This window comes from Amblyomma maculatum, chromosome 1 (genome assembly GCF_055883805.1).
Source record: "Amblyomma maculatum isolate TAMU_Amacu chromosome 1, ASM5588380v1, whole genome shotgun sequence".
NCBI lineage: Eukaryota > Metazoa > Arthropoda > Arachnida > Ixodida > Ixodidae > Amblyomma > Amblyomma maculatum.
The window spans coordinates 181,264,577-181,336,665 of NC_139344.1; the positions used below are offsets into that span (position 1 = coordinate 181,264,577).

Sequence of the window (72,089 nt, forward strand, 5' to 3'; positions counted from 1 at the left end):
ATTTCTCTGCCCTGGGGATGCGCACGACAAACACACAGTGGGCCGTATGATAAACATCTTTAATCTCACAGGGATCGGGGATCGTCGAAGTCGGTGTCGTCGTCCGGGTGGCTGCGGGTCGTTGAGAGCGCCGGAACGAAGAGCCAGGGACCAAGGAGCCAGAGACCAAGAGAGGGCGAGACGGCGGCGCGTGCCTTCTTTTATAGCCCCCTCGCGCGGGACCGGTTATCCCCGAACGAGCGGGGAAAGGGAAACGGGCCGCGCGCAGGGAGCATCGGGAAGTGGCGCGGCCTTCGAATGCGCGGCGCGCCACGAGCCCTACAAGGTCCATGCCGATTTGGTCTAGTGGAATACGTGGTGCTCTAACGGGCTTGAGAAATCCGGCAGGTTTCACAGATGCGGAGAGTTCTGACCAGTAACACATGTTTCGCACTCGAGCAAGCGTCCGTGAGAAACCCTGATGACCAGATGTCGGTTCGTCGTGGTAAGCAAGGAGAATATTTGCACGGAGCTCGCATGGCACTACCAGAAGGTAAGCTCTTTCTTGGCCTTGGGAGTTCCTTTTATACAAGACGCCTTGGTGAATACAGAAGGAACCAAGGTGCCGAGATAAATGTCGAGGGAGGGTCGTATCACGCCCTTCCAGATAATCGATGAGTGGAAGGATATCTGGATCAGCTCCTTGTCGATCCCTAAGCTCAGATGCACTGAGAGCTCCTAGAAAGCCGCTGTCGTCATCGGCTGCAGCATCGCCAGTTTGCGGCCTGACTTATAAACAATAGTTCTGTCAAACTCCTGTAGCCATAAACTCTAGCGTGCAAGTCGTCCAAATGGGTCTCGCAGATTTGCCAACCAGCACAAACAGTGACGGTCCGTGACGACTTTAAATGGTCGGCCGTAAAGATAGGGGCGAAACTTCATAGTAGCCCACACGACCGCCAGATATTCCTTTTCCGAGGTGGAGTAGTTCGTTTTGGCACTAGAAAGAGTGCGGCTAGCATAGGCTATTACTCGCTCAATCCCGTCTTGATGTTGAACAAGGACCGCGCCAAGACCGATACTACTGGCGTCAGTGTGCACCTCTATGGCAGCGGCTTCATTGAAGTGCGCCAGAGCAGGGGATGTTTGAAGGCGCTCGCAAAGCAAAGAGAAGGCCGTCTGCTGCTCAGAGTTCCACTCAAAGGAGGTGTACTTCCTTGTGAGGCACGTCAGAGGTTCCGCAATATGAGAAAAGTCCGCAATGAACCGCCGATAATATGCGCACAGGCCGAGAAAGCGCTGAATAGCCCTCTTGTTAGCTTGAACGGGAAACCGTGCGACGGCAGCAGTCCTATCGGGATCCGGGCGCACCCCATCAGCGCTCACAACATGGCCAAGGAACTTGAGTTCTGCATACCCGAAGTGGCATTTCTGGGGCTTCAGCGTGAGATCAGCAGCACGGAGGGCTTCCAGTACAGCTCGAAGGCGTTCGAGGTGTTGGTCAAATGTTTCGGAAAAAACAACTACGTCGTCCAAGTACACAACACAGATCTGCCACTTGAGACCAGTGAGGACGGTGTCCATCATCCTTTGGAGTGTAGCTGGGGCAGAGCACAATCCAAATGGGAGTACTTTGTATTCATATAGGCCATCTGGAGTGATAAATGCGGTTTTTTCTCAGTCTCTTTCGTCTACTTCGATTAGCCAATAGCCGCTTTTTAAATTAATAAATGAAAAAAAAAAATACTTAGCATGTCGCAATCTGTCCAGTGAGTCATCGATGCGCGGCAACGGATATACACCTTTCTTTGTCACATTATTCAATTTCCGATAGTCGACGCAAAATCGGAGAGTGCCGTCCTTCTTGACCAGGACTACTGATGAAGACCACGGACTTCGTGAAGGCTGCACAACACCATCATCCGGCATCTCCTGAACTTGCGTCTGGATCACTTCTCGTTCTTTGACAGACACACGATAAGGGTGCTGTCATATAGGGCGAGCGTCGTCATAAGTAATGATGCGATGTTGTGTGATGGGCGTTTGACGAACCTTCGAGGAAGAAGCAAAACAGTGCTTGATGTCCAGCAACAGTTGCTGTAAGGCCCGCCGTTTCTGTTTCAACAAGTGGCAGTTAATGTCGATGTTGTCAAGAGATGGCTCGTTAGTTTCGACTGCCGTGGATTCAAAACAGATCGGAGCGTGCGTAACAGGGTCAGAGAAAGCGATAGCAGTTCCCGGAAATAAGTGCCGATGCTCATTATAAAAATTTGTGACAAGGAGTGCAGCCCGGCCATTGTGAAGCGACAATAAACTTCGAGCAGCGCAGATGCCTTGAGCAAGCAGGAGTGAATGGTTCGCTTCCAATACAGCATCGCTGTCACGAAAATCGTCAGAGGTAACTTCCACAAGAACACTGCTACGCGGCGGCAGCGAGACGCTCTCAGCGGAGACGCGAAGTGCGGCATTGCAAGGACTGCTACTATCTTGTTCGGCAGATTGTCCCATCGAAAATGTGACGGGTCCATTTCGCAGGTTGATAACTGCTCCGTACTCTCGCAGAAATTCAATGTCGAGGATAAAGCCACGGGAGCAGTCACTCAAAACGGCGCAATTAACGACGAACGTACATCCGTTAATCTGATTGCGAGCCGTGCACATCCCCTTTGGAGTAACTATATGACCGCCGGCGGTTCGAAGGGGCACACCTGGCCAAGCAGTGAGCACTTTCCTCAAAACAGTCGCCATGAGGCCACTCAAAATCGAATAATCGACACCGGTGTCCACTAATGCATTGACAGTAGTACGACCGTCTAAAATACCAGGAATGTCCAGAGAAACGGTTTTGGCTTCCCTAGGCGACGGTACCAGCAGCTCTCGGTCGGATCGAAGCGGCGACGACGGGGAGGTCTTGAACGCAGCGACTGCCAGCGGCCTCGCCCCCGGATGTCGCTGTTTTCAGTTTTCCCGACGAGGGCTAGACGAGCGGCCTTGCCCCTCTCGTGAGGAGCCGTGCGTGACATCAACGATGGGGTAATCACGACGTAAGGTCCATCGTAGCGCGCCAACAGTTTCTGGCTAAGGCCACGCCGGCGAAGCAGTCGCCAGAGCCAGACCACTTCACCCGGAGCGTAGGTAACATGTCGACGGTGCTCATCGCAGCGTGCCTTGAAACGTTCGTGAGAAGCTACGTCCGCAAGCGGGCTATTCGCCGAGATTCTTCGGCGAGGCACAGGGTGTGCTGACTAAGAAAGGCAAGATTGTATCCAGGGTAAAAGGCAAGATTTTATCCAGGGTAAGTGCGGTGGACGGGCGCACAGAACAATGAAAGGACTGTAACCCGTAGTTTAATGCGTCACAGTATTAAAAGCGTAGGTTCCAAAAGGCAGGATAGTGTCCCAGTTTTTGTGATCCGCTGGCGCGTACATTGACAGCATATTGGTTAACATTCGGTTTATGCGCTCAGTCAAGCCGTTTGTGTGGGGGTGGCAGTGCGCTGAGTGGCGAAACGTGGTTACGCAGAGACGCAGGAGTTCTTCGACCACACCCGCAGTGAACTGACGGCCGCGGTCTTTCATACTATTCTGTTGTGGCCCGTGTCGCAAGATGACCGAGCGCAGCAGAAACATAGACACCTGATAGACTGTAGCCGATGGAATATCGGCTGTTTCGCAGTACCAAGTCAGATAATCGGCGCAAACGACAATCCAGGGATTGCCCAAGCAAGACTTTGGAGGCGGACCCAGCAGGTCGATGCCGACTTGCTCGAAAGGTGCACTCGGAGGCGGTACAGGGTGCAGCAGCCCAGCAGGAGCAATCGTGGGACTTTTGGGTCCCGGGCACTGCGTGCAACTGGCCACGTAGCGTTCTATGGTCAATCGCATCTAAGGCCAATAAAACCGTTCTTGAGCACGACGGAACGTGCGAGCCGATCCGAGATGACCAGACGTGGGATCGTCGTGCAATACGTGTAAAACAGGTGAAGAGAGGCTTTTAGGAACTACGAGTAGTAGTCGTGCGCCCTCTGGAGAATAGTTTTTTTTCCATAGGTGACCGTCGCATACACTAAAAGGCCAGTAACCGGACGGGTCTGCGAGGAGTTGAAGAGGGGTTGGAGACATATCTTTTTCCTGTTCCAATTTAAAAGCTTGAACGTCTGGAAACTCTGCAACCAGGATAGAAATGTAATTGTCGAATTTTTCGGCGTCGCACTCTGGGGTGGCTAAGAGAAGGCGCGAAAGGCAGTCAGCGTCGGCGTGTCACCGGCCGCTTTTATGGACAATGTCGAAAGTATACTCTTGGAGGCGAAGGGCCGAAGCGCACCAGACGACCACGAGAATGCCGAAGGTTTGTCAGCCAGTAGAGAGAGTGGTGCTCTGTGACAATGGTGAATGACCGTCCGTGTGCATATGAGCGGAAACGTTGGGTGACGGAGACCACTGCAAGACACTCCTGCTCCGTGGCCGTGTAGTTCCGCTCAGGCTTGCTGAGAGAACGGCTTGCATATGCGATAACATGTTCTTGTCCTTTGCAGCGCTGACCCAAAATAGCTCCAATGCCAAACACCACTTGCGTCCGTGTGGACTGTGGGCGCGGCAGGGTCGAAGTGGCGTATAATAGAATGCAACGTCAATAGAAGCTTCAGCTGACGAAAAGAGGCTTCACATTCGGTGGTCCATTCGAAAGAAGCGCCCTGTGTAGCAGACCTCTCAGCGGGGTGGCGATGTCAGCAAACCGGTGTATAAAACGACGGAAATAAGAACATAACCCAAGGAACCTGCGGAGCTCTTTGACAGTCTTGGGTGGTTTGAACGACTCGACCGCCGCTGTTTTCTGAGGATCAGGTCAACGAGATGTCCCCAAAAACTACCTGGCGCTCGCCAAACCCGCACTTCTTGGAATTGAGGACGAGACCACCGTTATACAAGCAGTTCAAGACAATAGCTAAGCGTCCGTTTTGTTCGCTGAAGGTCCTTCAAATATGACATCGCCCAGGTAAAACATGCAAATGTCCAACTTCAAACCGCGCAACACCGTGTCCATAAATCTTTCGAAGATTGTGGGCGCGTTGCAAAGTACGAACGGCATAACATTAAATTCAAAAAGTCCGTCTGGCGTGGCAAATACAATTTTTTCCTTGTCGTTAGGATGCACAGGGATCTGCCTGTAAATCTTAGATCGACACACGTGAAGTAAGAGGCGGCAGAAAGGTAGTCAATGGCATCATCTATACGAGGTAGTGGGTATACGCCCTTTTTAGTGATGGCGTTCAGACAGCGATAACCGACGCAGAACCTACACGTACCATACTTCTTGCACACCAGGATTACAGGGGCCGCCCAAGGAATTGAAGACTCCTGAATTACCTCCTTGTGAAGCATTCCTTGGGCTTGATCATTGATCACCTTGTGCTTGGATGCTGACACTCATTAGGGCTTCTGGCGGATCAGGCGCTAAGAACCAGTGTCTATGGCGTGAAGAGTGCGAGACGCAGAAATAGAAAGCGTTCCAGAGAGCTGGGCGAAGACGAAAATAGATGAATATTGGAGCAGAAGGTCCACTAGGGCCTGGCGCTAAGGGGTACAGAGGCTAGTTTTGACAATGCGAGTACTTGTGAATGTTGCTGCCGGAGCCTTCAGAATAGGGTCAGCTGGAGCGACTCCGACCGATGCCAATGCGGAGGGCATATCGTGGCCACAGGAAGCAAGTTTCTAGCCAACTGGCAGAACGGCGGGTTCGGGGGAGGAATTAATTGTCCACAACCATGCGTGGCCGTTCCACACATAGACCAGACAATGAGGTACAAGGACATTCTTCTTCACACACGCTGAATAAATAGGTTGTACTACAGCCTGAAACGTGTCACTACTGGGAGACGATGAGGAAATTGGGACGCATACTGCAGTCCACGATGGTACGACTGTATTTTGGGACACGCTAAACACAACTTTCGCTCCCGCGAACTTTTCACGAGACCGGGCACAAGGGTGTGCTCGAAATAAGCCACTCTACTACGACAGTCATCTGTAGTGCCACACATTTAAAAAAAAAACAACCCTAAAATTATGTCATGAGTAGAGCGGAAAAAAAGATAACTCTTGCTTGGAAAACAGGGCCACCGAGTTTGACTACCACACTGCACACTCCCCAAGGCCGTAACGAGTCACCCCTTCCTCCACAGAACGTCGATTTATCCGCACACTAAAACATCACATTGCGCCCTAGCAACCGCCTAAATCCTAAACATAATTGAAACAGTAGCCTCGGTATCGCAAGAGCCGATGTAAAAACACCATCGATGGGCACGTTAACTTTGGTCTTAAGTATTAAAACAGGGGGAGGTAGATCGGTGCTCAGCAGACGTCCAGGGCTGGCTAGTTTTCCAGATGAGGTGATAAGGAGGCGTGGTGATGGCGATCGGCGGGTCTGGGATAGCGGAGAAGGGGTCATGCTGCGATCTGACGCAGGATAAGGGTTTATCAAGTTGGCGTGCCAGTGGTGCGGTGCAGCGTTTGGGTTGAAAGGCTGCCCGTTAGGAAGAGACTGATGGACGGGCCGTGCAGAGCAGATCGTGGAGCCATAGTCAAGTGAGCGGCGGCCATTGCAAAACCGCGAGATGTGGCCAGGATTGCCACACCAGTAGCACACCGGAGGCGGCCGAACAAAAGGCGGCCTCGGGAAAACATCGGCTATGTTGGGGCCTGTAGGGAAGGCATCATGTCGTACGTCTTCCTCGTAGATTACCGGCGGCGGCTCACTAGAGCGCACAGGTGGTTCCGCCAGCGATCTACGGGTGTGGTATGGTCGGGACGGTCGAGACAGCTGGGACACCGGGTACCCCTTATAGTCCGCTGCGTTGACAGACCAGGGTTGAGGCGAAGCCATTGGATAGGCGCATGACTGCTCGCTGGGATGGCAAGTTAGATCTTGCCAGCGGGTTAACTCTTCACGTACAATCTCACAAATAGTAGCGGTAAGATCGCTGGCAGACGTGGAATCAATGGCTGCCACCGTTGGTACAGTAGGCAAGCGGCCAAATTTCGGTGTAATTCGCCGCATCTTAATGTTCTAACGTGCGGCAATGCTCAATCACGTTCGACACCGATGCCAGGTTTTCGTGCTGATAAGGTAGGTACAGACATTTTCGGCAAAACCTTTCAGTAAGTGGCCCACCTTGTCCTCGTCGGACATGCGAGGAAAGACACCTTTGCAGAACTTTAGGACTGCCTGGATATATTGAGTGCAAGTCTCGACAGGAAGCTGTGCCCGTTGAGCCAGTGTCTGCTCGGCTCGCTTCTTTTTCGTTGAGGAGTCACTAAAGCGCTTCGACAGCTCTTCTAAAAAGCGTGCTCAGGATGTGAGTCTTCATGGTTCTCATACCAAGCAAGAGCCGTGTCTGTGAGTGCGGTCCCCACGTTGGCAAACTCTGCTCTTGTGTCCCACTTGTTATACCGGCTGATGCGTTGGTAGTGCGTCAACCATTCGTCCACGTCCTCTCCGGCAGTACCCGCAAATAAACGGGGCTCGCAGCAATGCGGCATGAAGTAGTTTGGTGCTGACCTGGGCGTGGAGTCTCCGTCCAAGGATATCTCTGGGATGAAAGGTGGTAAACCGGCAAAGCGTCGACTGCGGCGAGGTCCGAGCGGCAGAGGTCCGAGTGGTAGTTTTAGTAAGAAGCCATCAACATATTTTCTAAAACCTTACAAGAAAAATAATTTGTCCCCTTAAACCTGTGTGCGAGTCAGGCCACCAGACGTTTCCTCTCTCCCTCCTTATTATCATTTCCACCCTCGATCGAACCAATGGAGACTCACTCCGATGGATCCAGACTAACCACAGCTTGTCATATGTTTGGCCCTATACAAAAATATCCCTGCAATATTACGCAATCTATTATCTGGCTGCCTGTTAATCTTATGAGCGCTGGAAGGCTCGAACATGCTTCTTTCGAGGCAGTCTCTCACAATTTTTCTTCCGTTGCATCCTCAAGAATTGCGTTTGCAGTTGGGGCCGGGGCTTTGAGCTATTAGTTAAAATATAATGTCCGATCTTAGGGAATTAAGTTATCAATGGGGCCTGTTGCCAGTGGTGTACTGAACATTATTTTGCTATGTCCCGTTTTGAGAGCTTCCATAAACTGCAGTCCTCCATGAGCTATAAAGTCGCTCCGACTGTGGACTGCGACGATTCTGGACTATGTCTAGATATTTAGGCTCCGGGTCCACAAGCGGAGGTAAAGAAAAGGTGAATGTATACATTATTTACAGTCATGGTACAAGGCACAACAATATAGGCACGGGAGCCGAAAGCTACTGGCTTCAAGCGACTGTCTTCACACAGTGATGGCCAGGGAGCCTCCGCACGTCCGTTTCAAGCGATGAGCACCGCACGCGACGACGCTCACGACGGTCTCACCCGCCATGCGGGAACGCCTTCTTTTATAGGCCCCTAAAGCCGTTGGAATTTGAACTACCCATTCTGGAGGTAGGAATATGGCGGCGGCCCAAGAGGTTCAATAGCGATAGCGCTGAGTCCCGCCGCGGTGCGAGGGGAGGGGGTGGGGGGAGATAAGGTTCCGGCTCAGGAGGCGCTTTGTCTGCAGCATGTTGAATCATGCTTGGAAGCGAGGCTCCTCAGTGCACCGAAGTCATGAGGCGTAGCACCTTGGCTAGTAAACAGGCATAAGGCGCTCGCCGGCACCCGCACGGCTTCAGTCGTCCACCGCAGCAAGAGCCGCGAGAACCGCAACTAGAAGCCCGATCATTACAGGACTTGATCATTTAAATTGTTACTGGAATGTTTGGTATTGCAGCTCGAGGACATGTGAAACCTGTGTGACGCCCTTACATTGCAGAATTCCTTGCCTCAGTCCTTATTTTTGACAATGTGGATTAACACTTTCGAGTCCATGTGCGTTAAGCAATGACGTGAAAACTGATATCTTCTCGTGTCGAAGGCGGGCTCATCAGTGAATAAATTATTTGAAAATTCCTCTTGTCAGCTAGAACTGTCATTAACATTTCTTGTCCTCTTTTTCGGGACAACTGTCAAAGGTTATGCCATAAAACCGGTGTGTGAGTTAGTCATTAGCGATATTATTGAGAATGGAAGATTTGTTTTTTGGCACTTCTCCGTCTTGATTTTACATGAAAATTTTATTTTGCATTTTTTTCCTTCGATTAATTGAATACCGTCCCTACCCCGTTAGAATTTTTTTCAAAACGTTTTTACCAACATTAATTCCTAATGCATGAAATATATTATACAGTTAAAGTCGCGATCATGTATTAATCTTCTGTATCTGCACAGAATTCTGGCCAAATCCTCACTGGGACGTACGAGTCATGTGTACAGAGGCGAGAAGAAGAAAAAGTAGACAGGCTAATCCCCCCTCTCGGGCATGTGCCATGTGCTAAGGAAGACGAAGAAGGCATCCTTGTGCCCAGTCATCGCTGGCTCCCCAGTCATCGTTGTTGCGAACGTTACAGCACAGCGTAGCATCGGATGAGAGCAAGTGCTTCAGAGCGACTGGATGATGCACCTCAAGGCTGTTGACAGGCTTCTCCACTTTTTCAGCAGCCCTGGAGATGTGGGAGCTACCAATATCAACGCTGATCTCGTGCTCAAACCGCTCACACGACGTTTCTTCTGCACCAACCCGAGTGTGCAGTTGCAAGCGCTGGAGTACTTACAAGCACTCTTCTCAGCGCAATGCGACGCGGGCTACAGGGTGCATGACCTCGATGCGCCTTCCTCCTTGCCGTACCTCATCAAGGCCGGCGATTCCAAAGACACCGCGTGAAAGAGAGAGCGTCACATCTTCCGACGGATACACAATGTCTTCCAAACGTTCAAGGTCTTCAAATACGTAATTCAGGGTTTGCATCCAGGAATGCACGCCAGTGTGCAGAGTGCTTGAAAGAACTGCGCTTCCTATTCGAAGGTTTTGGCCTCCCAGTCTCGGAACCCACGCCAGCGCTTCTTCTCAAGGAAGTGGCCAAGCACATTCCAGACCTGGACGCCACAGTCAGGAATGCAACCCTGAAATGCGTCGCGCAGGCCTACTTCCGCGAGGAAGAGCGCGTATTCAAGTACATCAGCCAGCTCTCAGAGAAGCACAGGCCTCCTTTGAAGAAACACATCAAACGATCGCCACACACGTTCCGATGTCAATGTTGCCCCCTGATGAGTCGCCGCTGGTCCATGATACAACACCGCCACACCAGGTGGATGGTCAGGTGGATGGTCTGTTGGATAATGATAGGAGTTCGGTGCCCCTAAGCTTTGTCGACCAGCTAGTGAAAATGCTGGCTGTGCAGTATCAGCTACTGCGCGACAAGCTCCGCACCGACGACCTTGTCAAGACAGATGTGGTCAACGTTTACCAGAAAATGGCCGCTTTGCTTCTCAATGTGTTTGATGGCTGTCCATTAAGCGACAGGTGAGACACGCCATCCTGAAGGAACTGCTGCCCCATTTTTTGATGGTGCCCCTAGACAAGAACATCATCGAGCTCCGCCAGGAACCTCAAATGCAGCACTTCATCAATGACATATAGTTTATTATTAGTTTACTTCCTTATTACATGAAGTAAATTATTTCAGCTATTTGTAGTATTTTTCAGACACAGCGGGTCTCGGGTGACAGGGCAAAGGGCAATGCTTTCTGCCTGCCGAGGGCCGTGTCACACATATACATATCGACAAGTGCAAATGATGAAATGAATTGTTATACAAGCGCTAATTAAAACAAATACAACACAATTACACAAGTTTTCTCATGTGTATACTTTTTGCAAGTAAGAAGAGTGAAAATACGCATGTCATTGAATGCGGCAGCATGTATAGCTTTGAAAAACTTTTTAAACACCCAGGCGATGTAAATGGCTGCATGATATCTAGGAAATCAGGGTGGGCGTTCTGAATGTTTGGAATTAAGTACATCATAATTTGGGTACCATAACTCGTTTTTACAGCAGGGAGTTTGAACAAGCTATGTCTCGTATCGTGCCGTGTATTAGACGGCAAGTGCAAGCCGGATATTCTAGATGGATCTTGTATAGTTTTGTTTCGAGATATGTTCGAAGTTTAAATCCGTGTAACAGGTTAACTTTGGGCATGAAGTGTCTTAAAGACACCGGGGACGTGTGTAGCAGACGCTCAAGATTTTAAATGCAGCGCATGAATCCTTTGAGGAGAACAACCAGTCTGGTTTGTCGCAAGTACCAACAGGATATGCCCTCCCATATCGTCCCGCTCAATCATCATGGGTGATGGATAAACCTTCGTTGCACGTTCATGTTCCTGGGATACAAACGGAATTAATGATGCCACTTAGTGGGCTCAAACTAATTACTCTGGCGCACATCTGGTCAGAATATCATAGATATATTTTGTATAAACTTACGTAGGTACCTGTGTCAGCACAGACATCTCCTTTAGTTCTGGCCATACCCGCTGAGAAAACGAATCTCGATTTCCTTTAGTGACATACTTGTACGTCATCCGCTGCTGAAATCGTAACCTTTCGGGAATTTATTCGCTACATATGTGGGAGAACCGCCTCAAGAATGGTGCATATTCACAGACTCAAAGACTGCATTGCAAACTTTCGAAAATTTCTTACGCCACCCGCCTACCAGTCTCTGGCACTATCATTATGCAGCTCCTTACATCTGCCCGACTGCAAGGGCACAGGTTAATGTTTCAACGGATTCCTGCCCACTTCGGGATATATGGAAATCTACAGGCCAAAGTTGAAGGAAAAAGTGCCCTCAGCAATGACCCCCAAACAGCTGTGATTTTTCAAGACCGGATACGACGTGTCTACTTAGAGCTGTATTAGTGAGCCCATCCAGAACCCCGACACATCCGTCAAAGAAGGCTCGATCGAATATTGACATATGTTCCTCGGGAAATTCCGTGGCATCATGCATGTTTACTACTAAACGTTTCTTTCACGCGCAGATCATCATCATCATCATCATCATCATCTGTCTGACTACACCCACTGCAGGGCGAAGGCCTCTCCCATATTTCTCCACTTAACCCGGTTCTGTGCTAGCTGCCTCCACTTGTCCCCTGCGAACTTCTTAACCTCATCCGCCCACCTAACTTACTGCCGCGCCCTGCTACGCTTTCCTTCCCTTGGAATCCAGTTTGTTACCCTAAGCGACCATCGGTTATCCTCTCTTCGCACTACATGTCCTGCCCATGCCCATTTCTTCTTAATATCCACTAGTATGTCGGTAACCTGGGTTATTTTTCTGACCCACTCTGCACGCTTCCTATCTCTTAATGTTACCCCTACCATTTTTTGTTCCACAGCCCTCTGGTTTGTCCTCAACTTAAGTAGAGCTCTCTTGGTTAGCCTCCACGTTTCAGCCCCATATGTGAGTACAGGTAAGATGCAACTGTTATATACTTTCCTGTTTAGCGAAACCGGCAAGCTGCTAGACATAATCTGTGAGTGCTTGCCAAATGCGCTCCGTCCCAATCTTATACTTCTTGTTATTTCCTTTTCATGGTCCGGATCTGCGGTTACTACCTGTCCTAAGTAGACATATTCACCTACTACTTCCAGTACTTCGCTACCTAATGTAAACTGCTGTTCCTTTCCGAGGCTATTGAACATTACCTTAGTCTTCTGCATATAGATTTTCAAGCTTACCTTTCTACTTTTCCTGTCTAGGTCACCAATTATTATTTGCAGTTCATCCCCCGAGTTGCTTAGCAAGGCAATGTCATCAGCAAATCGCAGATTACTGAGGTATTCTCCATCTACCCTTATCTCTAACTGCTCCCATTCCAAGTCTCTGAATACTTCCTCTAAGCAAGCTGTGAATAGTACTGGGGAGATCGTGTCTCCTTGCCTAACACCTTTCTTTATGGGAATTTTGTTACTTTCTTCATGCAGAACTATGGTTTCTGTGCAGCCACTATATATATCTTCCAGCACTTTCACGTACGGCTCGTCTACCCCCTGATTTCGCAATGCCTGCATCACCTCCGAGGTGCAAGTACGCGCAGGTACTTGCACTTGTGGCATCCCCGAGACGGACCATATTTTATTGGTTTTCCCAGTGTACGCGCGTGAAAGTATATGCTAGCCAGTTTGTTGGAGCGTTTCCTTTCCATTATGCCCTGAGGCAATAAACAACGTTAATAAAAAAAGGTGTTGCTGGGCGCTTGGCAGGACAAGGGCAAGAGTGTCCAAGCGGTGCGGGCTGTGCCGTTGTTTGTGCGCCACCGGACATGATTCGCGCTTGTAAAGGTAGTTGCCGTGCCTGTGTATATATTTTCATATGCCTTCTGCCACATCGTCACCCATCATGACCCTCTTTTTTCTTCTCCCCATCCTCTTCCCCAGTGCAGAGTAGCATTCCAGATTTTAATCATTCAAGCCAACCTCACTGCCTTTATTTTCAATAACTCCATCTATCTATTTGTAAATGCTAGTCTTAGCGGTAGCCCCCAGATGAGTAACCAGTATTTAAGTAGAGACTGGATAAGGATATAGTAAAACTGACACTTTAGATTAAGTGCCTGATTTTGTGCACAATGTCTACGCATCTAGACGCGTTGGGGTGTATCCTGTTTATGTGAGGTCTCTAGTTCAAATCCTCCTCGAAGTGAATGCCTAAGAACTTAAATGTCATTTCCTTATCTATTAAAGTGTAATCAAACTTAACACTAATTAATGCATCATAACGATTATTCCTAGTGTAGTTCCCCCCCCCCTTTCACTAGGTTTAAAGATTACATATTTCGGTTAACCAACATTTAGCTCTAGTTGGCACTAAGCCATGACAATAATTATGCTCATCATCCGCAAAGCAAACGCCACCAACGTACTCCATGCTTTAATAACGCAACATGAGTACCCAGACGTCCGAAAATCACATAAAGGTTCCCTCCACGTGCCTGCGGAAGGTGATGTCCTCACTTGAGAGCTGCCTAGACGAGCTGAACATGGACACGGTCCTCCTATATCTGCATTTGTTTCTGAAGGCATATCCGGGTTCTTTCTGGCAGGGGCGGCACTCGAACACACCCCTGCGGATAGTGCGCGCGATCATCTCCAAGTTGGCTTCTCTCAAGGGTCTCAAGCTGCTGACGTACGCTGCAATGATGGCTGGACAAGAGGAGTCGTCCTTTATGAATACCATAACCGAGATTTTAAAGATGGACACGCAAAAGTGCTGACATCACTGCCAACAAGGGCACCTCTGGTGACTCTCTGAATAAGAGCAACGTCGAGCACGAGCAGAACGCAGTCCAGCGAAAGTACATTGTCGATATGCTGAATACGGATGCTCAACTTTGACGAAAACACTCAGGTGCTCCACCAGCTAAGAAAGCAAAGCCCAAGTGCAAGGTGGACCCACGTTTGAGCAATACTCTGGCCCACCTTAGCGAGTTAATCATGACCCGACTGGAGGAGGAGGAGGAGGAGGAGGAGGAGGAGAAGAAAAAGAGAGCGGAAGGCAGGGATGTTAACAAGAAATAATTCCGCTTGACTACCCTGCTCTGGGGAAGGGGAATGGGGGGATTAAAGGGGGAGGGTAGAAGAGAAGAGGAGGTGAGAAAGTCACAGTCTGTCAGTCAGGCTAGTCTCTTAAAAAGCGAAGAAGTGCCTTGTAGGCTTTGAGCGCAGATGACTTTTGTGGCCATGGTCCCAATATCCTCCCTTCCGTTAAGGGGTGAGTGTCCAAACAATCCAATGCAGTACACAGCGTATGTATTTCAGTTGCAAAGACAGGGCACTCACAAAGGAGGTGCTCAATCGTTTCAGCAACACCACATCGTTCACAAGCAGGGCTGTCAGCCATTTCGATCAGGAAGGCGTATTTGTTAGCGAAAGCAACGCCAAGCCATAGGCGGCACAGTAACAGTTTCACGACGTGTTTTGTGGTGGGGAATACACAGGCGCAGACTGGGGTCCAATGCCTCCGGTGTTCCAGAACTCTCCGGTGTTCCATGCTGAATGTGTAAGATCCATATGCCAAACAGCGAAGCCCGCTCGCTGCGTCGGCTCTCGTTAACGGAATTGTTTTTTCCTTTATTTGTTCCACAGACAATGTCTAAGAGGAGGCAAAGGCTAAAGGCTAAAAGCCTGACGAGGCCTTGGTCCCTTTTACGAATTTTTGCATCAAGAACACAACTAAAGACAACACTTCGGTTAATAGAAGGCAGCCCACCTGAATGCCGCCTTGGAGCAGACCAGAATAAATATGTCGACAAAATTCACAACTATCCCTCCGTGCAGTAGCACAACACCCCTAGTCTGTTTAATGAGCACATTCACGTCCTTGAGGCAAGGTGCGCACAGATGGCGCAACTGTCCGAAGATGTGATGAAAACAAGACAACAACTGATTGCTGAGCTTAGATGTCAAATTCGAAGCCACGAAGACTCCGACTGATGTGAAAGCTGGTGGCATGAGTGTTTGTTCCGCAAAGAGAAGCTGTCGTCTCTGGCAGCCTATGCGGCCAATTGACAATCTGTGCAAATAATAAAGGCGAACATAATTGGCTACATCTTCCGGGTGCCTCACATTAATTTTAGCGTTAACTCGATAGCATCAAGGGTCCTGTTCACAGACACCCTGGCGTCCGCGCCGGCGTTGGCTCAGTGAGCGATAAATCGCAAGTATGGCACTGTCAGGAGGCTGCTTGAAGCTGACCTGGCCACGCACTGACTGCAAATACTGTTGCCTGACGGTACGTTTGGAAGGAGCTTCCAGCTTGGGTCTTTCTGTCACATGCGAGAGTGATATCAGATTTTTTTTTTTTTTTTTTTTTTTTTTTTGGGGGGGGGGGGGTACGTCCCAAAGCGACACAGGGTATGAAAGCCGCAAGTGATACCAGAATCAGCCTGCCGGTACCTTTCTATTCACGTACCCTTAGGCCACGGAGGCACGCTTACATGTTTATATACGTTATACGCGTGGACATGCTTGCTGCTATATGTGTATGATACATATCAGCGAGCTATGTACCCATGGTACTTGGCATTGAGACTGGAGTCACTGGGTCCAAGTCGAGGTCCATGGCGGTGACGTAGATATATGTGTATAGTACAAATCGGCGAGCTATGCAGACATGGTACTTGCATGGGGACTAAGGTGCCATTACGTCCCGGTCATGGCCCATGTCGTGAGGAAGGTGACCGTGGAACGTTAGCAGGCTACCATTTTATGGTCCTCTCGAACTTAAACAAAAAGAAAAAGGAGGAGAGGGAGCCCGGACCAGCAAAAGCTTTGTCAGGCTTAAAACCAATTAAAAATAAATAAAAGGGAGTAGAAGCTCGAGATATAAAGAAATCTAAAAAGAAGCGAAAAAAAGTATTAAAAAAAAAAACGAGGTCCATGTTGCAAGGTGGTCCACGCTGGCTTAAGAACAATAAAAATAAAAAACCAGAAGGTAGCATCCAGACCTGCAAATGAAACAAAAACAGGAACCAGAACCAGAAAAGAAGGAAACAGCAGCAAAACAACAGTCATACGAAATGACCGATAACGTACGGAGAGAGAGGCAGACGTACAAAACCCAAAACTTCAGAAAAAAGGGAGACTGAGGTAGAATAGTAAACAGGACGGTCCCCAATAATGAAGTAAAACTCGGGTGAACAATAGAGAATTGCAGTCTCCTACGGCATTGTATTCGTGGGTCTACAATTTCACAGAGAAAAAATACTAAATTAAAGAGCAGAATAATCAAACAAAAAAAAAATTGAGAAAGTGCCGACAACACAGACAAGAGGGATGGGAAGAGAAAGAATTGTAAAACGTAGACAAAACATTAAGAGAAAAAGCTATTAAATCTAGTCTGATGCGAAAAGACGTCCGTCACTAAACCAGAATATATTAACTCATTACCCATTACCGGCGACGAGGAGGGCCGAAGCGGTGGCGGTGGCCCAGTATCTTGGTCGCCCTGGGTCATGGACTGGATGAGCGTGTCGGCCAGTGGGCAGGCGCCTTACCGTCCACCCTTGGCATCAGGAATGGCCAGCTAGATGGCAAGGTGGAGAGCTGTTGCAGCTGGCTACAGTGCTGCAGCTCGATCCAATCAGCTGGAGGGAACTCAACAAACTGGACAAGGCAACGTTCCTTCCGACTAGGAAGGAATCGGGGATGGGCGCAGGGCTTCCAGCATTTTCTTGAGCTGGACCTGCTTCTCCTCATAACGAGGTACTCCTATCACCGTTGCCCTGCGCCGCACAGCGTTCCTGGGCTTGGCGTCCGTATTTAGTATCCAACACGAATTTTCGCCGACTATTACGTTCTGTGATCGCATGAATCGGCTGTGCAGCGACAGATTGTGCCGAATTGACTGCTTCCATCCGACGAAGCTTTGCTGTCGCCCCTGTTGTTGAAATATGGCATGTTGTGCACCATCTACTACTCGTAGATCTGTGACAGCATAAGGCGTTAGTCCGGTGTGCTTTTGATGACATGTGTAAACAGCTCTGCGGAGTACATGCTGCCCCAGGCGGTGCGACGCAATGAATTCTTTTTTCAGGCTCTCCTATGGACCCGCCTTCGCGTCGCCATAACTGCTGGGCATCGGGAACAACCAAGTGCTGGAGAAGGGACACGTCTCCGGCTCGAAGCGTGACCCTTCATCAGCCAGCCAGTCCATGGCGCGTGTCAGCGATCCCGTCTGGCGTAGTCCGGGATGATCCGCTCCGTAATCGAAGGCAGCCGTCCAAACGAGCACTATTCCTTTTCAAAATCATTTCACTTCAGAAAAGCCGAGCTCCAGGCAACGGGATATTATGTCCCCACTGGAAAACCTTTGGGTACCCGTCGGCATCAGGGATCGAACCTGGCACCTCTTGAATGCGAGGCGGTTGCTCTACCGCAAGGACAGCACAACGTAAATCCGCACAGAACTTCAGTATCAGCCACATGGACGGGATTCATCAGATGGCGGACCTATACTGACAAGCTCCATATGAGCTCCCGCCTCGAAGCCGATCTTAGGAAAAACACGTAACCCAAAAATTGGCTCAAAACAGAAACGTCTCCAGTAAGACACACGACAACCCTGGCCGTCAATTTCCCTCTACTATTACCCAAACACTCGATTTCAGTTCTTCTGCCCAGATGCCAGATTACACGTAAGTATTTACTGCTGAATTGGTTGCAATCAAGGCTTAAAATCAGGGACGTCCGGGGGGGGGGGGGGGGGGGGCGGGAGGGGTCTGAATCATTTAACAGGCGTCTGAAACCCCTCTGTGCTCGAATATTGTATAAGGACTGCATGAATATACATCAGGCTGCCATCTTTTTTCCTGTCAGTGGTTGCCAGAGCATTCCTTTTCTGTTGTACCGAGAATTTCTCAGATTTAGTAGGAAGCCATAAACATATTTTTTAAACCCTGAGAATAAAAATGATTTGTCCCCTTAAATTTGCATAAACCTGTGCGAGTCAGGCCACCTGCCATTTTCTCTCTCCCTCTTTATTATCCTTTCCACCCTATCTCGAACCAATGGAGACCTCACTCCGATGGAGCCAGACTAATCACTGCTCGTCATATGTTTGGCCCTCTACAAAAATATCCCTGCAAATATTACTCAAATTATTATCTAGCAGCCTGTTATTCTTATGAGCGCCGGAAGGCTCCAATACGCTTCTTTCGAGGCCGTCACTTACGGTTTTTCTTCATTGCATGCTCAAGAATTGCGTTTTAATTAGTGCCGGGGTATTGAGCCATTAGTTCAAATATAATGGGCGATTCTTAGCGAATTTAGTTATCAATAACCCTATTGCAAGTGGTGTACTGAACATTATTTTGCCATGTCCCGTTTTAAGTTTCCATATACTGCAGTCCTCAATGAGCGATAAAACCACGCTTTGCGACTGTGGACAGTGGCGATTCTGGGCCATGTCAAGATATTTAGGCTCTGGGTCCACAAGCTGAGGTGAAGGAAAGGTGAATTTATATATTATTTACAGTCATCGTACAAGGCATAACAATATAGGCACAGGTGCCGAAAGCTACTGGCTTCAAGCGACTGTCTTCACACAGGGATGGCCAGGGAGCCTCCGCACGTCCGCTTCAAGCTATGAGCACCGCACGCGACGACTCTCACGACGGTCTCACCCGCCATGCGGGAACGCCTTCTTTTATAGGCCCCTAAAGCCGTTGGAATTTGAACTACCCATTCTGGAGGTAGGAATATGGCGGCGGCCCAAGAGGTTCAATAGCGATAGCGCTGAGTCCCGCCGCGGTGCGAGGGGAGGGGATGGGGTGGAGATAAGGTACCGGCGCAGGAGGCGCTTTGTCTGCGGCATGTTGAATCATGCCTGAAAGCGAGGCTCCTCAGTACGCCGAAGTCATGAGGAATAATGGGGAATAGGGCACTCGCCGGCACCCGCACGGCTCCAGTCTTCCGCCGCAGCAAGAGCCGCGGGAACCGCAACTAGAAGCCCGATCATTACAGGACTTGGTCATTTAAATTGTTATTGAAATGTTCGGTATTGCAGCTCGAGGACATGTGAAACTTGTGTGATGCTCTTACATTGTAGAATTCCCTGCCTCAGTCCTTATTTGTGACAATATGGATTCACGCTGTCGAGTCCATGTGCGTCATGCGATGACGTGAAAACTGATATCTTCTCATGTCGAAGGTGTGCTCATCAGTGAAGAAATTGGAAATTCCTCTTGATTGCTTAGGACAGCGTTCACATTACCTGTCCTCCTCTTTTTCGGTACAACTGTCAAAGGGTATGCCATAAAACCGATGTGTGAGCTAGTCACTAGCGGTAATATTGAGACCGGTAGATTTGTTTCTTGGCACTTCTGCGTCTTGATTTTATTAAAACGTTCTAATTCGCACTTTTTATTTTCCCTCGATATATTGAATACCGTTCCCACCGCATTAGCATTTTTTCCAAAACTTTTTTACCAACACTAATTCCTAATGCATGATTATACAGTCTAAGTCGCGATCATGTATTAATCTTCTGTACCTGCACTGAACCTTGGGCAATTCCCCACTGGGACGTATGTGTCATTTGTACAGAGGTGAGAAGAATAAGAAGTAGAAAGGTTAATCCCCCCTCGCGGTCATGTGCCATGTGCCAAGGAGAACGAAGAAGAAGGCCTCCTTGTGCCCAGTCATCGCTGGCTCCCCAGTCATCGTTGCCTGCGAACGTTACTGCACTGCGTAGCATCGGATGAGAGCAAGTGCTTGAGAGCGACTGGATGATGCACCTCAAGGCTATCGACAGGCTTCTCGAGTTTCTCAGCAGCCATGGAGGTGTGGAAGCTACCAGTACCAACGCTGATCTCATGCTCAAACCGCTCACACGACACTTCTGCACCAACCCAAGTGTGCTGTTGCGAGCGCTGGAGTACTTATAAGCGCTCTTCCCAGCGCAATGCGACGCGGGCTACAGGATGCACGACCTCTATGTGCCTTCCTCCTCACCGTACCTCATCAACAAGGCCGGCGATTCCGCGCGAAAGAGTGCGCGACATCTTTCGACGGATATACAATGTCTTCAAATCATTCAAGGTGTTAAAATACCTAATGCAGGGTTTGTCATCCAGGAATGCACGCCAGTGTTCAGAGAGCTTGGAAGAACCTCGCTTCCTATTCCAAGTTATGGGCCTCTCAGTCTCGGAACCCACGCCAGCGGTTCTTCTCAAGGAAGTGGCCCAGCACATTTCAGACCTGGACGGCACAGGCAGGAATGTAACCTTTAAATGCGTCGTGCAGGCCTACGTACGCGAGGAGGAACGCGTACTCAAGTACATCGGCCAGCTCTCAGACAAGGACAGCAATGTTTTGAAGGAACGCATTAAGCGAGCGTCGCGCACTTGCCCGATGCCAATGCTGCCTCCTGAAGAGTCGCCACCGGTTCAGAATCTGACACCGCCACACCAACAGTCTGCAGTGATTTCATCGGCAACCACCATGGAGCGTAAAGCTGAGCCAGATGAGGTGGTGCACAGGAGCGTCCTCTGGAACACGTCCGCTGTCTCTGGACGTGACTCTAAGCTCGGAGTTGGAGATGATGTAGCAGGCTGCTTCGGCTCCACTCAACGGCGCCAACCTACAGGAAGTGGACACCGATTTCATTTTGTCTGAACCTGCTATACAGTGCCCTGCAAGGGACAGGTACCAGCTTGCCAAGCCATCACTTACGCAGGCTTGCGCTTGATGTATATTTCCTGGCCATACTTAATTTTCAGCTCACATCGCAGCAGATACCTTCCATACTCGAAGGCCTGGCTCAGGTGGATGGCCTGTTGGACAATGATAGGGGTTCGGTGTCCCTGAGCTTTGTCGACTAGCTAATGGAAACGCTTTCTGTGCAGTATCAGCTACTGCGCGACAAGCTCCGCACCGACGACCTTGTCAAGACAGATGTGGTCAACGTTTACCGGAAAATTGCTGCTTTGCTTCTCAATGTGTTTGATGGCTGTCCATTGGGCGACGGGTGAGACACGCCATCCTGAAGGAACTGCTGCCCCATTTTTTGATGGTGCCCTATAGACAAGAACATCGATCATCAAGCTCCTCCAGGAACCTCAGATGCAGCGTTCCATCAATGACATAATTATAGTTTATATTTAGTTTCCTTCTTTATTACGTGAAGTAAATTATTTCAGCTATTTGTAGTATTCTTCAGACACGGTGGGTCTCGAGTGACAGGGCAAAGGGCGATGCTTTCTGCCAGCAGAGGGCCCTGTCACACATATACATATCGGCAAGTGCAAATGATTGAATAAATTGTTATATAAGCGCTAATGATAACAAACACAACATAATTACACAAATGTTCTCATATGTATACATTTTTGCAAGTAAGAGTGAAAATACGTTTGTCATTGAATGCGGCAGCATGTATAGCTTTGAAAAACTTTCGAAAATACCCAGGCTATCTAAATTACTGCATATCTAGGAAATCTGGGTGGGCGTTCCGAAGGTTCGGAATTAAGTACTTCATTATTTGGTTACCATAACTCGTTCTTACAGCAGGCAGTTTGAACAAGCTATGTCTCATATCGTGCCGTGTATTAGATGGCAAGTGTAAGGCGTGTAGTGTTTGTAATCGGCATCTAGCCGAATGTTACCACTCTGGTGGCCACTATGGAATAAAAAGCATGACGGCTTAACTAACAGGCTTGCTTCATCAGTGTCTCGCCCAATCTAATCAATCGGACCCCATTCAGTTTGCGGGAACTCTAAGATGGTGTCAGAAGTGCTCTTTTATCTCATGTGGGTACCCCTACATCAAGAGTCAGTCCGTCCAGTCACCCATCAGCAACAAGCGGCTACCGGCAATCGTAGCCATGGCACATGTGCTCCCTGCCTTCCCAAGTTTTGACCTGCGCACTACCGACGACAACAATATTGGTCACGAATGGACGAAGTGGATAGAAAGGCTCGAAAACTTTCTTTTAGCTTGCGATATCTCGGCAGATGCACGCAAAAAAGCGCTCCTCCTGCACTACGTCGGTGAAGAAGTCTACGACATATATCGCTCGCTCCCCGAGTGCTGCGCAAGGTGCGACGGCTACAAGCACGACCCAAACCACGCAGAGTACATCGACGCCAGAATATGATGCCGCTCGAGCGAAACTGAATGCATATTTTGCGCCGCGAGTGAACTCAACATTTTCTCTCTATAAATTTCAAGCTCAGCAAAGCGTTGGTGAGTCACTGGACGCCTTCTATGCGCGCCTCCGGCAGCTTTCTCGCCACTGTAACTTCGAAAACGTCGATTCTGAAGTCAAGAACCAAATCATTCTCGCCACAACGTCGTCTCGCGTGGATTGGTGCAACTGAATGAAGATCGGACGAAAACAAGACAACAGCTGATTGCTGAGCTTAGAGGTCAGATTAGAAGCCACGAAGACTTCAACTGATGTGAAAGAGGGCGGCATGAATGCTTGTTCCACAGAGACAAGCTGTCGTCTCCAGAAATTTATGTGGCAAAATATTATTTGTGTGTATAATAATCATAATTGGCTACATCGTCCGGGTGCCTTACATTTAATTTCAGCTTTAACGCGATAGCGTCAAAGGTCCAGTTCACCGGAAATACGGTGCTGGCATTGGCTTTGTGAGCGATAAATAGCGAGTATATATGACACTGTCAGAAAGCTGCTTGAAGCTGACGCGGCTACTGTTGCCTGACGTTACGTTTGGCAGGAGCTGCACACATGGGTCCTTCTTTCATATGAGAGAGTGGTATCAGCTGGTGTCTGGGGTTTACCCAAAGCGACACAGTCTATGTGAGACTCAAGTCATATCTGAATCAGCCTGCCAGTACCTTTTTAGTCACATGCCCCTAGGCCACGGGGGCACATTTGTATGTTTATAAACTTTGTATGCGTGACGTGCTTGCTGCTAACAAAGCACTGCGGCGACGTAGATGTACGCGCATAGTACAAATCGTTGAGCTGTGTACACATGATACTTGTGTCACTGGGTCCTGGTCGAGGTCCAATTTGTGGGGAAGGTAGCCGTTGAACGTTAGCAGACTGCCTATTATCTGCGATGCGGAGGGCCCCAGCGGTGGCGGTGGCGCAAGTCATGTTGTTCGACCTGGGTAATTGGACTGCATGAGCGTGTCTGTCAGTGAGCAGGTGCCGTATGGGTCCACCCTTGGCGTCAGAGGCGGCCAGCCAGATGGCGAGATGGACATCTGTTGCAACTGGCTGCATTGCTGCAGCTCGATCCAATCAACTGGAGGCGACTCAAGAAGCGGGCGTTCCTTCCAACGAGGACGGACTCGGGTATGGGCGCAGGGCTTCCATCATTTTCTTGAGCCTGCCCTGTTTCTTCTCATAGCGAAGTGCTCCTATTTTTGTAGCCTTGCGCCGCATAGCGTTCCTGGGCTTGGCGTCCGGATTTATACCCCTGTTACACGGGCGTTTTCAACGGCAGTTCAGTTGGCGGTCAGTTTAACTGAACGGCAGTTAGCGATGTTACACGGCAGCGCCAACTGCAGTTGAAATCTCAACTGCGGTTCAGTTCAACTGAGGTCGGCGGTCCCAGTTGAACCAGTCAACTGACAAGGTGGCTGTCAGCGGACGCACCGCATCGACCGAGTCGGCGGCCGCTGTGCGTTCTAAAATCACATGAAAGGTTGCTGCCTTAGCTAACGCAAGTCCTAGCCTGCAACTTTAAATACTCAAACGAGTGTCAAAACACAAGCGCGCGAAGCGGCAGCAAAAGACGATTAAGCAGCGAAGCCAGACGCCATGGCCAGACGCACCTCAAATGGATTGACTTGGCTTTGTGTCGAGTTCATTTGTTCCATACTCGAAAAAGAAAACTCGTGCAAAATGTGCAATTTAATAATATAAAGTGCGCAAATGTTGTACAAAGTAATTTATATATGAAAAATAAAGCACTTTTTTTAGTAAGAATTGCTTGCATGTGGAGGATCACGTGATTCTGGGGGTCAACTGAGGTTCGCGATATGTTCCGTGTAACTACAGTCGACTGCCGTTCAGTTCAACGTCAGTTGGAACGCTGAACTGTGATTTAACTGAACGGCAGTTGAAATTGTCCGTGTAACACGGGTATTAGTATCCGCCCCGAGTTACTGACGGCGCTTAAGTTCTGGACTCGCATGCATCGACTGTGCAGAAAAAGATTGTGCCGGACCTAGTTTTTCCAGCCGGCGCTGCTGTGTCTGTCGCCCTTGTTCTTGAAATATGTTCTGCACCATCTCACAGATCTGTGACAGCGTAAGGCGTTGCTTGGGTGCTCATTTATGGCACTCGTAATCAGGTCAGCGTGGTATATGTTGCCCCAGGCAGTGGGGCGCTATAAATTTTTTTTCAGGTTCTTCTGTGGACCCGCCTTCGCATAGCCATAATTTCTGGGTCCCGGAAACGACCAAATGTTGTGGAGAAGGCACATGTGTTTGGCTCGAACCCTGATGAGTCATCAGCCAGCCAGTTCATGGCGCGTGTCAGCGATCACGTCTGGCGTAATCCAAGATGATCCGCTCCGTAATCTAAGGCAGCCGTCCAAACGCACACTATTCCTTTTCCCAATCATTTCACACCAGAAAATTTGAGGACTAGGCAACGGTATAGACACCGTGCAGAAACCCAGAGGGCAGCACTTGCGGCGAACAGGCAGCGCCACGAGTGAGCGCCGGAACAGTTTGATAGGGAGACGCACGGCCGGCGCGGCCGCCTGGGCTGGGCGCGCGCTTGTAGAAGGCGGCCTGCGCAGCGAAATGGTAGCAGTTGCAGCCTGCTCGAGTGACGTAGAGAAGCACAAACAATGCGAGAGCCACACGACACAAGACGCAGAGACAGGGACGAGCCCTGGCCGCCCGCTGGGCGTTTATTTCTAGGCTGGAAACACGCAAAACGGAAGACGACAGGAGAAGCACTCGCAGTTGGAAAAGGCCGAGCAAAAAGAGGGTGGAAGGGTGGGGGGGCGTAAAAAACGCGGCAAAAATGTAGAAAATGCAAAAAACATTTGTGGCGAGCGCCCCTCCTCCCAAGTGTGGTACAGCTTCACAAAGGCCAGCTCGAATGCCCCAAGCTGGAATGGTTGAGAAAAAAAATAAAAAAAAAAAAAGAAAAGCTGCGGGGAAACGAGCGGCCGAGAAGGATGGAACGAGTGTGGGAGAAAAATAGGAATAGATGTAGTCGAAAAAGAGAAAAAGCCTAAAAAGAAGCGACAAGCCTCAAAACTTGAGAACACGATTGCCGGGGCCTGAAAATGCCGCAGTCATATTATGCAGACAGATTTTGAAGAGCTTTAGCTGTTTTCTGATGAGGCGGTTGCCACTTTTCTCGACGATAAAGGAAAAGATGGCAGATGGCACGCAATCGCTGATACAGCGACACAGCTATGAGAATGGAAACTCCAATACTGCTCAAGCGATCTACAGTTTAATACGCATGCATGTCTTCTCTCTGTCACATGTCAGAATTGTAGCATGCTTAATTTTCTTTTTCGCTGAAAGAACGTCCTGCCTCATCCGGACTTGAATGCTAGTTTTCTTTCGTTTTTTTTTTTTTTTTTTTTTAACGATCCTTAATGCCTTTTTAACGGTACTTTCAAGTCCTCTGCCACAAAGTTAAGTTTTGACAGGGGAAGGCAACAGATGGCAGCCAGCCGCTCGACAAATTTTTTGGAGCAGGATGGCATGTATTGAATGCAAGATCTGTTCAGAGTGTCCACGAATAAGTAAAAAAAGAAAATAACTTTGATTTCCTTTGCTTATTTTTTACTATAGTCTCAATTGAGCAGTATCGCATGAGAAACAGCTTAATTATCATTCGGGGTTCAATAGCTCAGTAGACATCGAAATGTCATTAGCACAACTAAATGAATAAAGCGTATGGAATGGCAGACAGGGGCTTTATGAATCACATCTACAGAGGAGGGCGAGGAAAAAAAAATAACGTCAGGCTGGCGGACGGACAAAGGAAGCTGCCCAAGAGGAGAAGGAATGTAGCGGCATAAGCGTGGAAGGAAAGGGAGTAGAAAGAAAAAAAGGAACGAGCTGAGAGGAAGGAAAAAAATAATGCAAGCAAGCAAGCAAAAGAAAAGTTGCCAAGGTAATTTCGCGAAACTAATGCGCAAAACATAGTAAATGCGCCATTAAAACGCTCCATTCCTGTTGATTACTGTCTGCATTGTACTAGTGCTTATGCAAGCTATCGTAGACAGGGAAATATAGACCACAGGACAGCATAAATAAACATTATGCAATGAACAACTGCATCCACGAGCGCGGCCCACTGGGCGCGCACGGCGGTCCTAGTAGCGCTGATGCCAATGAGATGCCCAATTTCTTTAAATATTATTCTTTTTGCAGGTTGAGAAAGGATGTTAATGCAGGTAAAGGTACAGTGTGTCCTCTTTCGGGAAAAATGCTTCGCGGTAAATCTGGACGCGGCAATACCCGGGCATGATTACCAGCTCACTGCCCGGTGGAAGGCAGCGATTCGCACTTAGCGTCGCTTCGCTTCGTAAAGCTTATTCGGTGACGCGAAAAATATTTTATCAGGCCAGTGAAAATGTGTGCAACAGCAGCAATTCAAGGACTGCAACCTAGCAATTCATTTGTGACCATAGAATGCCGCGAATCGAAAGAACGAACGGCGAATGCACCCCACGCACAGCAGATCCGCCGCGTCTCTGCTGCACGGCCGGGCGCACGTATCCCTACCAAACTGTTCTTCCCGCCGCGAGGGGCGCGCGCGTCGCACCCCGAGTTACTCCTGCACGGTGCCTATATCCTGTCCCCATTGGAAAAAAGGTGGATACCCGGAGGCATCAGGGATCGAACCTGGCACCTCCCGAATAAGAGGCGGTTGCTCTACCGCAAGGACACCACATCAAAATGTCGAACAAAAGAACTTTAGTATCAGTCACATGGGCGGGATTCATCATCAGACGGTGGACCTAAATTGACGCGGTCCGTATGGGCTCCTGCCACGAGGCCGATCTTAAGAATTACACGCAATACTGTTACGAGTTGGTGGACCGAGCAATGCCGAGAGGCGGACCGGCTCGGCCGTCGCCGTCAACGGCTAGGCTCCAAGAAAGGGACAATGATGCACCGCGCTCCACTGCGCAACGAACTACGACTTCCCGAGCCGTGTCCTTTTTATTGCCTTGCTGCCTCGCAAGTTCTCTCGCGCCGGCACAGGGTGGCGCCACGAACAAACACGAACCGAAACTGTAACAGTCCTCCCCCATTAGTTTGTTCAAGAAGAGATTATGGAGAGTAGCGCTGCGCTGGCTTGCGGCTGCAACTGAGGCGTGTTGCACGCTGACTTGGGAGAGTTCATAGTCGTCTCTTCTGTAGCACCAGTCACGTTCACAGTTGTCTCTTCTGTGCCACTAGTAGCACTCATGGTGGGGTCAGACTCCACAGAAACAGCCAAGCTGGTGTCACGCTCAGTTGATAGGTGGCTGGAAACGCCCTGTGTTCCAGTAGGTCCAGGCCTCTATAATAGTCCAGTGGTTGGCTCAGCGATTTCTTCGACTTGAGGACGTAAGTGGTCGCCATGCCTATGCCAGAGTACCGTTATTGAGACAGACTGTAGCTGCTGACTGACCTGTAGTGCTCGTGACACGTGCGGGTACCCACGGTGGCCCCTGACGAAAGTTCCTTGCGAGTACGTTGTCTCCCACATTCGGCAATGGAGAAGAACGGCACCCTTTATCGGCCTGTAGTTTCTGCTTCAACTGTCTCAGCAGCACTGAAGTGTGTAGATTTGGGCGAAGAACATCCAAAGGAGTCTTGAACATCCTTCTCATGAGCAATTCACACGGTGCTCTGACTGTGCCTTTATTTGGTGTGGTTCTTTAATGAAATAAGAACCGCAAAATCTGGGTTTGGAAAGATCCGAATCCACTCTTCTTGATCTTGTTCTTGACCGTCTGTACGACGCGCTCTACCGCACCATTCGAAGCTGGATGGTAGGGAGGCACAAGCATGCGACGTATTCCATTACGTGTCAAGAATTCCAAGTACTGTTCACTTGCAAAGGCAGGCCCATTGTCGGACACGATGAGATCCGGCAGCCCATGCTGCGCAAATGCTGTTAGCACGGCACTGACAACAGCATCCGCTGACGTTGACGTCACTGGAAAAACTTCGACCCACTTTGAATAGGCGTCAACAATGACCAAGAATGTATGACCCATGAATGGGCCCCCAAAGTCAACGTGAAGCCTTGACCAGGGCCTCCGTGGAAACGGCCATGGCGTGTGCTGAATGCGTTGCGGTGCACGCAGGTAAGCTTGGCAGGTTTCACAGCTCTTTACACTCTTAGCGATGTCTCCATCAATTCCCGGCCACCAGATGTGGCTTCTGGCAATTGTCTTGCTTTTCTCAATGCCAGGATGCCCAGCATGAAGTATCATTAAGACTTGGGCTTGCAAATATTTTGGGATAACAACTCGGGAACCCCACAAGAAGCAACCTTCGTGGAGGCTGAGTTCGCTGCTCCTTGCTGTGAATGGATTTCCTTCTGGTCCTGCTGGAAGATGTTCTCCTCGCAGGACAGTAAGAGCTACATGGCTGAGGAATGGATCATTTTGTGTAGCTTGTGCCACAATGGCAGGTGACAACAGTCCTGGGTATGCTTGTTCAAGCATGAACATTTCAGCAGGTGCAGGTAGATCCACGTTGTTTGCAGGCAACGGCAACCTACTGAGAGCATCTGCATGACCTAACTCCAGACCAGGCTTGTACACAAGCTTGTACTTGTATGCAGAAAGTTTCAATGCCCATCTGACTAGTGGTGATGCTTGCACTGGAATGGGTTTTTCATCATTCAGTAATCATAGTAGTGGCTTGTGATACGTATAAGCAGTGAAAGGAGTGCCCCACAATTACTGTGGAACTTTTCAACACCAAATACAAAGGCTAATGCCTCTTTGTCAAGTTGGCTGTAATTTTTCTCTGCACGAGACAAACATCTGGAGGCAAAAGCAATGGGCAGTTCTCGACCATCAGATTCTCGGTGTGCCAAAACTGCAGCGATCCCATACGGAGAGGCATCGGAGCTGAGACACAGGGGCTTCCCAGGGTCGAAATGTACTAGGACTGGGGCGGATATTATTAACTGCTTCACTGCATTGAATGCATTTTCTTGCTCTTTTCCCCACACCCATTTCTTCTCGTTCATGAGAAGCAAATGCAAAGGGCGGAGGCGTCAGGAAAGGTTTTGGTAGAAACCGCCGGTAGAAGTTCACAAGTCCCAAAAAACTTTGAAGCTCCTTGACGTCCCGGGGTGCAGGTGCATCAAGGATGGCAGATACCTTGCTCACACTTGGAGACAGGCCTTGTTTGCTTATGATGTGCCCGAGGTATTCAACTTGTGGTTTCTACACCTCCAAAGGAAGGAGAGCACTGCGCTGCAAGGACACAAACCTCCAAGTTCACAAAGGAGACGTTTATTGAAACGCCATCCTCCAGCGGCACACACACACACACACACACACACACACACACACACACACACACACACACACACACACACACACACACACACACACACACACACACACACACACACACACACACACACACACACACACACACACACACACACACACACACACACACACACACACACACACACACACACACACACACACACACACACACACACACACACACACACACACACACACACACACACACACACACACACACACACACACACACACACACACACACACACACACACACACACACACACACACACACACACACACACACACACACACACACACACACACACACACACACACGCACACACATACACATATTTACAAACGCACATACGCACACACATATTTACAAACGCACATACACGCACGTACGCACTCACATACACATATATACAAACGCACATACACACACATACGCAGTCACCGTGTCAAGGGAGCGCGCGAGGAGCTAGGCTCCCCTGCGCGCACAAGTGACACGGAGTGCGGGCCGCAAGCACGCAAGGGCGTGCTGTGATCTCTCTCTCGCAGTAACCAAAGGGTTCCTTTGAGAGAGATTGGGCAACCACCGCAAGGTACGCCTGTCGCGGATCGTTGGATCACGATCGACAGGCTCGAGCTTCGCTCTCAGGTACGACCCGGAGCAGACGAACTCGAGTACACACTGGTCTGCGCGGACAAAGGCCGGCAGACAAGAACAGTAGCGTACGCACCTTACGATGTCTCGGAGGAGTCTCTCCCTGAGCTCCGCTCGGACAGTCGCGCGAGCGCGGCTGTCGAAGCGGTGCCGTGTTCCCGCCAAAAGGCGCCAATGAGAACCACCACTGGAACGCCAGGGCGGAGCTGTGGCCCGAACGACAGTGACAAGTCGTTCGAGCCCCTCTCCGCCGCCTCAGGCGGGAGAAAGGGAACGGGGAGAACAACTGGGAAGCGGGCGGCGGCCGCGCAAAGGGCAGCCGCAGCAAGCCCGAATCCCACAAACTTGTCGGACGAAAAAATGACACTTGTCGAACTTCAACTTAAGTCCAACATCACGGAGTCTAGATAGGACTGCACTGAGGTTGCGAAGATGCTCCGAGTCATTCGAGCCAGTGACAACGATATCATCGAAATATACTGCAACATGTGGCAGCCCTCGGAAAAGGTTCTCCATCTCCCTTTGGAACAAGGCTGCTGCCGATGACACGCCAAAAGGAAGACTTGTATACTGGAATAATCTCATGTGTGTGGAGATTGTGACATACTTCCTAGATTCTTTGTCAAGAACTATTTGTTGGTAGGCGTCCCTCAAATCCAGCTTCGTGAACTTCTCACCTCCTGACAGCATGGCCCACAGGTCCTCAATTTTGGAATTGGATACTTTTCCACCGTAGCCACTGGATTAATGGTAATCTTGAAATCTCCGCAAATCCTGACGCGTCCATCCTTCTTGGCATGATAAGTGGGAGGCTTAGCGCGGAACAGACAAGGACAGGAGAGGCACACAGGACGAGCGCTAACTTACAACTGAAAATTGGAAGGGAAAAAGTACGAACTCGAGGAAACAATATGTGCGCATGCTCTATAAAGCCCTGAATTTGCATGACTGGGAAGATAATTCAAGATAATCTAGGGCCACCCAAAGGCAGATAAAACAGAATAGAGACGAAATACCGAAAGCATACAAAAACTTACACAGCATTTAAAAACGATGCTTCCTTTTTCAACAGAACAACTGACGTTTCACTTACGCACTTATCGGTTCCTAGTCTATGGATGAATGACGCCTCAAGAAGCTCTCTTGCTAATTGCACCTTAGACCGACCAAGAACTTTTGTTTGCCCGAAAAGTGGATGGCATTTGCAACTTAAACAATGCCTAGGCAGGTTATTAGATTGGGACGATTTAAACGATGCAGCATGTTCCCTTAAGCGCTCATTTAGACATCGGCCAGTCTGGCCTATATAGGCGCTGCCACAGCTTAGAGGGACTTCATACACAACACCCACTTTACAGGCAACGAACTTAGTAACATGCTTTACACTACATGCCGGTTTCTGATGGCTTAGGCTCGTCAGAGCGCACAGACTAGACAGTTTTCGAGGTGCCGTGGAAACAACGTCTACATTGAACTTTCCCGCTATTCTCTTTAGGTTGTGCGTTACGCGGTGAACGTAAGGCACCACCACGTATTTCTTTTTCTGTATAATATCAGAGGCAGTGCTTAGTGCAGGTTCGCTCTTTTCATACCTCCGTAGCGGCTTAAGTAAGCTTTCCGCGACTGCCGTCAGCAGAGAAACAGGATAGCCAGCATCCTTGAGGCGTTCGGCCTGAAGTGCGAAACTTGGTTCCACTTGGTGAACACAGGACTTAGACAGCGCGGATTTAAAAGACAATGAGACAATACCACGTTTAACGAGCTTAGAATGTGAGGAATGATAAGGTAGAGGGGTCTTCTTTGTACGTGGCATATAGGCCCAACAAATGTGGCTTGTCATGTTAAAACACAGTCTTAGATCTAAAAACTGAAGTGAATTATTTTGTGCTAATTCAAAAGTAAAATTAAGGGAACTGGTAACGGCAAAAAACCGCCCCAGGACCGAGTCAGCAACAAAGTCAATGTTATCATCCCTTAGTTGTAAAAGGACCAGGAAGTCGTCAACATATCTAAAGACATGCGCCACACAATCATTACTCACATTCTGGCTTAACTCACGGTCAAATTTTGCTAGGAAAATTTCGCACAAAACAGGAGCTACACAAGAGCCGATACAAATTCCGCGGATAAAGGGATAAAGATGGCAGCCTGATGTGCATTATTGCACATCAGGCTGCCATCTTTATCCCTTTAAGTGGTTGCCAGAACATCATTTTTATATTGTGCCGAGAATTGCTCAGTAAGTTTTAGTAAGAATCCATCAACATATTTTCTAAAACTCGAGGAGAAATATGATTTCTCCCCTTAAATTTGTTTCAAACTATGCGAGGCAGGCCACCAGCCGCTTTCTCTTTCCCCTTTTTATTATTCTTTCTACCTGAGCTAGAACCACTAGAGACCCAACTCCGATGGAGCGAGATAGCACTGCTATATGTTTGGCCCTAGAGAATGTTCCCTGTTATATTACGCAATCTATTATCTTTCTGCCTACTATTCTGATGAGCGCTGGAAAGCTCGAGCACACTTCTATCGAGGCAGTTCCTTATGTTTTTCCTCCATTGCATGTTCAAGAAGTGCGTTTGCAGTGGGCCGGTGCATTGAGACATTAGTTCAAATATAATGGCATATCATTAGCGAATTGAGTTATCAAATGCGCGTCTTTCCATTGTTGTACTGAACATTACTTTGCTGTGTCCCTTTTTGAGAGTTTCCAATACTGCAGTTCTCAATGAGCGATAAAACCGCGCTTTGCTACTGTGGACAGTGACGATTCTGGGCCATGTCAAGATATTTAGGCTCCGGGTCCACAAGCTGAGGTGAAGGAAAGGTGAATTTATACATTATTTACAGTCATGGTACAAGGCAAAACAATATAGGCACGTAGTCCGAAAGTCACTGGCTTCAAGCGGCTGTCTTCGCACGGTGATGGCCTCTCCACGTCCGCTCCAGGCGATGAGCGCCGCACGCGACGACGCTCACGACGGTCTCGCCCGACAAACGGCAGCGCCTTCTTTTATAGGCCCCTAAGGCTGTTGGCATTTGAACTGCCCACTCTGGAGGAAGGAATATGGCGGCTGCCCAAGAGGTTCAATAGCGATCGCGATGGGCTCCCGCGGGGGATCGAGAAGGGGACGATAAGGTTCCGGCGCTGAAGGCGCTTTGTCTGGAGCATTTGAATTATGCCTGGAATTAGGCTCCTCAGTGCGCGGAAGTCATGCGGCGTAGCACCTTGGCTAGTAAAGGGGAAATAGGCGCTCCCCTTCACCCGCTTGGCTCCAGTCGTCCACCGCTGCCGGAGCCGCGAGAACCGCGACTAGAAGCTCGATCATAGCAGGACTTGATCGTTCAAATTGTTATTGCATTGTTTGGTATTGTAGCTCGAGGACATGTGACACCTCTGTGATGCTCTTACATTGTAGAATTTCTTGCCTTAGTCCTTATTTTTGTCAATGTGTCTTCACGCTGTCGAGTCCATGTGCGTCGTGCGATGACACGAAACTACTATCTTCTGATATCGAAGGCGTGCTCATCAGCGAAGAAATTATTTGGAAAATCATCTTGATCGCTTAGGACAAGCGTGTACATTTCCAGTCCTCCTCCTTTCTTGGTACAACTGGCAAAGGGTATGCCAAAAAACCGATGTGTGAGTTAGTCCTCAGCTGTAATATTGCGACCAGAAGATATGTTTGTTAGCACTTCTTCGTCTGGACTTACTTAAAAGTTTTTTGCATTTTTATTTTCCTTTGGTTAATTGAATACCGTCCCTACCGTATCACCACCTTTTCCAAAACGTTTTTACCAACACTAATTCCTAATCCATGATATATATTATACAGTCTAAGTCGCGATCATGTAATCATCTTGTGCATCTGCACTGAACCCTGGCAATTCCTCACTGGGAGGTATGTGCCATGCGTACAGAGGCGAGACGAACAAGAAGTAGAAAGACTAACCCCCCTGCGGGTATGTGCAATGATCTAAAGAAGAAGAAGAAGAAGAAGGCCTCCTTGTGACCGGTCATCGCTGGCTGCCGAGTCATCGTTCCCTGCGTACTTTACCGCACTGCGTGGCATCGGATCAGAGCAAGTGCTTCAGAGTGGACTTGATGATGCACATCAAGGCTATCGACACGCTCCTCGAGTTTCTCAGCAGTACTGGAGGTGCGGAAGCTGCCAGCACCAACGCTGATCTCGTGCTCACACGGCTCACACTACGCTTCTTCAACACCAACCCGAGTGTGCTGCGAGCACTGCAGTACTTACAAGCGCTCTTGCCAGCGCTGTGCGACGCAGGATACAGGATACACGACCTCGATGCGGGTTCCTTCGTGCCGTATCTCATCATCAAAGCCGGCGATTCCAAGGACGTCGTGCGAAAGGGAGTGCGTGACATCTTCCGGCGGATATACAATGCTTTCCGAAGATTCAAGGCTTTCAAACACCTCACGAAGGGTTTGTCATCCTGGATTAGGAATGCACGCCAATGTGCAGAGTACTTGAAGGAACTGCGCTTCCGATTCGAAGTTATTGGCCTCCCAGTCTCGGAACCCACGCCAGCGGTTCTTCTCAAGGAAGTGGTCAAGCACATTTCAGAGCGGGTAAGCACAGTCAGGAATGCTACACTGAACTGCGTCGTGCAGGCCAACTTCCGCGAGGAGGAACGCGTATTCAAGTACATCGGCCAGCTCTCAGACAAGGACAACTCTGCTTTGAAGGAACGCATTAAGCGAGCGCCACGCACGTTCCCGATGCCAATGCTGCCCCCTGAAGTGTCGCCACCGGTCCAAAATCTTATACCGCCACACCAACAGTCTGCAGTATTTTCATCGGCAACCACTGTGGAACCTAAAGCTGAGCCAGAGAAGGTGATGCACAGGAGCTCCCTAGTGGGGCGCCCTCTGGAGAACGTCCGCTGTCTCTGGATGTGACTCTAAGCTCGGAGTTAGAGAAGATGATGGAGCAGGCTTCCTCTGCTTCACTCAAGGGCTCCAACCTGCAGGAAGTCGACTCCAATTTCATTTTGTCTGAACCGCCTATACAGATTCCCTGTAAGAGGCTTTTAAAGGATACTAACTTGTCAAGCCATCACGTACGCAGGCTGCCGCCTGATGCGTATTCCTTGTCCATCCTTATTTCTCAGCTGACATTATACCCCCTTTGCTCGAGGGCCTGGCTCAGATGGATGACCTGTTTGACAATGATTGGTGTTCGATACCCCTGGGCTCTTCCAACCAACTAATGAACATGCTGACTGTGTAGCACCAGCTATTGCGCGTCAAGCTCGTCACCGGCGACCAGGTTGCCAATGAAGCTGTGATCAACGTTTACCGGCAATGGCCCCTTTGCATCTCCATGTGTCTGATGGCCGTCCCTTATTGCGGCTGGTGAACAGCATCATCCTGAAAAAACTGCTGCCACAATTACTGATGATGCCCCTGGACATATCATCGAGCGTCGCCAAGGACTCCAGATGCAGCGCTCCAGCAACGACACTGTTATAGTTTAATAATAGTGTGCTCCTTTATTGCGTAAAGTAAATTATTTCTCCTATATGTAGCGTTCTTTTAGACACTGTTGGTCTCGCGAGACAAAGCAAAGAGCGATGCTCTCTGCCTGACGAGGGCCCTTTCACCCATGAACAAGTCGGCAAGTGAAAGAGATGGATTAAATAGTTATACATGAAAACAGGCACAACACGATTACACAAGTTTTCTCACATGTATACATTTTTGGCCTGTAAGAAGACAAAATACTCACGGCATTGAATGCGACAGCATGTTAGTTTTGAAAGACTTTTTAAAGCATCCAGACAATCTAAATTGCTGCATTCTATCTACGAAATATAGGTGGATGTTTAGAATGTTAGGAATTAAGTACATCAGTATTTGGGTACGATATAACTCGTTCTCTCAGCAGGCAATTCGGACAAGCTATGTCTCGAATCGTACCATGTATTACTGGGCATGCGCAAGCCGTATATTCCAGATGGATCTAGTAAAGTTTTCTTTCTGATATATGCGGAAAGTTTCAGCTCGTGTAACTGGTTACTTTGAGCATGTTGTGTCCTGAAAACACCGGGGCCATGTGTTGCAGCCGCTCAAGCTTTTCAATGCAGCGCATAGCTCCCTTCAGGGGAACAACCACTCTGTCAATGTTAGTCTTAGCGGTAGAACCCCAGATTAGTAAGCAGTAGTAAAGTAGTGACTGAATAAAGGTAAAGTACAACTGACACTTTAGCCAGATAGGCATTAAGTGCCTGATTTTCTGCAGGGTACGGATCTAGATGCGCCCGCGCGTATCCTGTTATGCGAGGCGTCCAGCTCAAATGCTCATCGAAGTGAACGCCTAAGAACTTTCCCTGTCTATTACAGTGTCATTAAATTTAATATTGTTACACTCGAAGGCCTTCACGAAGATCGGGGCGTCAGAGATGCCTTATCAGGTACAAGTCTCTCAGGCTGTGCGCGCGCGCCCCACCAACAAACATCGTTCTCCTCTACAGCACCTAGCGCTTCATCTTCTTTGCAGCCGTTACAATATTTCCCCTGCGCAGCCGAAACCCACTGGGTGAGTTACGCAGTCTCACGAGCGTTCCAGGGCTTTAAGCGCGTAGCATGGAAAAGTTCTTTGTTCGACCTACGGCGACCTGTCGTAGGTGACGTTAGCGATGGCGTAATAACGACGTAAGGTCCATCGTAGGGAGCCAACAGCTTCTGCTGAAGGCCACGCCGGCGAAGCGGTCGACAAAGCCAGACCGCATCACCCGGAGCGTAGGCAACTTGTCGATGGTGCTCATCGCAGCGTACCTTGAGCGTTCTTGAGAGGCTACAGTCCGCAAGCGGGCAATTCGCCGACATGTTTCGGCAAGGCACAGGGTGTCTGCAATGCAGGGATCGTCGCTGACTGAGATTGGCAAAACTGTATCCAGGTTATAGCGCGGTGGACGGGAGTACAGATGAAAGAAAGGGCTGTCACCCGTAGTTTCATGGGACTCAGTATTAAATGCGTAGGTTACAAAAGTTAGGATGGTGTCCCAGTTTTTGTGATCCGCTGCCACGTACATTGACAGCATATTGGTCAACGTTCGGTTTATGCGCTCAGTCAAGCCATTTTCTTGGGGGTGACAGGGCGCCGAGTAGCGAAAAGTTGTTGCTCAAAGACGCAGGAGTTCTTCGTCGACATCCGCAGTGAACTGACGGCCGCAGTCACTTATAATAATCCGTGGTGGCCTGTGGCGTAATATGACCGAGCACAGCAGAAACATAGACACCTGATAGGCAGTAGCCGACGGAATAGCGGCTGTTTCGCAGTACCGAGTCAGGTAATCGGCGAAAACGACAATCCAGCGATTGCCAAAGCAAGACTTTGGAAACGGTCCCAGCAGGTCGATGCCGACTTACTCGAAGGGTGCACTCGGAGGCGGTACAGGGTGCAGCAGCCCAGCAGGAGCAATCGTGGGACTTTTGGGTCCCGGGCACTGCGTGCAACTGGCCACGTAGCGTTCTATGGTCGATCACATCTAAGGCCAATAAAACCGTTCTTGAGCACGACGGAACATGCGAGCCGATCCGAGATGACCAGACGTGGGATCGTCGTGCAATACGTACAAAACATATGAATAGAGGCTTTCAGGAACTGCAAGTAGTAGTTGCGGGCCCACTGGAGAATAGCTCTTCTGCCACAGGAGACCACCGCGTGCACAAAAACGGCCAGTAACCCGACGGGTCTGCGGGGAATTGAAGAGAAGTTGGAGACTGAGATCTTTTTCCTGTTCCGATTTAAAACCTTGAACGTCTGGAAGCTCTGCAACCAGGATAGAGATGTAATTGTCAACGTTTTCGGCGTAGCATTCCCGCTTTTGTAGACAACGTCGAAAGTATATTCTTGAAGGCGAAGGGCCCAGCGCGCAAGACGACCACAAGGGTCCGGAATGTTTGTCAGCCTGCAGAAAGAGTGGTGGTCAGGGGCAATGGTGAATGAACGTCCGTGTGCATATGAGCGAAACCGTTGTATGCCGAAGACCAGTGCAAGGCACTCCTACTTCGTGGCCGTGTAGTTCCACTCAGGCTTGCTGAGAGAATGGCTTGCATATGCGATAACATGTTCGACGCAGAACCTCCACGTACCATTCTTCTTGCGCACCAGGATTACAGGGGTCGCCCTAGGAATCGAAGACTCCTGAAATACCCCCTAGTGAAGCATTTCTTGGGCTTGATCACTGATCACCTTGCGCTCGGATGCTGACGCCGGATAGGGCTTCTGGTGGATCTGGCGCTAAGAACCGGTGTCTGGCGTGACGAGAGCGAGACGTAGGGATAGAAGGCGTTCCAGAGGGCTGGGTGAAGTCTAATATAGATCAATATTGGAGCAGAAGGTCCACCAGGGCCTGGTGCTGAGGGGAACTGAGGCTGGTGTTGACCATAAGAGTAATTGTGGATGTTGCTGCCGGAACCTTGAGAATAGGATCGCCTCAAGCGACTCCGACCGATGCCAACGCGGAAGGCATATGGTGGCCACAGGACGCAAGTTTCAAGCCAACTGGCATAACGGTGGGTTTGGGGGAGGAATTAATTGTCCACAACCAGGCGTGGCCGTTCCCCACCTAGACCAGACAATGAGATATACAAGGACATTCTTCTTCACACACGCTGAATAAATAGGTTGTACTACAGCCTGAAACGTGTCACTGCTGGGAGGTGATGAGGAAACTGGGGCACGTACTGCAGTCCACGATGGCACAACTGTGTCTTGTGTCACGCTAAACACAACTTCCGCTCCCGCGAACTTTGCACGAGACCAGGCACAAGGGTGTACTCGAAATACACCACTCTACTACGACAGTCAACTGTAGCACCACACATTTTCAAAAAATCCAACCCTAAAATTATGTCATGAGGGGCGCGGGCAAAACAATAAATTTCGCTTGGAAAACTGATCCACCTGACTTCCACACTGCACACTCCCAAAGGCCTCAACGATTCACCCCTCCCTCCACAGAACGTCGATTTATCCGCACTCTGAAGCATCACTTGAAAAATGGTAGGGGTAACATTAGGAGATAGGAAGCGTGCAGAGTGGGTCAGAGAAATAACTCAAGTTACCGACATTCTAGTGGAAATTAAGAAGAAGAAATGGACATGGGCAGGACATGTAGTGCGAAGAGAGGATAACCGATGGTCGCTGAGGGTAACAAACTGGATTCCAAGGGAAGGAAAGCGTAGCAGGGGGCGGCAGAAAGTTAGGTGGGCGGATGAGATTAAGAAGTTCGCAGGGGTCAAGTGGATGCAGCTAGCACAGAACCGGGTTAAGTGGAGAAATATGGGAGAGGCCTTCGCCCTGCAGTGGGTATAATCAGGCTGATGATGATGATGATGAAACATCACTTTGCGCCCTAGCAACCGTTTAAATCCTAAACTCATAACTGAAACAGTCTCCCCGGTATCGACAAGCGCCGATGTAGAAAAACCCTTGATGGACATGTTATTTTGTTCTTGAGGATTAAAGCAGGGGGAGGTAGATCGGTGTTCAGCATACGTCCAGCGACCTCATATCCATCGGTCGCGCTGACTAGTTTTCCGGATGAGGTGGTAAGGATCACCGGCGTGGTGACGCGATTGGCGCCTTCGGGATAGCGGAGAAGGGGTCATGCTGCGATCTGACGTAGGAGAAGGGTTCCGCAAGTTGGCGTGCCAGTGGTCTGAAGCAGCGTTTCGGTTGAAAGGCTGATGGAAGAGGCTGATGGACGAGCCGTGCAGAGCAGATCGTGAAGCCATAGTGAGGTGAGCGGCGGCAATGGCAAAACCGCGAGATGTGGCCAGGATTACCGCACCGATAGCACACCGAAGGCGGAGGAACAGAAGGCGGCCTCGGGAAAATATCGGCGATGTTGGGGCCTGTAGGGAAGGCATCATGTCGTACTTCGTCCTCGTAGATGACCGGCGGCGATTCACTAGAGTGCACAGGTGGTTCAGGCAGGGATCTACGGGTGTGGTACGATCGGGACTATCGAGACAGCTGGGCCACCGGGTACTCCTCATAGTCCGCTGCGTTGACAGACAAGGATTGAGGCAAAGCCATCGGATACGCGCATGGCTGCTCGCTGGGATGGCAAGTTAGATCCTGCCAGCGGGTTAACTCGTCACGTACAACCTAACGAATAGTAGCGGCACAAGGTCGCTGGCAGAAGTGCAGTCAATGGCTGCCACCGCATAAGCAGAGCAGCCCTTATCTGTTGAATGAGCCCATCCATGTCCTTGAGGTAAGATATGCGCAGATGGTGCAACTGTCCGAAGATCTGACAAAAACAATACAGCCGCTTATTGCTGAGCTTAAGGTCAGATTCGAAGCCACGAAGACTCCAACTGATGTGAAACCGGGCGGCATAAGTGCTTGTTCCACAGAGACAAGCTATCGTCTCCGGAAGCTTATGCGGTAAACTGATAATTTGTGTATATAATAAAGGGGTGTTTATTTGGCTACATCTTCGTAGTCTCAAATGTCCCGTGCACCGAAAATTCGGCGTCGGCGTCGGCGTTTGCTTTGTGCGCGATAAATCGCAAGTATGACACTGTCAGGAAGCTGCTTGAAGCGGACGCGGCCACGAACTGACTGGAAATACTGTTCCCTGGCATTACGTTTGGCAAGAGCGGGAAAATGTGGTCTTTCTTTCATATGAGAGAGCTATATCAGCTGAATAGAAACACAACACAGGCGCACACTACCAACTGTAATGTGAAACTGAACAAGCACTTCTGCTTCAACGCTCAGCCACAACTCCCTCTTCTACTGCCCCAAGTTATTTCAGCTAGTTTGTGGGGTTTTACGATCTAAAGCGACACAGGCTATGAGAGACTCAAGTGATATCAGAATCAGCCTACCAGTGCTTTTTATTCACGTACCCCTAGGGCAGGGGGGCCCGTTTTGTGGGGGACGATCTCCCGTCGCCCCTTTAAGGTCGGCTTTCCCTCGTGGTAGCTAATCTAGCTATCGCGGAATGGCGCCAACATTAGTGATTAACATTAACTATCGAGAGATGGCGCCAGCGTAGCGGCAGCACTAACGCCACCCCTGATCTTAGCACCGCGCACTCGAGCAAAGTCAAGTCTTTTTTTCGGCGGGGGAACTCGGCGCCAGCGTACGTACCCTCGTGGCACTCCGCAGTCGCCGACGAGGCGAAGCCTGGCGTTGGTTGGTTGTACAACTTTTAATTCCATCGGACTTTTGCCGCCTGGTCGCTCTGTCCGGCCTCGAAACTTATCCCCTGGCCTAGCGGGGGCGAACACTCGTCCGTAGCCATGCTGGTGAGTCGGACGACCTAGATTCACTAGCGGGTCTTATTGCTAGATGGCGTTGTTGTTACTGCAGCAATAAATGCCTGTTTGTTGTCCGCACGTGTTGTTCCTTTGTTCTCAAGAGCATGGCCCGTAGTGGTCGGCGTGCGCTCGGTGGCGCACGCGATCACTGGATGGGGTCGTCGGTTTAGACTGTCAGCCGCGATGAAGCGGGAAAAATGCCTTTATCCCCCTATTAAAACATCACATTTGGCGCCCAACGGGGGGCCACTCTTGGAACATTGGACGACTGTTTGTTCGGTTCAAGGGACTTTCTTTGTCCGGACATGACAAATGCTAGGCCTAGAGTGAATTTTGATCGCTAGGCCCCTCGGCATGCTTTCTTGAGTGCGAGGTGAGCATGTTTGAACTTTTTTGTCCCTTTGCAGAACTTCCTTCAGTTTTCGGACAACGTGGTCCACTTCGAGGGAGCGCTAGGCCTAGCGCTCGCAGAGTTGCCAGCCTGAAGCGAGTGAGTACGGAAGCCGCGTGGGTGGTCCATATTTTCCAGCACATATTTTCTCTTCTGTCTCTTCGGCGGCTCCGGAAGTCACGGGGTGCAACAACGAGCTTGCTGGTATAGCAGCTCGGCACCGGGCGTTCGCGCCAACCGCAAATCAGCTTCATGCGGTGCACGGAGTAGGACCATCCCACCGAGCCGATGTCTCCTCGCGGTTTTGTACGCGTTACTTTTTTTCGGGTTGATTTCTTTTTTTTTCTGAAGGCGGTCTTGTCATAGTGGTTGTTAGGCCTACGACTTTCGTAGCTGGCTGCATCACGCCAGAAGAAACGACCGCGGCTTTGTAAAGCAGGAGCACATTGCTGCCCACTTGTTGTTTTTTTTTGTTTTATTTTGTGTGTCCTCGCACGAACTGAGCAGTCTCGTTCAACTCAAGAAAGGGCTTTGTTCACTTTAACTTTGCGTTTTAGAGCCGCATGGCACGTTTTGCTAGCGAGGTTTGTACAGAGCCATGAGGTCTGTGCGGACGCCGGTGCTCCCTCCCGTGACATTCGTTAAAGGCATGTGGAGAGAGTTCTGGCAGTTATGCAGGTTCACCGGAACCGCCCAGGCTTACTGGCCTCTACACATCGTCTTGCTGCCGCCTGCTGCGGCGGAGCTGCCTGTTGCCTGTTCTGCACTTTCACCCGGGGCAGCCGTGGCGAGACCAGTAGCAGTCACACTGGCTGCTGCTACCCTGGCATAAAGGCGCAACCGTGCCGCGTTACGCGCCATTGCAGAATCCTGGCATGCAGCTTGCAGCCGGCCTAGCAGGCCCTGCGCATACGTGGTCCACTTCCCGCGATCTCTGGTGTTGCTCTGTACCAGCACCCGGCCCGGTACTCTGTCTGGTGCCGTCTGCATCTGCCTTCCAGACAGCGGCGCCACCTCTATGGACTCCCGGTCGCAGTTTTCGACCATGCCCCGCTCCGTACCGACCTGCAGACACTGAAGCTGTGGAAAACCAGTTTCCTCCCCCCTTCGCCGCGACCGACCACCACCACCCGAACGAGCTTCATGGCAGCGCCGGCTGGGAGAGGAGGTAAATACCTCCCCTTGGGGGAAGGAGACCAGCGATGGGAGCGCCACCAAGACGTCTACGCGGGTTCCCGCGAGAAGACGAGATGAAGATTCTGGATCCAGCCGGCAGCGAGAGCGGTCGTCTCCCGCCGCCTCTCCCGGCAAATGCCGGAGGATAGCGGGCACGGAGTACGCTGCGCACACGGGAGGACCCGTTGTGCACGACCGCCCATCTTCTGGTTCCCAACGGCGAAGCGACCGGTAAATACCGCACGCTCTCGCCGCCTCCCGCGGCAAACGCCGTGGTACGGCTTCGTCCGAAGAATGCGGCGCGCACGGGAGATCCCGGCCGCCATATTCACGGCGCGTTCAAATGTCCGCCGCCGAAGTCGCACCCCCATTCCCCAGCCGGTGAGTCAAAAGTCCTTCTTACGTAGCCTTGCCCTTCCAAGGAAAACCTTGTTGATGTATAGCTAGCCGGCATGCTCTGTATTATTTGCAAGTGCAATAAATAGCATTCGAGTATTAACTATGTGTCGTCCCCGTCCTTTGTCCCCTTTGTTCCCTCCGCGGGTCGCTAGCGAGGACGCTGCACCTGCGGAGTAAGAGCGGGGCGGAAGACCGTTCCCCTTAAAACCCCCACAATGGCGCCTCAACGTGGTTCTCTCGTGCAGAAGCACTTGAGCTGCTTACCCATCCCTAGGGACTGAGGACGATCGTCAGTTCGCGGCGTGGAGTGCCTGCCCGGACTTTTAATATTAGGCCTGACCCGACATCGCTATGCTAGCAAGGCTAATATGCTTTTTTGACGGCGAGGTGGAAGGAGTTGCAGCGAGAGCAAATGGTCGTGCATGTATTTGTGTGTGTGCGTGTGTTTATGTGTGTGGAGCATTTTTATTTGTGAGTGTGGGTGTGCGTGTGTGTTTGTGTGTGCCGACTTCCGAGGCCTTTGAGAGGTACAGCCACGAGGTCCGTACATGGAGCACGAGACCGAGCCGTCCACGGAGAACAGCACGCCGGAAGCGAGTGAGTGCCTCAGCCGGGACGGTGGCCCTACTTTTCTTGTATATAGTTGTAAATATTTCCTCTTCTGTCTCTTTGGCTCTGGGAGCCAGGTGCCGCAATCGGCTGACTGGTATTGCAGCCGTGATTGCCGGAAAGCACCGGGGCGCTCCGACACCGCTGGACGCGGTGGGCGCCGTTCGCTCAGAAGTTGCCTTTGGATGGCAGCGAGCGAGTAGGGCCACCCTGGGTTCCTTGGCGGAGATGCACATCCTCGCGGCGCTGCGTTCTAGCTATTGTCCTTAGCGCTAGAGCGAGTAGGCTTAAGGCTCTTTTTGGGAGCTGCCTGTCGCACATCGGAGGACAGGCTAACCGTGGCATACAGCATGCGCAAATGCGGTTTGCTTGTTTTATATTGACCTCGCTGTAGCCGAACATCTCGCTGAATTAGAGAAAGCTAACTTCGTTCAAATGAACTTGGTATTTTTGGGCTGAGAAGGAGAATCGGAAATTTCGTGGAACCAGATTATTATGCCGGCAAACGAACCGCGGATGCCCGTGCTTCGTTCGGATTAACGGAACGCAGTGCGGTGCCGGATAAAACTGTTTGGCACTCGCATTGGCCCGCATTGTACCAAATGGTCATTTTGCTCAATTTATTCAACCTTTTTGGAGATCCGGAGGGTTGTGCAGATATCAAGTGAAGCCGCCTGGACCTGCTGCCATTGTTTACGTTCCTGCCTGCTGCCCTGCGGCCGTGAATCACCGAAGCTCGGAGTCTCACGGAGCCAGTCCGGCTTGACGGGAGAGGAGGCCAACCCCTACCTGCCAACAAAGTCCCGCCAGCGGGAACAACACCCTCCCGTCACGCTGGCTTCTGGGACCCGCCGATGGACAGCGGGGGCCCCTTCACCTTGCTGCTTGTCGGATTACACCAACGTTTGGATCGCCCTGCTAAGCCTGGTGTTTACCTCGCGGATGGCGTCCAAGGAGCAGCTCTCTACAACCATGGGTGAACATTTAAGGAGGGAGGGATGTGGAAAACCAGTTTCCTCCCCCCTTCGCCGCGACCGACCACCACCACCCGAACGAGCTTCATGGCAGCGCCGGCTGGGAGAGGAGGTAAATACCTCCCCTTGGGGGAAGGAGACCAGCGATGGGAGCGCCACCAAGACGTCTACGCGGGTTCCCGCGAGAAGACGAGATGAAGATTCTGGATCCAGCCGGCAGCGAGAGCGGTCGTCTCCCGCCGCCTCTCCCGGCAAATGCCGGAGGATAGCGGGCACGGAGTACGCTGCGCACACGGGAGGACCCGTTGTGCACGACCGCCCATCTTCTGGTTCCCAACGGCGAAGCGACCGGTAAATACCGCACGCTCTCGCCGCCTCCCGCGGCAAACGCCGTGGTATGGCTTTGTCCGCAGAATGCGGCGCGCACGGGAGATCCCGGCCGCCATATTCACGGCGCGTGCAAACGTCCGCCGCCGAAGTCGCACCCCCATTCCCCAGCCGGTGAGTCAAAAGTCCTTCTTACGTAGCCTTGCCCTTCCAAGGAATACCTTGTTGATGTATAGCTAGCCGGCATGCTCTGTATTATTTGCAAGTGCAATAAATAGTTTTGGAGTATTACCGATGTGTCGCCCCCGTCCTTTGTCCCTTTGTTCCCCTCCGCGGGTCGCTAGCGAGGACGCTGCACCTGCGGAGTAGGAGCGGGGCGGAAGACCGCTCCCCCTCATATCGCCACAAAGCCCACGTGACATGCCAGCCATCCTGCGGAGACCTTTATGCTGCCATCGGCGCACCGCGGACGTCTGCGAGGACGTCGTCGGTGCTACCTCTGCTGGGAGGTCCTGCCTCAAGTGCGATTTCATGAAGACATCTCCGTAGCATGTACTTGCAGGCAAGTGGGTCAGTTTAAGGTTATGGGGATGTGGGGGACGATCTCCCATCGTCCCCTTTAAGGTCGGCTTTCCCCTGTGGTAGCTAATCTAGCTATCGCGGAAGGGAGAATGTTTTTGCAGATCCTCGGTGCGCAACCACGTGACACATGGGTGATGTACCCTATACGTCGCGCACATGTATCTCGTGGAGTTTTTTTTTATTTATTTGCGTTGCTTTCGTTCTTTTTCTTCCCGTGTTTTCGTGGGGTGACTGGTATTCGAGGCGACGCAGGGATCGCGTGTTTGCTTTTCTTATTGTAAAGAAAACTTGAAGAGTACTGACCGTATGCGGGTACCTGAGCATGAGTTTGCACACACGCGCGCCCCCACACAAGCAGTTTTGTAGTGGTGGAAAATAACTGTCAAGACTGAGAGCATCTTTCAAGGACGCGTAAATGTTGAAGTCCGGAATTAGGCTGTGAAATTGTACAAGATGTTGCTTAGTATGGACATACAATTTTTAGTCACTATAGTTAACTGTTTCACATAAGAGGCGCAATCTAAGATGTAAAGGAGGCCCATTGAGCCAAGTACGCGCGCACAGAAGCAGTCAAATCTTTAGCGCTACCTAAGCTGCTGCTTAGGCCACGCTAGTCCATATCACTGCTAGGGAAAAAAGCAAACGAAAGGAAACAAGCGTGCATACTGTTCTGTGCTTTGCCGAGGGCAGCTCCAAGCCGTCACTGATTTGAAACCGCGCTGTCTACGTTGGCTAGCCTGCTCCTTTCATCCTTTCCGCACTTCTAGGGAGAAAGAAAGCGCACTGCTGAGTGCTTTTCCCGCAGGATGGCTAGATGCTCCTCCTCCTCCAGATGCCGCGCTCCGACGGCCAAGCGCCTCCTTGCATCCTACCCTCGCATTTTACTTGAAAGACATCTTGCAGCCACCTCTCTCCTCCAGTAAAATGAAAAAAAAAAAAAACTTAGAATTATAAAAATAATAATAAACACCCACAAGGCGCGCCGAAGTGTCGTAAACCCTACGTCACTTTTGTGTCACGTGATTGTGCGCCGAGGATCTGCAAAAATATCCTCTCATCGCGGAATGGCGCCAACATTAGTGGTTTTGGTTAACATTAAATATCGAGAGTTGGCGCCAGCGTGGCGGCAGCATAAGCGCCACCTCTGATCTTGTCACCGCGCACGCGGGCAAAGCCAAGTCACGGCCGGTCTCGAGGGAAGTATGCTCTCCCTCGAGACCGGCCGTGGCCAAGTCGCCAAGTCTTTTTTCGGCAGGGAAACTCGGCGTGAGCGGACGTATGCTCGTGGCACTCCGCTGTAGCCGGCGAGGCGAAGCCTGGCTTGACTTTTCCCGCCTGGTCGTCCTGCCCGGCCTCGGAGCTTACCCTAGCGGGGGCGAACATTCGCCCGTAGCCCTGCTGGTGAGTCGGGCGACCTAGATTCATTAGTGGGTTTTATTGCTAGCTGATGTTGTTGTTACTGCAACAATAAATGCCTGTTTGTCGTCAGCATGTGTTCCTTTGCTCCCAAGAGCACGGTCCGCAGTGGTCTGCGTACGCTCGGTAGCGCACGCGATCACTGGATGGGGTCGTCGGTTTGGACTGTCAGCCGCGATGAAGTGGGGAAAACACCTTTATCCCCCTATTAAAACCCCACAGTTTGTATGTTTATATACGTTATACGCGCCACGTGCTTGATGCTAACGGGGCTCTATGTATAGTACAAATCGGCAAGCTAAGCACATGGTACTTGGCACTGGGACTAGAGTCACTGGGTCCAGGTCGAGATCCAAGTCGTGAGGAAGGTGACCGTCAAACGTTAGCAGACAGGCGACACGACGCGGGCCCTAGTGGTGCAGTGTCATGTTGGACGCCTAGGGTCATGGACTGGGTGAGCACGTCAGCCAACGGGCAGGCGCCGTACCGGTCCACAGCGGTGCTGGGCTTGGCGTCCGGATTCAGCATCCACCACGAGCTCTTGGCGGCGCTTACGTTCGATACTCGCATGAATCGGCTGTGTAGCCACAGATTGTGCCGGATCGAGTTCGTCCAGCCGGCGGAGCTGTTACTGCCGCCTTTGTTCTTGAAATAGGGCACGTTCTGCACCATATACTCGTTGATCTGTGACAGCGTGAGGTGTTTCTAATGATTTTACATATTTCATTATGCCCTGAGGCAATAAACAGCTTTATTAAAAAAAATAATCAGAGAGCCAGTTGTACATTCGTCCGCCAATACCAATTAACGTACGAATGAATGAATCGCTTCATGCGTGACATTATCAAAAGCTCCTTTAACGTCAAAGAAGACAGTTATAGACCGCTCAGTTTTGCTGCGCCTGACACAGTTCGCAAGAGCAATAACGTTATTAATACCGCTTCGGCTTCTTCGGAAGCCAGACATTGATAATGGGTAAATTCCCCTATTTGTCAAATCCCAGTAAGGCATCAATGAACCATTTTTCCATCAGTTGCACGACACAGCTTAACAGTGCAATAGGACGATAGGACGATAAGCGTTTAAGTCAATTGATGGCTTGCCAGGTTTAAGGACTGGTATTACGCGCGCAGTCTTCCAGCTCTCTACAAGGCTGCCGGCTATCCAAGAGTTGTTATAGACGGTAAGCAGCTCAGTTTTGGCTTTTTTGCTTTACGTGACAGCGAAATGTAGCTAACACGGTCAGGTCCTGGGCAAGATCTTTTGTTGGTAACTGCTAGCGCTGCTTGAAGTTCTTCCATAGTAAGCAGCTCGTCTAGAAAATAGGTGTTGGGCGACGAGACAAAGGTGGGGAGCACATTTTGCAGTGAAGGAGCTTCTAATGGAGCAATGCTCTTTGAACAGAAAGCCTCTGCTACATGAAGGGAAGTAGTATTGACATTTAGAGCCACGCACTCAAACTGATGTAGTTGTGAAGGCTGGCTTCTTAAGCTCCGTACAATACTCCATATTTTAGAAAGAGGCTTTCTGGGATCTAATTCTGCACAAAAAGATCTCCATTCCCTTCTTGCCAGCTTGTCCAAATGACGTTGAACGTGTTTTTGTGCTCATCTAGAAATCCGGATGTCGTCTCTAGAAAGTGTCCTACGCGCTCGCCTTTCTGCTTTAGGTTTGACAGATCCTGCTTCTCTACGGCATCAGCAAAAGCTTCCCAATTCGTGTAGCGAACTTCATGCCGCTGGGAGGCGAGAGAAAAGCCACCAGCCTCAATGCATGTATAGTAGGTGATCTCTGCCGTGAGTCTCGACGTCCACAGACCAGGTTGTTGAAGCTGACAGCTCAGCAGAGATCATGGAGGTGTCAAACGCACTGGGCTTTCTCCTTGGCAGTAAGTTGCTTGGCCATCGTTGAAAAATGTTAAATTGTTGGAACTTATGCCCAGCTTTCTGGGACATTTACTACTCACGCCATCTACCGGAAGGTGGCGGCGCCAGGGTGCGTTACTTAATGGGAATGGGTACAAAAAAAAATACGTAAAACGTGAACAAAAGCACGTACGCAAAATGATTCCGGGGTTTATATAATATATAGTTATCCGAAGATTGTGCCGAAGTTTCAGCTCTGTGCTCTTATTACACGAGCTTCCCAACGCGTCTGAATATTATGCATTGCTTCCTATGGCAAGGCACCAAAATTTCCCTCTTTTTCTGACTTTGAAACAGTATAGCGCCGTAACGCGGATAGATATCGAAAATGATTCCCGGTTTTAGGTACCCTAACATATGCTGATTAAAATGGTTTGCGTCGATCTGGCATAGATTTAATCATGCAGCTTCCTGGAGCCGTTTTATGAGCAACCTGATGTCGCCTCGCATATGAAACACGGCGCCTGCAGTGGGCAGTTACGCAGAAGAGATGGTTGGGTGATTCCACATAAGATGGATGAAAGAGTGGCTTGTCGAAATTTTTATGTGATGTTTCCTGATGTTTAAATAAAAAATATCTGCAACTGGTTTTAATCCATTTTTGTTTTCTATAAGCACCGGGTATAATTAATGGCCAAGAGGTCTAGCGCCGCGATTAAATGCTCTGCTGTTTGGCTATGTTTTTATGAATGACATAAAATGTTAAAGTTATATAAATAAAAATCGTTCGACTACATATCAAAATGTTTTTATTTCCGCTTAGTTATTTTTATTTTTGTTTTTTATAGCGAACTTTTTAACGAAACGTCATCCCAAGGAAACGACTTTTTTTGCTATTTTGCGTATCTAAATTAAAAAAAAAAGGTTACTACAAAGCAGCAGTAATGCGCATTATGTTTCATGGAAACGTATCTATAAAACTGCCAGCGCTCCTATCTAGCATTTCCGATTTAGCGTTATGATCGGGCTAACTCCAACAAACGCTGCGCAATGAAAAATTCGGACAACAATGAAAATACTTTGTATTTCTTAAAATTTGTCCACATATTATCCTCTACATCAGCTTTCATAATCACTAAAAACTTATTGCCTAATTTCATTGCACTAACAGTTACGGCTTCTTTAATGAGTTCCCTGCGCAAGGCTCAGTGCGCAATGCGGGTTGTAGAGTCTACGGGGTCATTCCAAGCCAACTCATCCAGACTTTGCACTCGACCATCTTCGATTTCTTTTTAAAAAATTATGGCCTGTTGTATTACTGTGATGAATATTATCCTGGCCTTCTTTTAGCGGGAAAACATTTTCCAATGTGGCTACCGTTTGCAAACGGACCGAAACCTAGCCGCACAATCAAATTTGTAAAAATTAAAGTTCTTGACGCACAACTTTCAAACTTTTCATGCAAATAAAACAAACATGTTTAAAATGAGTGCACATATAGATTATTTATTATAAATAAAACCCGCATAATTATGATTTACAAACATTTCAAGCTCTGAAACTTACATTTCATTCTACTGTATACCCTTTACAGGAGGCATCTCGAAGCAGTGGAATAGGTCTCTGTCCATGCCGTCGCAGTCAACCGCATCGCCCCTGTTACGCTAGCTGCTAGCTTTACTAAAAAAAAGGCAGTTCGTTTTGAAAAGGGCAATATAGTGCGAACATAAAATTTTTTTTACACACTGTCCTACGCAACAATCGGAAACAAAATTTGTGCAGTCAGAATCACCGCGTCATTACAATGTATTGCTGTTACATATACGACCTAAACAGTCCACTATAGATGTCGCTATAATATTATTGAAGCTAAAAACATTTCACGACGGACAGGACACATAAAAGAAGCAATGCTTTAAGAAAAAAAAAGGAAGGCAAACTTCTCGTCAGTTAGCAATGAATATCAGTCAGCAAAAGTTGACGTAATTTGAATATAAATATGCTCACAGTTTATACAGCCAATGCAGCTTATGTCGGACAATGTAGTAATATCCTTGAGAGTTTCAAATGTTGTGGCTCGAGCTCCCCAGATGGTGCAGAAACAACGGCACAGAACGGCAGACTATCACATGCAGGAATAAGCGGACAAAGGAGTCAGGCCCTCTTAAATAACCTCGGGCGTAGTTTTGGCGCCTTTTTTGCCTGACAGGAGTGCTTTCTTCTATTTTCAGTCCTGCTGTGCCTGATTGGTGTATTTTCCCTCGCCGGAGACGTCTCCGCAGTCTCACTCACTTTAGATATTCAGTTTTCGGCATCGCAAGTATGTGTGTGTGTGTGTGTGTGTGTGTGTGTGTGTGTGTGTGTGTGTGTGTGTGTGTGTGTGTGTGTGTGTGTGTGTGTGTGTGTGTGTGTGTGTGTGTGTGTGTGTGTGTGTGTGTGTGTGTGTGTGTGTGTGTGTGTGTGTGTGTGTGTGTCGCGCGGCCCTGGAGCCTAATATATGTATATGTTTATTTATCCACTGCACAGACGAGAGATAGAGTTTTCTTCATGGTCTCAAATGTAGTGCGCCGCCTGTGCTACGCTATGAGCAAGGAGGGCAGGCATTCCCATTTCGTTTCTCCGTATGTGTACATGAAGCGCCCCTCTCCACCCACAAAAACTGGGCAGTAAATCGTGCCTACTTAAAGCATTCGAATGCTGCACCCTTCGTTCTCTTCGCGCATTTGTCTTGACTCTTGGTGTCACACATCAATATGTCAGCGGGAAGGCCAAGTCAGGCAGCCATGTCAGTCACATAGAACTGACAAAACGAATGGCGATGCAGGGAAGAAAAAAGCGACAGTATGGTGCTCTTTATTCTGGTGCCTGTGACGGGCTTAGCTGGGTTTTAAAGCGAAAAAAAGATTAAACCAAGACCCGAGGATAAGCCCCTTTACCATGCGTTCAGCAGGGAATCTCAGAATGTGCGAATACGCTTCCAAGAAAAAAGCAATTCCCTTGCCCGCTGTGGCCCAAGTGTCCGAACTCCACTTTGCGGAGACAGACATCTCCGGTTTTTTTTTTTTTTTTTTTTTTTTTTAATATAGCCTTCGTGAAGTTAAGGAAATGCACGCGACCTCTCTCTGCAGCTGGTCGCGTGCTCGAATTCTTGGTAGCTGCAAGGAGGAAGTTTGTACACCAGTTCTGTAGCTTCAAGTCAAGCGCAGACGTTTCGGCCCCACATTCTTTACTTGAGCTTCCGATGTTTCAGGCTCGTCAGGCGAGCAGTAAGCTGGGCTTTAAATCAAGAGATGTCAGTTTTATTGCCTGTCTCGCCTGCAAATGCTTTCTTCCTTTGTAGGACGCACGAGGGGCGCAGGCCAGCGGAAAAGAGTCAGTGGCGAAAGCTTGGTCCCGCACAGAGCCAACGGGCACAAAAAATACAGGCAGCGAAGCTTCTTTAGTAAGAAGACTCCCCATTTCTTTCTCTTTCTGCCCCCCTCTTCACACTAAACGGGTGACTAGGGTCCCACAAGAGCAAAGAATAGTCAAGCAGAAAGAGGGTATGACCGTTTGGAGAGAGCGGCCGGCCTGCATCTTTGCTCTAGTGCTGAACAATGGGAGAATCTGTTTGTTCAGTAGCAGTCGCGACAATCAAAAGAGGACCGGTCCAAACGTTCGCTTTTTTACAAGCGGAAAGCAGAGTACATTTTCAGGGGAAAGCTTTGCTTAGAACAGGAGCTTAATTGGTGACTGACAGTCATTGCGCCGGCAATTCACTCACGGCACCGAAAGCCTCCAAAGGAGCCGCTGCAGGTTCTGAAACGGCTCTTACACAGAAAGATAAACATGAAAAAAAAAAAAAGTGTTTGTCGACCGTGGAAGCTGCTGTTTTACTCCGTAAGCATCTGAGCTGCGGTCAATGGTAAATAAAAGGGACTGAAGAGGTTACTAGGAGAATAACACGGAGAAAAGCAAGCGCAGAACTATATGCACTAATTACGTTATTCAAAACTATGAGCAAGAAACAAGAACAAGCGAGGAATGCCACCCGCACACTGTGCTCGCACCCCTGTTCCACGCGGATGGAGGTTTCGAGCACTGCACATGCTCGGACTTACCCGAAAGCCTGAGCGCGGCCAGGCCCGGATCTTCAGGTAACAGCGCAAAAAACATGGACGGAACACAAGAGCAAGAACACACAGCAGCTCTCGTGGTCTGTTCTTGCTCTAGTGTTCCGTCCATGTTTTTTTGCACTGTTACCTGATTCTATAGCAAGTACAAAACTTCTTTGGCGTAAGAACTTTCGCCTTGAGTGGAGCGCGTGAATGTTGTTGGTCGCCATCAGAGCAGATATGGAATCTGTACGACGGTACACAGAGTGCATAAATGTCGATTTTACAAGAATTCGTCTAATTTCTACTTCGAACGTGAAATTCAGAGCTCACTCAGAGCTCATTTATACCCTTAAAGAATGAGCTTAAGCGTCCCCAATAATGTAGCACCTTACACTTACAGATCGTGATAGGCAAATAATGTAGCTGGCAAAAGAAGCTTCCGCATTTGCTTTCGCAATTCGACTAGGGGTAACTAGGAAGCTAAACCGCATTTTTTTTTTTTTTTTATTGGAGCTGCCTATTAGGGCGTACCGTAGATGTGTCCGCTAGTTAGAAGAACAAATACAGCGGGAATGGTCAATTACGTTGCATTTCAGAATAAAATACAATCTATCCAGTAAATGCGAAGAAAGCGATCAGCTGGTGCTGCTTACGTAAACAAATCATTGTGACTAGAAAGCAAGACAGCAAAACCAAGACCAAAACAAACAACATATCAGAAGTGGTTCTGTTCTAGCCAAAACTAATAAACTTCTCTGATTGCTATACAACCATGGTTAGAACTTCACTCAGAAATGCCCTGTTGGCTTTTTATTTATTTTTCGTCTCAGTAGCGACATTCCCAAGTTTCTTACTCAAAGCCGATGTTACCTTTTGACGAAAATGCAAAACGTTCCGAGTGATATTTCTGCTGGTGATGTTTTATAGTTCTGGCTGCTTCTAGCACCTTGGTGGTAAGCTGGCTACATTCACAATATCGTGACGCTATTTTTTTTTTTTTTTTTTTTTTTTTTTTTTACTTGAGATCGTGTAGTGTTACGAGACACATAACTTTCTCCGTAGTTGGGAATCGCTAGCTGCGGTGCCACGTCACATCGCGACGGCACTTTGCAATCCCTGCAAACGCAGTTCGCAAATATATAAGAAAGTTGCGAAGTGTGTTCAGAGTGTGGTGGTCCATTAAGGAAATGCAGTATCTAAATCAAAGCGATAATAACGCTTCTGCTAAAGCATATACATTTCCTTTTTGTGCATTTTACCCGTAGGATGCCTAGGTCGAAATAAGGTCTGGTTAGAAAATGGGATTGTATACCCTGCTTATAAGGGACCTCCGATATTGGAGATAAAAAACTGCTCCCCAGAGCACGTACCTTATAAAAGGGTTCAACTGTAGTCGTAAAATTTGCAAAAGGAGTCTCCAGGAGGTTGAGAAGTGATGCACCCCGGGAAAGAAGGGCGCAGTGACACACAGTGTGCCACGTAGGGCCGTATATTTTCGTTGTGTAATACCAACTAGCCCAAAGCGCCACCTTAGTAAACTCAGATTTACACCCGTGATCAGAAGCCAAATTACAATCTATAAAAAGGTTTACGCAGTCAATGATGCTGAAAGCAGGGATACCTGGTGTTTGGAGAAGCATCTTTTCGTGAAGGCAATTAAAGCGTCTAACGGACCAATGTCAAAAATCATTCAGGGGAGCTGCAGGCTGCCGCTAAGATTTTATAATTGCTTTCGCCTGCCTTTGCTGCGGCTGAGTGACCCAGCTGGTTCATCGACGTAATGCTAGTACGAGGTTTGTGTCCGGAACTTAACTTTTTTGATATGAACCAACCATCACGGATAGCTGCACTCTTCACGAATTTTGTGACGGGAGTGAGACACTCCGGTACAAGCTGAAGAAACAACGTTTTGTTAGACGATGTCTCTCGCTTTGTGCAAGCTGAGCGTTCGTGAAATAAGCGGCCAGCAGTGACAAAAAACACTCTCGAAGTTTTCGTGAACTTTGGCTTTAGCGGACTGTGGTAGAAACAGGATCTTCAAGTTTAAGAGCTCAGGTCGCGGAATTGCCGACAAACCAGGGTAAGGATAATCCCCCCCCCCCCCCCCCCCCATAAACACCACCACCATGCACTGCTTTCGCAAAAAGGTGCACAGAGCACGAGTAGGATTATTCCTTCGTTCTTTTACATGGTTATCAAACAGATGCATGTACCCTTGCTTGCGTTCAATTGTTCAATTTTAATTTAACGGTTTCAACGACAACATAAGCATGTAAACTTAATTCAGTATTTCCCTACGACATTACGTCATTACTATGTTCCGCTGAATCAAAGCATGTCGCTTGTATAAATGTAGGCTGCACTTTTCATGACTCCAGTGGTATGTAGTCCTAAATTTACAATACAAGGTTACAGTGATGTTCATCCCAAAGCTGCGTGAGGCTATAGAAGTAATTTTCCCTCTCTTCAAGTGTTGTCCGGGGGCCCCTTGTGTCCGGGAAAAGTAGGGGAAGCTACTGGGGTCGGAGTACAAAGCCCTATTTTTCCGAGCGCGCTGTCTCTCTTGGCTTGCGAGCGCCTTGCTCCTGCAGGGTCGGTCTACAGATGCTCAGGCTTTGTGCGCGAGAAGCATCCCCCAGAGGGAAACCTGCGAGCAGCGTTTCGGAATATGCGCATGTTGGGAAGGGCACGTTTGTTTTCAAGCGAATCCTACTGTTGGGCATAAACCTAGTGGGCGAGGGTCGGTGTTTTCGTTATTTTACTTTTGTTCTTTTTTGTAGAGTCTTGCTCTTCAGTGGGCGCACAGTAGGCGGTCAGTTGGCTGCTACTTTCAATATCTAGAGTACTGTTCGAATTTTCTTTGTGATGGCTGTCGCTGGTCTCACCTTCTTGCCCCAGGGCTTGCGCACGTGCTCCTTGCATGGTGTGCAGTGCGTGCTGGACGAAGTTGGTGCAATGGCTGTACTGGGTGGCTGAAAACAATTCCGTCATATATATAACGTAGCCCCGACGGACCTTTCTTGAGCTTTGAAGTTGGTCACCTTACATGAGCTTCTGGTTTTGCGCGAGTCTGACAGTATACAAGCTTGAATTCGGCTTTTTTTGCATGCACGAGTTGGAATGTTTAGTTGCACATGATCCTATTTTGAGTAATTCCTGTCATGTTATCGTTATGTTGGCAATGTTGTACAGCTTGAAATGATGGTTGTGTAGTGTTTTGTGAATGTTAGTCGAAGTAACTGTCATGCGAGTGTCATTGAGAATGGAGGCAAGGCGGCAAGGCTCATTGCTGCATCTAGTGCAGTGAGTATTGTGCTGTCTTTAACGACCGTTGCTGTGCTTATTAACACACGAAGAATTTACGAAGTGGAGCATGAGATCATATTCTGCTTGATTGAGAGCGTAAGTGCGTAGTGAATTCTGAATGTGTGATTTGAGCTTGCTCTCCGCCCTCAACTCTCGCGGTATGGTTAAAAAGCACTCACACCTGCGTGCGCGGTCATCATTGCCATCAGGCCGGTGCATTCCCAATCTGAAGGGGTCTTGTTCTTGACCAACGAGATTCATGAAGTCGCAAAGTGGCGGATGCCCATGCTGCTTTCCGAGAACCAAACGGGAAAAATAATAGTGAAAAAGGAAAAAGTAAAGCTTTCTAGTGCGGTGCTGTGAGCTCGGCAGGCACAGGAAAGGCAAACTGAGGAGTGCATGCCGACCTATCTTTGGTATCCAAGTGGATGTTGGCTCTCCACGTGGATTTGTTGGCGCGGCGCCCAGAGACATCTTCAGCGGGAAGCTTTGTTTCATTTTTTTTTTTTTTCATTATTACTCACAGCCTCCCCTGCGTGACTCGCTTAAAAGGTGGTCCCAGCGCATCATTTCTACAGTTGTCTTTCCTGACAATTACCACAATGAAAAACCACGCCATTTTCAAGCGTAAGCAACGTAAGCTGAAAACAAACGCCTTCATAATACAACTCATGAGAGTGCTATTGTTATTTACTGAGCTCTACCGATCTATACAATCTAGAAAGCATCACCAATGACGCATCACGGAGAAATGGACGCTCAATTGAAATAAATGCAAATATACTCAATTGACTAGAAAACGTATATCAAGAAGCTCAACATACGGTTTGAATTCCAATCCTTTGGAAAACGCTTCCGAATCTAAATTAATGAGCGTGCACACTAAAATATGACATTTTACATTCCGAAACCTACATTCCAAAACACTTCTCGCAGGTTTCCGTCTATGTTTTTTTTTTTTTTCTGTTCGCCCCCTTTGTTGGATGCTTCTCGCGCTCAAGGCCGGAACATCTGCAGACCGACTCGGTAGGGATGAGGCGCTCATAAACACAGAGAAGACATTTGTACCCCTACCCCAGTAGTTTCTCCTCCTTTTCCCTCAACCGAGGGACCCGCGGACGACACTTGGTGACATAGTGTCAAAATTACTTCTAGCCCCACGCAGCATTGCGGTTAACTTCAGAAAAACATTGTATTGTAAATTTAGGACTACATACCACTGGAGTCATGAAAAGTGCAGCCTACATTTATACAAGTGACATGCTTTGATTCAGCGGAACATAGTAATGACGTAATGTCGTAGGGAAATACTGAATTAAGTTTACATGCTTATGTTGTCGTTGAAACCGTTAAATTAAAATTGAACAATTGAACGCAAGCAAGGGTACATGCATCTGTTTGATAACCATGTAAAAGAACTAAGGAATAATCCTACTCGTGCTCTGTGCAGCTTTTTGCGAAAGCAGTGCATGGTGGTGGTGTTTATGGTGGGGGGGTGGATTATCCTTACTCTGGTTTGTCGGCAATTCCGCGACCTGAGCTCTTAAACTTGAAGATCCTGTTTCTACCACAGTCCGCTAAAGCCAAAGTTCACGAAAACTTCGAGAGTGTTTTTTGTCACTGCTGGCCGCTTATTTCACGAACGCTCAGCTTGCACAAAGCGAGAGACATCGTCTAACAAAACGTTGTTTCTTCAGCTTCTACCGGAGTGTCTCACTCCCGTCACAAAATTCGTGAAGAGTGCAGCTATCCGTGATGGTTGGTTCATATCAAAAAAGTTAAGTTCCGGACACAAACCTCGTACTAGCATTACGTCGATGAACCAGCTGGGTCACTCAGCCGCAGCAAAGGCAGGCGAAAGCAATTATAAAATCTTAGCGGCAGCCTGCAGCTCCCCTGAATGATTTTTGACATTGGTCCGTTAGACGCTTTAATTGCCTTCACGAAAAGATGCTTCTCCAAACACCCGGTATCCCTGCTTTCAGCATCATTGACTGCGTAAACCTTTTTATAGATTTTAATTTGGCTTCTGATCACGGGTGTAAATCTGAGTTTACTAAGGTGGCGCTTTGGGCTAGTTGGTATTACACAACGAAAATATACGGCCCTACGTGGCACACTGTGTGTCACTGCGCCCTTCTTTCCCGGGGTGCATCACTTCTCAACCTCCTGGAGACTCCTTTTGCAAATTTTACGACTACAGTTGAACCCTTTTATAAGGTACGTGCTCTGGGGAGCAGTTTTTATCTCCAATATCAGAGGTCCCTTATAAGCAGGGTATACAATCCCATTTTCTAACCAGACCTTATTTCGACCTAGGCATCCTACGGGTAAAATGCACAAAAAGGAAATGTATATGCTTTAGCAGAAGCGTTATTATCGCTTTGATTTAGATACTGCATTTCCTTAATGGACCACCACACTCTGAGCACACTTCGCAACTTTCTTATATATTTGAGAACTGCGTTTCCAGCGATTGCAAAGTGCCATCGCGATGTGACGTGGCACCTCAGCTAGTGATTGCCAACTCCGGAAAAAGTTCTGTGTCTCGTAACACTACACGAACTCAAGTAAAAAAAAAAAAGCGCCACGTTATTGTGAACGTAGCCAGCTTACCACTAAGGTGCTAGAAGCAGCCAGAACTATAAAACATCACCAGCAGAAATATCACTCGGAAAGTTTTGCTCGTTTGTCAACGGGTAAGATCGGCTGTGAATAACAAACTTGTGAATGTCGCTAGTGAGATGAAAAATAAATAAAAAACCAACAGGGAATTTCTGATTGAAGTTGAAACCATAGTGGAATAGCAACCAGAGCAGTTTATTTATCTTGTTTATTTATTTGTTATTGTTTATTTGGCTTGGCTATGCCTTGCTTTCTAGTCACAATGGTGTGTCCACGTCAGCAGTACCAGCTGATCGCTTTCTTCGCAATTACCGGATAGATTGTTCATATTGGAAAGGTACAGCGCAAAAAGACACAAGACGAACTGTCGCAACTGTGTAAAAGATGAAAAGAGCAAGAAAACAAAAAAACTGCCGCCCTTTAGTTGCGAACACTAAGATTTTATTTCGACACCGAGATAAAACAAGAGAGCTGATGGAAGCCTACTTGATCCGAAAAAGACAGTCGCAATGTTTAAGCCCATCTTCGGTTATATTAGAAGATAAGGAGGTGTCGTTCCTGGATAATTCATAATTTTGGCCTTGGTCTTCATGGGAGAAGGAGAACATCCCCCAAAAATCTATCATCCGGTGTTTATGACGTATGATATGTTTTGACCCCTTGCAATGGGCTTCGCGCAAGTGCTATAGGCTTCTTGTAATCGCTTGAAAGACGTATAAAAATGTGTTTCTTTCCAATAAATTTAGTTGCGAGTCAGCGTACGTCTATCCGTCTTCTTTTCGCCTTGTGTCTTTTTGCGCTGCACCTTTCCAATGTGAACCAATACCCAATTGTCTATCCTTCTTCGGATAGATTGTTGTTTATACTGAAAGTCAACGTAACTGACGATTCCCGCTGTATTCTTCTAACTAGCGGGCACAACATCTACGGTATATCCCTGATAGGAAGCTCCAATAATTGGAGAACCCAACGGCACTCCCGTTAAGCTCGCGCAGAAGCTCGCATGTGCAGTGGCGCTTGTGCTCCTCGCGGCAAGCCTGAGGAGTTCATCTACGTTGCATTCCCGCTGCAGGTGCTTCTTTTAGTCATTTGATAGGCGACTGACTTGCGTTTTTTTTTTTTTTTACTGATGTTGTAATTAATCGTGATGACGCAAGCGTGTCTCTCTTTTTTGTTTTCACTATAGCTGTAACTGAACCTGGCGATCGATGGTGCCGCACCTAATGTAAAAATGTCTGTTACATACCAGAATTCAAGGCTAACTTGTCCTTTATAGCCGACTGCCTTCTACATCGAATGTCTGTTAAAGCAAAGGTCCAATTAATAAATTTCATATGGCAGCCATCCATCTGGGTGAACGATGTTTCTTATATCCGACTACCTGTTATATCCATCCTTTATTGACGGGGTTCGACTTTATAAAATTAACATTATGTGAACGATGACGTCAACAATTATCTGCGTCTCCCATAATCGACAGTAAATGTAAGCATGAAATGGTTTAGCGCTCCGGGATGGACTCGGTGCCTTCTTGAGACTATCAGTTTAGGCTTGCTTGTAATACATGATATGGAATCATAAGCGCACTTGCAGGTGAGGACCAGGAAGGACAGGATACACACGAACGCTAACTCGCAACAATTTGTTTCAAGTCACAGAGGCATATAGCATACCGATATATTGTGGAAAAAGTGTGTAGAGCAAATTGAAAGGTGTCCTAATGATCGCCTCTATGAACACCGCAGGAATATGTGTGCACACACATCCGCCGCGCGCCCTTCGTGTGTTGATGGCCGCCCAAACAGTGTCGTTTCTTCTGTACTTTTTTCTTTTTTTTCCCCACGCGCACTCCGCGTGCGTGGCGTCCGCTTCTCTTCCTTGCTTAATTGTTTGTTCGTTTTTCGTTTGTTTGCTTACGTTCTCTACCCCCCCCCCCCCTGCCGCCCCTTTTCGCCTTGCGGTTATCTTCGTAGGGCGTACTGACAAGGAGTTCTGCATACGCGACTCAACTTGTTTCGTTTGTTTGTTGGTTCGCTAGGTTGTGCTCCAAACAGGCACCCTATGTGCTCGGCCTGGTCCGCAGCACTCTAGGCCTATGCCTCAAAGTTGGCAAAAAAAAAAAAGTAGTGCGCAGCGCTCAGATACCAGCGGTTGACGATAAAGGGCAGCAAAATTAAACGAGAACCCACTGCTCATATAGTATCCAAACAAAAAGTGTCATGGCAGTTCGGTTCCAGGTGGAGCTCCAGACAGAGCCAGTTTGTTTGTATGCAATGGTGCGCCGATGAAAATTAAAGCACAATGAGGGGCTCGCAATGAGATACATAAAAGGGGAGCCAACAGCCACTACCCACACAAATGAAAACAAGGGGTGTGTGTGTGTGTGTGTGTGTGTGTTTGGGTGGGGGGTGAGTTCATCAATGCGAAATAAATAATGCAGCGTCATTGAAAAATTTATTATAAATAAGAAAAAAAACGTATGGAAGCTGTGGAATTCGAAACAGGGAGCTCTAAATTTCAAGCTAGAAGTAGAAATTAGACGAATTCTTGGGACATCGAGCGGCATTATTGAATTGGCATTACATTTTTAATATTGCGGCGCAGTATGGATTCGGCGGCTCGTTGCCGTTACGGAAAATATCTAACACCAGTTTTCCACACCTCACGCACGTTTTAGAAGCCTCTACTGTGCTTTTCTTAAATAAAGTGGTAATAAATGCGATCTGGAGAGTGGTTGCTGTTTCGTTCACTTAGTTTTCGTTTTGGTTTTTTATGTATAACTGGAAAGTAATCTGAGACTTGGTATTGTTTTTTTTTATTCCTTTTGAAACGCAATTTTCCCGTGTATGCATCGGCGCCATGTACTAATATATGCAATTATATACCTCCTAATATTCGCTAGGTTACGCGTGGCGAGAGTTTTTATCACCGAGGCATGCTCCATATTATTATGGCTGGGACTGTACATACAACGCGCCAGTGCAGCGCTGACGCGATCGTCGTTGTGCCAGCCTTCTTGCCGACTCGACTTTCTCGCTGCTCCGCTCTGAGCAACCGCGCGACGATGCGAGTGGCGAGAAAGCGAGGGACTGGTGCCCGCGCAAGAGCTTCGTCTCCCCGTGCCCATGCATCCCACCCCCTGAGGTGGTGGTGGTCGGTGTTCGAGCGTACAAAAAAAAAAAAAAAAAGAAGGGGGGGGGGGGGGGGGGCGAAAAAAAAAATAAAGTGCGTGGTGCAGTCTCCTTCTATTCTCCCCACCCTCCCGTGTTTGCGAAGCGACGTAAAAAAGCCCCACCGCTGAGCCCGGCAGCTCTAGCCGCTACTCGCGCCCTCCCTTAGGCGAGAGAGGAAAGGGAAGAAGAAAAGGGAAAGGAGGAGTTCACGGTGGTACGCCGCGTGGTGCCAGTTTGTCGAACTAAAGACCCGTGTCCCGGAAAGCTGGGCATGAGTGCGAAGTCGAATAGCTGTCGGCCTCTGACTGTCGATCTGACGGCTCCCCAAGCAGGATGATGTGCGTTTAAATCTTCCGTTATAGCGTTTAAATCTCCCGTTATAATGTGTGGCACAGGGGTACTTCGCACAATATCTCATAGGCGTTCATATTAAAATTAGCACGAGGTGGTATGTAGGCAACAATTTCTGTAAACTGCATGTTCATGCATTTTAGAGTGGCTGCAACGTACTCATTATGTAGATCAGTTGGTATGGAATGCTGGATGAAGTTGACGTTTTTCCGGATAGCCAGAAGAACTTTACTGAGGTCCGTACCAGTTTTTGAACACAGCACTATGTAGCCTGAAAGACGGATTGCAGTATTCAGCCGAGATTCTGATATGAGAATTATAGGGAAACGATACTTGAAGATGAAGTGTCGAAAGTCCGAGAGGTGGGGTCGGAGTCTGCAGGCATTCCATTGAAAGATAGTGGCCTTATTTCGAATATGACTTGCACGCTGGGTAGAGCAGTCGACTGATTGACTGCTACCGCCATTGAGCGAGTAGAGGAGAGAGGAAATCAAGAATTGTAAGGATGGCTTTCGCCACCGACGAGGAGAGCGGTATAAGAAAAGCACGAACAGCCTCATCAAGTGAGTATAGTTGGGAACTGGAATATTCAGAGTTTGTGCGAATGGAGGTTTCGCGTGAACGGTTCCGGGATGCACACCTTGAATGATGCTGCTATGCAGGAATGTGTTGTGGGCTTGGTACAGATGGTTGATGAACCTCTGATTGTTCTGGAAGAGGAGGAAATTCAACCAGGTTATCAATTCATGCATGACTAGCAGCATCTTTCTGCGACTGTTCGTGTGCTTTGTTCCCCGTCAATGGTTTTTGTCTGTGATGAATGCTCCTGATTTGATTTTGTTCAATTAAAGCAGCTTTTGCTGACTTGTAGTCGGTATTGTTAGATGTCTTGTATTTATAGATTAGGCAGTGCAGCGGAAAAACGTCGCCTCATGCTGCTTGTCACAGTTGAGACAAATGAGGTTCTCACTTGGGCACGTGGTACAATCGTGGTTTCCACCACAACGAGGACAGCGCAAGGCTAGTCGGCAAGCACTAGTCCCATATGGCCGAAGCGCTGACATCTACCACATAGTTGCGGTTTTTGAATATATTCATGCACACGGTATCGTGTATATCCAAGAACAACGTATTTCGGCGCAGATTCCTTCACAAAAACAATGCGGATATATTCGGAATTTCCCAGACGGCGCACAGATTTTATTGGAACTCTCTGTAGTAGTGCCGAATAGGTATCTTCTTGAGAAAGATAGGGGGACACACTCTTAATTACTCCTACGCCACAGTTCTTTGGCCGGGTCCCGTATGCTTGCACTGCGATTTATGCTATTGATCGTATTTGTAGAAGGCGTTCAGTGGCAACAGCTGTTCGGGTGTCAACTGCAAGAAGATTAAGCCAATCGTTGGGGCGAACTTGAATGACGCCATCTGGAGCCAGAGATTCAAATGCTTACCTCATTGCAGGTGGATTAAGGCGAGTATATATACGCTATCCGATATTGATTGGTTTTATGACTACTGTAAGGCTGCACTTGGGCGCTTTAGAAGTATTGAGTGCGTCGACACTGAAATGCATCTATACAGGTAATAGTAGGTGACGTACCTGAGCTATCAGGAAAATCCTCCTGACCTGCAGGCATCAAACGATCCCAGCTTGCGTGTGTGGCATCGCAGCAGGCCTTCTTTTGCAGACTATCCCTGCAACCATCACCCGTCATCCCAACCTGTGTATCATGCGGTCACCTACCATCACCAAGTACTTCAGGACTCTCATCATCTGACACTCAGGTGATGACCCAGGATGCGGCATCGGCGGAGCCGCACCCGCCGCAGACAACATGTCAGGATCTTGCAATATAGGTTATCTGAGACATATCTGGTATTGCATGGAAAACCAAAAAGATTTCGCAGAGACCAGCGGGCACAACCCGACAGCTTCCTGACTTCTTCGTCTTCCCCTCCTGCTGAGTTAAGGGTCAACAAAGCTGCTCTACGGAGGGGAAACAAACACCTGCCCGAAGCCCGAAAGGTGATGATCGCAGTCAATGCTCAAGAATTTGCTGAGTGAACATACCTTTGCACAGTTGCAGTAAATTATTTCTCCGCTTCGTCCCCATGGTTCAACTTACCTATATTCCCTATATTCTACGTTCAAGGTATCGGTCGAACGGCGGCTCTTCCGCTGCCACTGTCTGAAGCGCTCCCTGTCTGTCAGACAGCTGACAGCTGCATTCCTCTCGCAGAAAAGTCTGATTACTTAGTACGTTCTGACAGGTTGCGTGACAGCTTCAGTTCCTTCTATAATGACAATACTGCAGCCGGTACACGTCTTGGTTGCAGTAGTTAAAACTCGCCGCACTAAGCTTCAGTCTCTCGCTGACTTGGTATGTCCTTTCTTTACGAGTGAGTGGGCCTAAAGCTCCAAATTGAGATTAAATAGGCTCAGGCCAAAGTGCATAATGTAGAGTTGTAGTGACAAGGCTGTAAGCAACTATCGAAGAGGCTGCTATATCACTGAAATAAACTGTTTTTATTGGGCTGACTTGCAGCCCGCAAAAGAACTAAGCAATGCGGCGTCGGCGATAGCAGGAAGCGTGCTCATCGGTCGTCGAAGTACGCACGCCCGTGGCATTCGGCAGTGCTCAGTCTAAAGTCCGAAAAGAAGCATCTAGATAAACACGCAAAATATGGCCAGAACAACATGGAACTTCGTGGAAACGAATGCGAGCGGCTAGAATCGTTCAAGATGCATCTCGGCTCATGCATGTTGCGCGACAAAGAGAATGATAAAGCTGCGTCTCGGAGACACTGAGCATGAACAACATCGCTCTGTCTCGGCGGCACTATCCCACGAGCATGGAGAAAACGCAGGAAGAGACGCATGAGCCGGTGATTTGGGGCGAGAAAAGCACTGAATCGCTCTGTACGTATCGTTTTACGGCATGCTGACATGTTTGAAGCAATAAAGTCGTATTGCATATTGAAATTTAGGCTCTTACTTTCGAATTGTCAAGCAGGCTTTTTTTTTTTTTAAGGAAGCACTGAAACAAGACGCATGCATCAAACATGCGGCAGCAAAGCCCTATGCCGCTTCTGCACAATTATGCAAGGCTCCTGGCTCCATGCCACCGCTGCATACTGCATAAGCTGACCGTAATAACTACATAAAGGAGAACAAACACTCCCTACAATAGTTTTAATAACTTCAATTCATCGTTAATACTACCATGCTGCTCGTAAAAACTTCCAGAGGGTTTTAAAAGGACTCTCAAAACTAAAGTAGTAGGGGAGTGAAGAATTGTACTCCCTTTTTGCTCCCAAATAACTTCCTTATCTAAAATAGGAAGCCAAATACTCCTTTGACATGGAGTAAAAATAACCTCTATTTGGGTGTGCGCTGGAGGACAAGCCATTTACTCCGTTTAGGAAGTTTTTTGCTAACAGTGTATAAGTAGCCCCCTGTTTGGGACATCAAACCACTACAAGGTAGGATCCATTGCGCTATCTGTCAAGTGCTGAGCAAATCCCCAAGGCGGGCTACTCGGTGGTGGTGCTAGAGGATCCGCCACTAGTTGCCTCGGCTGGATGCGTAGAGCTGCATGGAGATCGCGCTGTTGGTCAAGCTGAGAGCATAAGGTGTTCGCGGCTTGTCTTTTGCACGCTTTGAAGTCATTCTGTGGGGTGAGCTTGGTGCAAATCCATGCGGAGGCGCCAAACTTCATGTAGTCGGAGGAGGACCATTAAGGGCAGCGTACAGAGATCAAAACCCCCTGGGTGCTAGGGCCGTATAACGACTTTGTCACTCGCGATACAGCCCAGTGTACGTATGGTTGTCACTTCGACCTGAGAGATGTGAAGTGAGAAGTCTAAGTCTGGGGTCAAGATGACGCTGCTTGGACGGCGCGAATTACTGTATGTAGGGGTAAAGGTGCTCTTGCTGATATGGGAGCGTGTCGCACTGCACTTTGTGTGGCTTATATTTTGAGGTGAATAAGAGAAGGGTACAGTTGCAGATTTCCTGAAAGTGGTCTTGAAAGCGGGCAGAGCAACTGGCAGTACAAGAGATGATGGACGTGTAGTACGCATATTGTATTTGACGCAGACAAAATATAAGAACGTAACCATGTAGGAGCCCGGAAAGAGCGGATCCGAGTAGCAGATATTGAGTCAGGATCACGTGATACGCGGGCTGCGACCCATTGCGAAACGAGCAATCCATAGTAAAACAGCACCACGCAGTCTGACCCACACCACCTTTTTTATGAGAAGAGAGTGGCTGATGGCTCAAATGCGTTGTTAAGCCAAGTTGCACCAAATCGGCAGGATCGAGTGTGGCTGGCTGTCAAGGTTCGCGAAGTGCATGAGTGTGGCCAGAGCTGCTGCGACCAGGGCGGAAGTCGTGCTGGCCGATGATAAAAGAATCTGATTCTCCTCTAAGAAGATTATAATAACGCACTGTTCAAAAGCCTCTAAAAGTCCTGCAAAGAACTGATGTGACAGCCACGGGGAGGGGGGGTAACTTCAGGTCTCACTTGCATGGTTTCGATGGCCCTTGTGGATGTGGGTACCGCATGATTGATGTACGCCAGGTGCTGGGTACGAAAGAACGCATGCGGGGGCTATAAAAAGCTGGAACATTTGAAAGAGAGAATGAAAGATGTGAAGATAGATCAACTAGCAATGAAATCTGGTCCTGGATTCTGGAACGGTTTAACAAGACGGACAGATGCATCAAGATAGGTGCTCAGGGGTGAGCGCAAGGATCTAGATGGTGGTGCGGGAGAGGGAACGGAGGATTCGGAAAGTTGGACAAGGTTATCCTGTGGAGGCTAGCTGCATGTGTCGGAACTGCAGATCCAGGTTGTGCGGCGAGTCGAGAGTCGCCGACCCATCCGCAACTATGGTAGCTCACGCCACTTTTGTCCGAAAACCGGCGGCAGAGAATGATCGATGAACGACGCGCTGTAATGCGGGATTACGTGCTGACGACCACCGACGTTGTTGCGAGAGCGGCAACGGTTTTGAGAAAAGGAAGAAATGATCCGAAATCTCGAGGAAAGCCGTCGAATGAGACGGTGCGCCAGATGGGAGCGAGACACGCGCCGGAGGAGGTCGACCCAGCCTGACCTTCCGAAGGACGTCTGCCCGCGAACATGACGATGGCTCGCTCGCTAGTCCTGCCGGCACGGTATATACAGCTCGCCTTCGTTTACGTTGCCGCAGCTATGTTTATCATCTCCCACTCAAGCACCGGATCTTTGCAAGTGGCGTCCAGACACCGCCTCAAGACCTTCGGGTGAGCGGAGGCATCCAGTTGAAATTAAATCTGTTAATGGCCTTATTTCATGCGTGATCCCTGCTCTCCATCCAGAAAACAGCTATTTTCGGGTCTGGAATTGCTCTTAATCAGATCTATTTGCCACAGATAGCAGAAAGGATAACGGAATCAGATTATGGTGAATGGGCAGAGTGTACCAGCGTTTAGCTATTTGATCCATATGTTTGATGGTACAGGGCCGGTTCGTGAATTTCTTCATACCGTAAAGCATATTGTGGTTAGCATCGCTTCTGGCCCCGATAGTCATGGGCTGTGTCTGTGAATGTGAGGTGGCAGGAACTGCTAAAGAGGGGTGTGGCAAGGTGCAGCGGTGAGAGAGGCGAGAACATTTGTCAACTTCAAAGAGCTTATGTTCGCGAGGTTTGATACGGAGCCTCTGACATTACGCATCCAGCGCAGCACCACAAATGCCTGTAGCGAAGATGTCCGGTCATACTCAACGCGCGTACAGAAACTAGCGCAAGCCACAATGGCCGATGAACTTGTGGCAGAGGACGAAAGGAGCAAAATAAACAAGGTGTAGTGAACTACGCGAGGATATTACGAAGACGAGGATGAACTAGGCGAGAATATCACGAAGACGAGGACAAGGACGACAAAGTGCCGCTGCGCTGCTCGAGCTCGCTTGTGGAGGCCTAGACTGGCTGTGTTCTTGTGTGGTTCGCCGTGCAACTTCGAGGGGGCTATTATCTCTGTTAAAACACAGTAAAAGCCCCCTTTCAAAGGAATTGCTTCATGATTTAAATGAGATCGCAGGTCGTGAAAGCGTTGAGAAACAGTGTGCGATGGTTTGTGATGTCTCGGGGTCGGTCGACATTCGCCGATGCGGTAGCTTGCGCTGCGAGCGAGGAAGCGGACTCCTCTGCGACGGCGTGTTTGGGACACAAGTCATAGACAAGCAAGGCAGCTCGTCTCACAAACAGATTAAAGAAATGAGGAAAAATATGACAAAAATTAAGATTGCTAACAGCACCACAGCCACCGAGTACCCTATACGAGCGGCGTTACTCATGTAACTCACGCGCGTGTTTCGTGTGCGGCCGAACTGGTCACTTCGCTCTGAACTTCACTGACGTGCTCACCTCAAATAGCAATACACGCCAAAAAAGTTGTAGGTCGCCCCTGTGGCTGGGGATTTTTTAAGGTGTTGACGAAGAGAAACGGGGTGTTTCCGATGGTAGAACTGCAGTAGACGGGCGGGATGAGAGTACACGGAACAAAGGAACGGAGATCTTTAAGACCCTCTAACTGTAGTTCGGTATTTCGAGGAGACCAGTCCTGTAGATCTATGCGGTATAAACGGATGTACTGTGGAGATGCTAGTGGATATGGGCTCTCCCGCATTTCACTTATTTCTGAAAGGGCTTTCAAGAGAGTGCAAGAGTAGTGTCCTGACCAAATTACTCCTGCGGTCAGCTCTCATGGGCGTTTTTTGGGCATCACTGGCAGCAAGATTGATATCCACAGGTGTTTCTCTTCGCAAATGTCCTTGGCGAAGAGAACCTTCCTTCATAATTGTTTTGTCATCGCGGATGGGCCTGCAACATCTCAGTAGACAGAATAATAGGACTGGACATCATATCAGCTCAGAAAATTAATATTTTGACAACTGAAGGGGTCTTGGATCTACAAAAGAGTGTCAAATTCCCATTAAGAATTGAAGAGCTGAAATCATGGGAGAGGTCCCGCCTACCTCAGAACCAACCTCCTTGAGATTGACTAGCCCTTGCATTATATTGCCCTTGTCACAAGTTGTCTGCTGGCCAAAGTTAGCGAAACCGCACACGGTCGGAGTCGTTGAGGACGATGCTGTTTTGCCACATGGGTTAACAGGGCCCACGACTCTTGTACAGGGAGGCAAGATGCTCTGAGCTGGTTTCCCTCGCAAACTTCTCGAAAGAGGTAATAACACACCCCCGAAACAAGAATATGACTTCTTATTTGTTTGCTCTGGAGGAAAGAAAAGAAAAGAGTACTTGCGGTCACAGATATCTGCCACGCGTTGACAGACGAGGCGATCATGTCTGTGATGTGTAACACATGTCTGAGGAGAACGTAGCCCAACTGAAGAAGGCAATCAAGACATATAGACACCGACGTTTTTTCTAGAGGCAATTTTGACTTCGGGCAGTGCGTGGCAATCAACCACAGTATAGACATACGAGGCGCATCTCCTGAGTGCCAAAGGGCCTACCGCATTCCGTGTGCGCAGCGCGAGGAGATGGCCAAGCAGGTTCAGGACATTCTGAAAGCTGGAATCATACAGCATTGCAAATCCCAGTGAGATTCGCCTGCACTATTGATTTCAAAGCCAGATGGGTCATTCCGCTTTGTAGTTGACTGCAGGAAGCTAAACAGCTTCCTAAACAACTAAACAGTGCTAAACAGTGTCACCAGAGTAGACTCGCATTCGTTGTCATATATCCAAGAGACCTTAATTGTCGCAGCTAGGATATGCCGAGTACTTCTCGGTTATGGACATGGCTTCTGGCTTTTGGCAAATCGAGATGGATCCTTCTGATAAGAAAAAAACGTCGTTTACCAGTACTAACGGTCATTGCCAGTGGACGAGAATGCCTATGGGGTCAGTAAACAGTCATGTTGTCTGGCAGAGAAGCGCGGACGTTGTGCTGGAGAGATTAATTGCCCATACATATGCCACGGTTGCATGAATGACACAATCACCTATAGCTCTACGATAGACCAGCACATGATATCGAAGCAGTGATAAGAAGACTGAAAGATGCCGGGCTGAAGTCAATAAAGTGCCTATTTGGGAAAGAGAAAGTGAAGTACATCGGACATGCGGTGTTTGCCGACGGCACGCGCTGCCAGATGAGGAGAAAGTTGAGGCGGTTCTTCGCTCTCCAGTCCCAAGCGGTGTCAGACAGGTGCGAGAGTTTCTAGGATTACTATGGTGTTATCGGCGTCACATCGAGAACTTTGCGCAAATGGTTAAGCCGCTGACATTTCTAACGGCAAAGCACACACATTTCGAATGGACGGCATGAGGCACGAGCTGCTTTCGAGAGCCTGAGAAGAAAGTTTGTTGAAGCGCCAGTACTTAATTACCCTGACTTTAGGAAAAGTTTATTTGTGAAACCGAAGCGTCACAGTGCACGATTGGAGCAGTCTCGTCGCAAAGGCTAGAACAACATGAACTGGCGAAAGCCACTTGTCAGCTAAATAAGGCGGAACAAAATTGTAGTCCAAAAGAAAAAGGATGCTGTAGTGCGGGGTAGTACGCCACTTTCGCTGTTACTCGTATGTTCGCAAATTTAATATAATGACGGACTGCCAACCACTTGGCTTATGAACATCAGGGACCCCAGCTCACGACTGACACCATGGAACCTTCAGCTCCAAGGCTCCGACTTTGAGATAGAGCACAGAGCGGGAAAGTGCATGCAAACGCGGATGCCTAGAGTCGAGTACACTCGGAGCCAGTCTCCGCAGTAAGGAGCGCAGCTTTTATCCCTGTTATTGATGGACAGAAGCTGGAACAATTGAGCAGCAGAGGGACACGAAACTTCAAGAACTGAGGGACAAACTAGCTGGTG

The 72,089-nt window shown here is 48.8% G+C and overlaps 2 pseudogenes; both read right to left on the reverse strand.

Moving 5' to 3' along the window:
- Nucleotides 1-16,099: 16,099 nt before the first annotated feature.
- Nucleotides 16,100-17,623, reverse strand: LOC146205043 (forkhead box protein O-like; annotated as a pseudogene).
- A 3,514-nt stretch (nt 17,624-21,137) lies between these two features.
- On the reverse strand, nt 21,138-27,845 carry LOC146205044 (forkhead box protein O1-A-like; annotated as a pseudogene).
- Nucleotides 27,846-72,089: the final 44,244 nt, after the last annotated feature.